At 38.5% G+C, this 72,089-nt stretch overlaps 2 protein-coding genes across 3 annotated transcripts in view; one reads left to right on the top strand and one right to left on the bottom strand.

Moving 5' to 3' along the window:
• Window positions 1-12,443: 12,443 nt before the first annotated feature.
• On the top strand, window positions 12,444-20,444 carry LOC148097870 (macrophage mannose receptor 1). Its single transcript, XM_087830271.1, has 5 exons — window positions 12,444-12,501; window positions 12,884-13,246; window positions 13,802-14,107; window positions 14,492-14,821; window positions 20,332-20,444. Exons 1-5 carry the CDS (start codon window positions 12,444-12,446, stop codon window positions 20,442-20,444), a joined length of 1,170 nt encoding a protein of 389 aa, XP_087686397.1.
• Window positions 20,445-57,879: 37,435 nt separating this feature from the next.
• Window positions 57,880-72,089, bottom strand: part of grm8a (glutamate receptor, metabotropic 8a) — a 304,220-nt gene continuing 290,010 nt past the window's right edge. The window contains exons 12-14 of one of the 2 annotated variants that reach the window (XM_087830876.1): window positions 60,071-60,211; window positions 59,774-59,883; window positions 57,880-58,232 (exon numbers count right to left, since the gene is read on the bottom strand). In XM_087830876.1, coding sequence (XP_087687002.1) covers window positions 58,220-58,232; window positions 59,774-59,883; window positions 60,071-60,211 — 264 coding nt within the window. In that variant the 3' untranslated portion in view covers window positions 57,880-58,219. The remainder of the gene's footprint in view (window positions 58,233-59,773; window positions 59,884-60,070; window positions 60,212-72,089) is intronic. The other variant, XM_006780652.2, reaches the window with a different exon arrangement.

The raw sequence follows: 72,089 nt of genomic DNA, 5'->3' as shown, positions 1-72,089 counted from the left end.
GATTAATGTTAGAAAAGTCACAGAAGATGGAAGACAGAGGATAGTCTGTGTATTCAAACCCACCTCTGGCGCTGGTGCCCTGCCCTCAATTTTAAATGCATATAGACACTGAGGGTTTTCGGGAGGAGCCGTGCTGCTCTCTGGCAAGAAGCACCATGCCCTCCTGTGTTTTAAATGCACTTTAGAACAACACGCAGCAACACTACATATGAGCGGGCGGAGGGAGGTTTGGGGTCTTCACTCACTCAAGCGTCAGGGCTGGGGGGGCTGGGAGGAGGTGCTGGCCGTCGGATTGGGGTCTGGGATGCGGGGCCTCCCTGCTACTGTAGATAAGGAGGTGGTCTGCTTTCCTCCACCCCAGAGAGAAGGGTTACATCTCCTGGGGCTGCAGTTTGCCCCTCTGGGGGCAGGGGTATCCGGACCTGGGATATAGAGTATGTTTGGGGAGTGAGAATGTGTGTACAGTGTCTATTTTTGTCTGTCTCCACGTCAGATGAGTGCTGAGTATTTGGTTGTGTATATGGGGGTGGGAATGCTCGTTTGTGTCTGCGTGCGCCTGTTCGTCTGTGTCTATATGTCAGCTTGGGTCTTAGACTCAACCTCTCTGGGAACATCTCAGGCTCTCCGAGGTATGGAGACCTATCTCCCCTCACCACACTCCCTGCCAGTGGCTGATGCCCTCAGACTGGCTGCCAGCAAAGCCCACGGGCACGTCACTGCGACCCCCACTGGCCTCTGCTCCGTGGCTGCTGGGTGACCTCTCGTTTAGGGCTCTCCTCAGCTCTTCCCAGGAGGGTGGCACGGTTGCCCCCCTGGTGGTCCTCCTCGGGTCCTTGTATTCTGGGGCCTCTGGATGTCTGGGGCCTGGATCTCCTCCATACCTGCTTCATGACGGGGCTATGACTTCCCAGACTCCCTAGGAGTCATTGTTATATGGAGAAACCTTTTGAATACAAGCGTGCCGATCCACACAGGTATGCACACAGGTGTTCACAGACACAAACTACACCTTTCTTGGCTGCTACCTCAAAGCACATTGTGCGCTGTTGATCTTGCGTACTGCACAATAACATGTAATATTTAGTATCTACTGTTATCTACTGTTAGCTAGTTTATTGTGTTTGAAATAAAGACTAATGAATACTAAAGCATATGATATTGCATGTTCTTGACTTTTGTGCTAGAACTGGGAAACAAATGTAATGTGTGTGTCTAGCTGCCTCTCACTAGCAGCAGGCAGCACTGATGTTTGAGCTCTATTGTGTGTTTTCTGTCTGGCCCACATTATGGTGGGAGTATAACATTGCTTTAACCCTTTCATGCATCAGTTATGAATCAATCAGGATTTTTTTATTCATCTTTAGGCATGAAAAGATGAATAAAAAAAATCCTGATTGAGGTTGTCATAACTGATGCATGACAAGGTTAAATACAAATAATTACAATGAAAAACGTCATACATCTATAGTAACATTAAATGACCAGTGGGTGGCAGGGTATGGAGTGACACATCAGTGTCCAATGTAGTGGTTTATGTGCAAGTATAATATCAACACTGACACAAATACAAGCAAACAGCCTTCGAGTAGCTGTCCACTGTAGTGACCACTGTGCGTGAAAGGGTTAAAAAGTGCACACTAATCCCAGTCCTGCCCAAGGGGCAATAGTGTAGGTTAATGGCAATCTCACAACCAGAATAACAGGATGATGTAACTATGGAGAAGATAGCCCAACCCTAGTTTGTGCTTCACCCCTGGAAAATAAAAACGAGAAACGACATAAATCAAATCAAAGACTCGAGCAAAACTGGCATCACTGCAGCTGAAAAGTTGATTAAGCTACTCAGACCAATAGCAAGTGTCATCACAATCACATGTGAAGAAGCGCAGTGCACAGTGTCTATCTTTGCATCACTTAAGGCTAAATTGTTGAAGGATTTCTTAAAACTGCACTAGTAATAGAGATGAAGCAGAGGCCAGAGAGCTTGCGCTGCATAAAGCATCTACCTTAGGCTGAAGAAGCTGCCATTTATAAATGGGGAGAAGGCAGATGAGGTTTTTCAGTGCCTCCTTAGAGAGCCAGGAGGGCTGTAGGACCAGAAATTAAGATCATATTTTCTTCTTTTCATTTGTAGCAGTGTTAGCACAGCATCCAAGCACAACTCATGAATACCAGATTTGTTACCTCATACTTTCAATTTAGTTGTGTGTCTGTTTATGTGTGCTTTCGTGCTCTGGTGATTAATCTTAGAGTTAATACAAAAGACGAAGAAGAGTCTGGACTACAAGGAGTGACAACCAGGCATCACAGGCAGTTCTGTGGGAGAAAACGTTTGTTGTCATCAAATCTACTCAATATAAAAGACTGCAGGTAGCCCCTGAAAAACGTTGTCTTTGTGGAGAAATATTAGACAAGAGAGTTGGGTTTAAGTACACGCTTATTAAAAAGGACTCGAATCTTGGACAAAGGAAGAACACTCTCAGAAGTTTGTCATAATCTCCATTTCCAACCAGTGGTTTGCAAAGCATAAAGCGAGTAAGGTTAATTTCTGTGAAACGATCCAGTCTCCTTTCTCTGCTGCCATGAATATAATGAAATTAGTCACAACTTCATGAGTGACTCATAATATATTTTACACTCTCAACAGTAATTATTTTGAAAACATTTTTTTTTCCTCTCAAATCAAAGTCTGTTTCCAGGAGTCAAACTATTGTGCAGATTTTGGTTAGCGTCAATGTTAGGTTCTTCCATTTCATTCTCTTTACAGCCTGTTCTGGAACCGCTACTATTACTAAATGTGTGTTCATATCAGATAGTTCAGAACTGTTAAACTGGTAAACTTGCACAAGTTTATTCTCCACATCAGTGCTCAATTTAAAAGTACTAGAAAAGGGAAAAAAATATTTTAGACCGACAGTAATCAAATCTGCTGCTCTAATACAGCAGTCCCCAACCTTGTTTGCACCACGGACAGGTTCATGTCCAACAATATTTTCACTGACCGGCTTTTAAAGTGTCGCAGATTAATACAACAAAATAAAACCAGTACCGATACAAAAAAAAAAAAAAGATTTATTCATAAGACACGGGAAAAGACCCTGGGAAACCGAGTTAACAATAAAAATGATATAATAAGTAACGATTAAAAAAAAAGATAAAAACCCTGAAAATCAGCATGTCAACATATCAACATATCAATATGCTTCGAACAATGTAGCAAGAATCACTTTTCTGATAAAACAAAGGTTAGGCAAAAACAAACATTTTTATTGTGCAAAAGTCTTCAGCCACCTCTCTGATCTTTATATTTTACTAGCAAAAAAAAAGACTTTTGATAACTCACATGAGATTGAAAGTCAATATTTGGTGTATGAGAACCATAATATTCTTCGCACTTCTTCCGTAATTTCTTTAATATTCCTCAGAACAAATTCTCCAGGCTTCTTGAAGGACATTCAAAGCTCTCCTTTGGATATTTACTGCCTTTTTGTTTCACTATATGTAAAGATCATCCCACACTGCTTCAATATTGGTGAGGCTGATTAATGACTGATAGCGTTCCTCTAAGTGTTTTCAGTAAATGAAATGAAAATAAAAAGTCATAAAATGATCTATAGGTGAACCATAAAAATGCTGATTGTGTAGTTTAAATGATGCCTTTTGTTATCACTGTACTTACCCACCACTACTCAAGATGGCAGAACAAAGACCACTTTTTTCTTCTACCCTATTCTTTTGTCTTACATTCAACATTTTTCACATATTTTGACCATTCTTTCTCTTCAGCTCTTCACCCTGACACTGCTTCCTTGTATATACATATATTTTTAACCTCAAAATAATCAGCTCTTCCTCCTCATTCTCAGCTCTCCCCTTGAATCGCTTCTCTATTTCCCATTTCTGTCTCTTGAATTCCTCCAGTTTTCTCATATTTGCATGTAAATATGCCGTCTGACTTCCTCGTCTCCCTTCTTTTCTTCCCTTCCTACCTCCCTCTATCTTACCTTTGGCGGAGGTTGCCTTTCGTCTTCCACGCTTGTCTCTGACACTTGTTGACTTCCCCTCGACATGTCTCCTCAGGGAAATTCCGCTGCCACCTTAAGTGCTTTTCCATTACTCTGAAAACTCAGGGGAACTTTTGTAAGATCAAGCCTTCAAGGGATGAGGGAGTAAAGGCATCCTCAAGGGGTGTATCTTTCTCAGAATTCATTGTGATCAATCAAGTTCTCAGGCAAATAAGAATAGACACATCCAGCAGTAGTTAATTATGTTATTTTACAGAAAATGTGACATATTTCATGGATTTTGACAATCTGAAGGTGAGAAATTGTAAAGACGAGTGGATGACATTTAACTGTATAATACTACTACTAATAATAATACTTAACTTTAGGAGACTTAAAGTCAAGTAGTGTAATGCAAATACATTGCAAAGCTTTCTCTTTTGTAGTTTGTTGGAAAATGAATGTGTTGGCTGCTTAAAAACCTAGTTATACCTCTAGATGGTGCATTCAAGGACACAGAAAAATTTAAGAACCGGGGGCGTCCAAAGGCAAAAAAATAAAAAAAATAAGCACGACCAACCCAACCTTTTTTTCCCCCAAAATTATATAATTTTTTTGAATTAAGCACATGTAAGGCAGCTCCCCCTCCTCCTCAAAGCTTTGTTCTCCTCCTCCTCTTCTCTTTCTGCCTGTTTAAAAGCACACTGTTTCCATAGAGACGCAGTTACTGCCTGACAACTTGTGGTCAAGGAAGTGTTAGAAGAAAAGACATAACAGGGCAGTCAAACATACAGAGGGTGTATTGCTATGCTTCAGAAACTATTAACAGAAGTTTGTAGTTAAAGACTCACTCACCTCCAGATAGGAGATTAAAAAAAAATCAGTAAAGTGTTCTTCTTTTTCTTCTGCTCGCTTTAGAGGTTGCTACAGTGGATTCATCCACCCTATGAACCCACCCTCTTTCCAGCATCCTCCTCTGTCACACCAACCCTCTTCATGTTCTCCTTCACCAAATCCTTCCTCTTCTCCACCTGCGTGGCAGCTTCATATTCAACATCCTTTGGCCTATATATCCACTACCATCTCAGCCTTATCTCCAAACTGCTCTGTTATATTTATTTCTTATGCTGCCCATCTTGGACAGTCCTATCCAAGCTTGTTTCCACCGCTGATAAAAGACAAAAAAAAAAACAACTTTTTGGCCATCCATGAATCAAAAATTCTCCAAACCATATACCGTATCATAGCAGGTCTCACTATTGTCTTGTAAACCTATCCTTCTCTCACAAATCAGCCCCGGCACACCTCTCCACCGCCTCCACCTTGCCTGCACTCTTTGTCTGCTGCTTTGGATGGTTGACCCCAGATATTTAAATGCAACACCTTTATTACCTCCGCTCCTTGAAGTTTCACCATTAGACCTTTCTCCCTGCCATTCCCGCACATGTATTCTGACAGGTTTGTACAGACTTTCATTCCTCTTCTCTCCAGAGAATAACTCCACCTCTCCAGCAATGTTCCCTCTAAGCTGCGCACGTGCGCAATTGCGCACAGAAAATCTGCATTACGCACAAAAAAATTCTAACCTGAATTGAAATTAAAATTAAAACTTTAATAATTCTGTTTTGCAGTGTTAGTCAGTGAGTGACTGGTTGCTCCCGTATGGGATTAGAACGATGCCACCTTATCCCATAGTCCAGCCAATAATGCGATTTACATTCGTATTTACGCAGCTAATCAACGTCTTGACAGGCTATGACAGCGTCCTTATGTGCCGACACCGGTGTTTTAGCTAGCAAAGCGGCGTGGCTGATGTGGAGTGAAGCCACGTTAATGACAACGTGTACAACCATTGGAGATGTGAGCAGGACAGATGGAACAATTGACGGAAAAAGTGTGGACTTTATACCAGTTTTTAAATTGTGTTGATCGGCCACGTAAAAGCAGAGTTACGATAAAAAAAAAAATATCTGCAATGTTTGGTTTCCTTGCTGAATACTATCGTTGTTTATATTTACTGCGGGAAGAAACGGTAAAAACTGCGTTTTATAAGAAAAAAGGCCTGAAAGCACTCTCCGCCTGTGAGCAAAAACAAACTCCACTCCCCTCTCCCTTTCCTATTTGTCCAAAAAAGTACCATGTCGACCAATCAAAAAATGATATGGCAACGTGGCATCTAGTTGTTAAGAAGTTTTAGGAGTGACGGCGGTGCTTTGAGATGTGAGAGATTTGAGAGCAAATCTTGTGTAGTTAGTGTGTAGTGTAGTTTTGTTGTGCGTGTCAGAACAATGAGGCGACTGCTGAATGTTACAGGTGTTACAGCAGTGATACATCTCCTGTTGTCAGGCCTGCAGGTATCAGGCTGTTGTTCTCCTTTATCTCATAGTGGACAGAAATTATTTTTTGGAGTGGCACAAATAATTTGTGTGGCATCAGATTTGATGCAGAACAGCTGATTGTTCTGTAAATAGTTTGAAATGTTTATTTAAAATTGCCTTGGCTGCATTTAAAAAAATAGCTGCAAAAACCATTGTTGTTTGCCAAACTGAGTAACTTTTTTGAAGAAGTAACTATATAATTAATTGCCCAACATTGGTCATTATATACTATATTTTGCAGACAGAGTTACAGACTCTCTCCCAGACCACAGACTAATACACATAATACAAGTCAGAGCTTTATAATAATAAAAAAAAAAAGTTGTGTTTTCGAAATTGGAGTTCAAGTTATTTTTACTTCCAATAGTGTTAACATACTACACAGGTCAATGACTAGAATTTTTTACATTTTCATTGTAAGTGGGCTAAAGCACTTAATTAAAAGTAGTCTAACATAAATGTAACTGCTGTAATTTGATTATTTTAATAAACCATGTAACTTGGATGGATTAGATGCCGGCGTGACCACAGTGCACACGTCTGATGTCGCTCACAGTGGTCCAAGGGATCGCTCAGGGAGTTTTTGTGTTTGCTCAGACACGTGAAAAATTAGAGGGAACATTGCTCTCCAGTCTCTCCTCCACCTGCCACTACTCTCACTACAAATCACAGAGACTCCTGTCAGCGCCCTGTCATATGCTCTCTCTACATCCACAAAGGCACAGTGCAACTCCTTCTGACCCTCTGTGTACTTCTGCTTCAAGCCTCTCAAAGCAGACATTGCTTCTGTAGTAAACTTTCTCACTATAAAAATATTTTCCTGATGCATTTTTCAGTTAAGTAAGTTTGTAACTGTGCGAAAAAGATGTGACAAGCGAAAGAGATGTGACACTCAAAGAATTCTGAATTAGAATCTATAGTAGAATTTTTCAGTTGCCAAAAAATGGTGGTATACACACACACACACACACAACTGGAATTAATGTTCGAATTCAGGATGTTGACTTTCTTTGGGCACAGTAATGTGCTCACAACAAAGGGTAAACAGTGAAACAGTCTTACTTTTGCAGGCGGAGGCAAAGCATAGAGGGGAGGTGGTGGATGTGGTGGAGAAGCTGCAAGCAGACCAGCGACTGAACAGGAGAAAGCTATAACGGTTAGGTGAATAATGTCTGGAGAATTGCTGTGAGAACAAGAGAGAGCACAATGAGTCCACAGTAGCACTATGATTTAAATCTATGAACTATGACGGCCTTCACTAACTAGGGTTAGCAGATGTTCTGGCGAGGAATGCAGCATGTGCAGCACATGTGCAGAAACAACAGGTAAGATGGTTTGTGAGGTAGGATGGATTCCCAGAGCACTGGTACATGGAAATGAGGAGGCTTCGCCCAGGGGTGGAAACGCCAACAACACAGAAAAAAAACAGAACTCACCCAGACCATGACAATCAGCCAATTATTGTATGGCATGCTCTACCTTACCTTCTGAGCCACAGTCTTAAATAAATACACAGTACTGTTGATACCAACGTCACAACAATCTGGTCATAAAGACAACTGTTTGACAAAGTTGAGCTTTGACCTGATGATAACTAAAAAGAAAGGTTCAGGCATTTTCAGGTGTACTGAAGGAAACCGTAGATTTAGTGCCAGATTCAGAGTCAGTCTTTAACAAAGTAGTGGACTAGCTAACACAACCAACTTAAGCCCAAAGAGACACATATGAAAAAGCAGTGTTTTCACGTCTTGATTGCTGTTGCTTCTGGTAACTTAATAAGTCAAGTTTTAACAGCCATCGATCTTTACAATAATGTGCTACACTACTAAATTAAGGACATCACACAGGAAGCCAAGTGCATGGCTTTCACATACATTTGAAAACACTTACACCGTCTCCTATTTTAGTGCCAGAACTCACTGGCCGGCAATCAGCAACTCTGTGCAATTCCTGCCTTATAGAGCAGTACACATAGGTACACACACAAATATACACACAGGGCTTAAAAGCAAAGTCTTGGGCAAATGTCTCACAGCACTTACGTGGGCAAAACGGCTTCACCTGCTATTGAATCAAGTTGACATCTCCCTTTACCAGCTTTCCCCACTATTGCATCAGTTCCCAGGGTCACTGGGGCCTCACGCCTACAGAGGGGGAGGTTCGACAGCAGGGCAAACTGCGTGAATGCGTATCAAAGTTTTACTTGCACGCACTTGAAGGGAGCATGAGTACTCCAAGCGCGTTCGACCTCACTCCAAGCACACAATCCGTGGGTGCATAGGCATCAATACTCGCCAAGAATCTGATTTAGACCTTGGCTAAAGTGCCAAGCATGCACCTTGCTGCACTGCTCACAGGTACGTGGAATCTGTTCGGTAATAATGAAGCATTTGACCTGGCTTCATGACCCTCAAAGCTTTGCACCTTTTGTGCTGCCTTTATAGTGTCTCTGAGAGTTCCTGTGGTGTTTTATGGAGATAGTTTTGCTTTTCTGTTTCAAGAATTGCCCTCTTGGAATCGATGAAACTATGGATTTCTTAACAGTGTTGTGTAACAACATTATAGTTAAAAAGGCATTTTTTAAATTGTAGCAGCTACTCACACTGGGCATGGTTGCCTTGGAACGTGCCTGAGTCCTCATTTACCGAGTTGGCCTGAGTATGCTTCAGTTTGTCTCGGCATTTCGACACCTCTCTCTTGTGCTCACTCTCTATCTTTCTCTCTTTTATGAACACACGCATTCTTGAAAAGTGCTCATGCACAACACAAAGGTGTTCATGATTTTATGATTTTTGTGGCTTAATTGGGGAACCAATTTACATACTTGTTAATTACTTAACAAAGGAGGTAGCTGTCACTGTGGAAGCACTGGATCCTCCTGAGTCCAGCTGAAACAACCAAACGGGTCAGTGCACAGTTAGCACCTGAGCACATGGAGTGCGCAGTAATGACACTATGGAGGTTAAATGTGCTCAAATCCTAATATTTTACAATGCTCTTAAATTACCAGTGACATCTTTCAATAGTTTCTTCTTTTAAAAGAAAACCTTCTTTTCAGTTCAGTTAATAAACTGAAAACAAGTATTTCTTACACAGCGCTGTAGAACCAGATTTATTCTCCTTCTCAGTGGGCCTCTCTACCAGCGTTGCATTGCTGAGCTTATCTAACAGGTGCTTTTTCATATTTAGAGTTCTGATAGAAACGCAGCAGCCAACATTTGCATTTCATTATGATGCTGTTCTTGTTCCTTTCACCCACAAGTCAGAAATATGCAAATATGTTCATGATGTCAGTGCCGACTTAAACATCTGCACTGATACAACCGCAGGATTTCACTTCCTTCTACTACTGCTCAGCTATTTGCCAAGCAGTGCTAGAGAGGCACAGATGTTTGTGATTATGACAGGCTGTCAAATTCCTGATTAACTGAATTACAACATTAATCCCATTTCTTCTAACACCATCATGTTAGTGTGGCATTGTGAGGCTGTCTGATGCACAGCATGAAAGCTGAAAAAAAATGTGAGCGAGGGCTTGAATCCTTGAGGAATGCTGTCCATTGAAGCATTGGAATTTACTGTATATTACAGAGCTGCTATTGCAGTGATGTGAGGCGACGTGTGCCCTTTTCATCATGAAACTTTGTTTTGTCAGCAATGCGGGGATTCAGCTATGGTGTGATGTGAGAATCTATCTGATCTCTTAAACTTGATTTCTGCCTGTTCCTGGGGTACTTTCAATGTGGACAAAGGTGTTTCAGTTCATTGTGCTTCCAGCTACAATCGCTTTTTGTGAGCTGCCATACTGCTAGCAGTAAATCGGACCGAGCGAGACATATTTGCAAGATTACAGATCTTATTTGAAATTCAGATGTGAGGCCACATGCTGATGCATGGGTGTAGCTCTGTTCCATTTCCTTATGTGGATGTTAAAGAGATTTGCAACATCAGGTGATCCACATACTTTATTTCACAGTTTAGTGGCTAAGATCAGCCAAGTAAAGCAATTTTTGTATGTTCTTCTTTGCCCAGATGAAAAATTATTTTATTGTTTAAATGGCACCATACTGGAAACTTCATATTCTGTTTCAATGCGTCTCCAAGTTACACGTTTTACATTGTAAATGCAAAATGTAATTCACATGGCACAAGCATCTATTGGTTGAGTTAGCTTTCTCTTCAAGTTAATACTGCTACAGTAACCCTAAACTGCTTTACATAACAGGCTATTGCCATTGTATGCTGTACATCTTAAGATTTGAATCACATATAAAACACTTGTTTAAAAGATCACAGAACATAATTCTGCAGAGTTTGTAACCTATAGACAAGTCTGCACATGGTGAAGTTTGGGGTTTGCGATATGATGTGAAATTATGTGTGAAAATAATTTGCAGAGCTCAGAAAAATTTCTATACTTGACGTTTTAAATCCCTCAACAAGTCCAGAGTTAAATATTCACCAAAACCTGCAACCCGATTTGCATTTCTTCTCCTGACACACAGGGCTATTCATAGACACCTACAGTAAGTTGCTGCCGACTCCGCTCCCGGTCTCATGATTTGAATAATAAACAAATGTAGCTCTCGTGTACTGTATAACTATATTGCCGAGTTCAGGAACAACAGGAAGCAAATGCAAAACATGCAAGGAAGTTTCGATGAGTACAAGGTGAGCTTTATTAACCAAGCTAATAAAAAAGTGAGGAAATTGATGTTAGCAAAAACTTGAAAGATAATTTAGGAAAAAATGCTTCAAAAGCTGAAGAAGGCAGAAATGCTGAAGGCATGAAACAAGAAACATGAGCGAAAAACACAGGTGGCGGACACTGCAGTGGAAAATAGATGAACTGGTAACTAACTGTGAAACAAGATGCAATGCATGACCCACAACAGAAAATATGCTGCACAATACACAGGAAGTAACAAAAACAAATGCCTTCAAGAAAGGGAGAGAAAAGCCCAGTGACTGGGAAAACAACGGTTCCTTGTGACAGATTACATTTCATTCAAGTAATTTGATATTTGGAGTTATAAACTCCAAATGTGATGTTTAAAAACATAATTAATCTGTTGGGAAATTTATAGAAGAGAAAGAAAGGAAGAAAAAAAAGGCCATAACATGTTTACCAACTGTTGGTATGTTTGCTCATAGAATAATGCTTATTCAGATGAGACAGTGCAGTGGCTCAATGCTTAGCACTGTTGAATTATAACTATGAGGTCCCAGGTTCAAACTCAAGCAGGAGTTAGGAAAATCTAGGTTAATGCTGCTTTCCTGGACCTATAGGACACTCTTAATAAAGAGATTCTTAATGTGAGGAGTTTGACTTTGTGGCTGAATCAAAGCTAAGATGGAAAAATGTGAGTTACGCATTTAGATAGAATGAAGCAGCTCAGATGTGGTTAAAGATAGCTAGTAATGATCAAAGGCCCATATTATGATGGGTTTGTATAGATTATTGTATAAATCCAATTCAGAGTAAGGTGTAGCTGTAGCACAGATAATGATTTAATATTGTAATTAGTTACAATATTGAAGGGGTTTATCAATAACTAACAAGTATTGAATGACTATAACAATCCAGGAATAGTCTGTCTTCTACTGTTAAAATATATCAGTTTTGTGTTTCTTGTTTTCAGGACTTGTTAAGATTGATATAAGGAAAGATAATATTTCTATAACAATTGTGACTGCCATTCAGCCCCACAGGACAGGCTTTGGTTAACTATTAATCTCTAGGCGTCACTGTTTTTCCTATGTACACATTCAGCTACCTTCCATCACTCTTAAATATGAACCCAGTGAGTTCCTAACACAAAACACTGACTGCAGTGGGCCTCTGACCGAAGCAGGTAAGAGACTTTATGCAGTTTGGATTAATTTATTGAACAAACAAAGTCTGAACAAAGTCTGGCTACGGATAAGTTATTGTAAATAATCAGGGAATCAAACTTTTATTAATTCTTGAGCCACAGAGAATAATTGCCCTTTGACTTGGACTCCACTTTGTTTTTTTAATGATCTTTGTGCTTTTTTTCTAAGCCAGTCATTTTACAATATGAGCCAATCCCTAACCGTGCTGATGATGACCTCTGTGTTGTTGGTGCTGTCATTAGGTAGGTTTCCCCATCGTGGTCTTGATTTGGCTTGCATGTTGTGTGTGTGTGTGTGTGTGTGTGTTTTGTGGACATAAAAGATGAATTTTCAATCTTCAAATATTTCTATTAAAAGAAAGCCACTTTTAATGTTTTTCCCTGAATGTGATGTGTCATTGCTCTTATTTTACATGTAACAGTTTGTAAATTAATGAAATATTCCTTAGAGATTTAATAGGCAAAGGTTATTATTATTATTTTATAGCTGGGAAATATATTTGTCATATTTTGAACCTAAATTACTTAATTTAACAGTCATGCTGTTCATAATGTTTGTTATTTCTATCATTATATTTGTTGGGCAAATGAAAAATATGATCCTGTTCTGTTTTCATTTTTATAGGACTTTTTGACTTTACAGTTGGAAGTCATCTGCGAAGGGTTTCGTTTTCCAGTGAAGGTGAAGAAGACAGAATGAACTGGATGGATTCACTGAAAGCATGTGAAAGCAACGACAGTTCATTGGTAACTGTGTATGATCAAGAGGACTTAGGTGCTCTTTTAAAGAATGTGTCTGGAAACACGTTTTGGTCAGGGCTGCGTAAGAATCAAAGCCGTATCACCACTTGGTCAGATGGAAACTCATTTGCATTCAATAACTCACAAGTAACTAGTATTGGTGATGACCAAATCTGTGAAGCTATGACAAACAGAACATGGAAAGCTTTCAAGTGTTCGGACAGGAAGCCTTTCATGTGCTACAAAGGTAAATCAAGCAAGTGATATTTGCTTGCATTTTGGTGATTTCCCTTTTTTCCTACTTCTAAAAAAAAACACTTTGTTAGATGCCTCTTAAATGTTTGCAACACAGCACAGCTGCATTCATATTCAAGGCCTTCTTCTTCTTCTTTTTGTCAGATACATTGTTTTTGTGTACATTTTCCACTCATGCCTTTGTAAGCAATTAATTGTGAACAGTGATGAGGTCCCAAAATGTTAATCTGCATACTCAGTACAACAATCATATCAAAACCATGTAAGGTGTTTCCCTGAATGATGACAGGCACAATGTTTTTTGTACAAACCAAAATATATGAATTAGCATGTGACTACTCTGACAGCACACCTTATCAGAGACATATTCCATTTAGGTTTTGTCTGATTTGAGTCACTTGAGTATGCAGTTTAAACATAGCCTGGGTTTGCTTTAAGCCAGAACCACCTTAAAACTTGTGATGAAATTGCAGTTATTATTTTAATTAATTAAATGAATGACAAAAAATAAAACAAAATAAATGTTGTGCTTCTTTTTTGTTTGCAGATCATAATTATATATTGATTGAAGAGGAAAAGGACTGGTGCCAGGCACTGCAGTACTGTAGAAGACATTACACTGATTTAGTGAGCATCAGTAATGAGACCCAAAACAATGACGTGTCTGAAAAAGGAAAAAACAAAACCTTTTGGATTGGGCTTCAACACGATCACTGGACATGGGCAGATGGAAGTTGCTCTACATACAGAAACTGGGCGGAGACTAAAAATAATGACGAGTGTGCTAGCTTTGATTTGAATAATCTGAATAAAGTGGGGTGTGTCAATGAAGATGGAATATTTTGCACTAAAGGTAAGTAACTATTTATTTCAACAAACTAATTTGACAGTAACTATGACAGGAGCTATTAGCGATAATCTTGCTGTGAAATATGAATATTTTAAGTTAAAGTAACTATAGGAGGAGTCTTTAAAACAAAACCTAGCCAGTCACCAATTCAGTCTGAACTGATTAGCTCTAGTGTTGCCTAATTACACAATTCTATTCGGTTTTTTATACCATTGTATTAACACATTTATATAAATAATTGACTTGGATAGATTCAGTTTGTCCTACTAAGTATTATTTGCAACATAAGAGTAGTAGTTATTTTGGCATAGAAGGTTTGCATGCAGAATATTCATGATGTGACTGAACTTATATTATCTTACTTATATTTTTTTGCGTGGTTTTAAGGCAACATGAGAATTAAAGTTATCAAAACAGAATCTACTTGGGAAGGAGCCCTTGACTACTGTGAGCACAACCACAACGGCCTGCTGTGGATTGAGGATGAGGAAGATCAGAAGGCTGTTGAACAATGGCTAAATCACACTGAGGTTGAAGGTCCATTCTGGATTGGTCTCAGGCAGAGTACTCTCTTTGGGTTCTGGATTTGGAAAGACAGAACAGTGGGCTACAGCAAGTGGAAGAATGGCAAAATACCAGCGATGCCCATGTCCAACCACTGTGGTGTCATTGAAAAGACAAGCGCCCTTGGGCAGTGGAGTGATGAAGATTGTTGGCGTGAGCATCATTTTCTCTGTGAGGAGGAGATTGTATTTATGAACAAAAAATAGTTCATAGACATCAATTCTTACTGATAGACTGGATTACCATGTAGAAACAATGTGGGGGTGATCAGGGAGTTTAAATTTAACACATCCTAAGAGCTCATTTGTGCTTAGTTCCTCAATAGATGTTTTTACTTGTTCAGGTTGTTAGTAAGTAATCTAAGATTATGATACTTTATGATGTAGTATAAGATATATAAAACATTAATGACTATGTTTGTAGCAATAAATCTCAATTATTAGAAAAAACAATAGTTTTACAGAAGAGAAAAGATGAAATGTTAGAAATGATTATTAAGGCTTGCTGTGTTTTGGTTTTTGTTGTTTGTTTGTTTTTTGGGGTGTTTTTTAGGGACGGGGGGTGATTAGTGTTTACATTTGCAAAATAATATGCCACATTAAACCATGTTTCGTAAGTGAATAGTTTTGATGGCAACGTTTTTAAGTTATGAAAGTCATATACTGAGTGGCATTTCATATAGACAGGGCATTTTTTTTTATAACGTTTGTTGTGTGCATTGAGATTCTTGGAGAATTTCATTCTTTCATGTGAGCCCTGTCCAAAGTAAAACAAGAAAATGCTTCTGTAAATTTAACTCCACATGATTTGTTATTTTAACATAAATGGCAGAAATATTTTTACTCCAATAATTGAACTCACTGAAGAATAAAATTGTAACTTATGCTAACTGATGCACCGATTAATATGTCCCACAGATAATAAAAACTGAGTGTTTTATTTTTTTGTTTGTTTTTATTTAGAGTCCTAACTGGGAAATTCATTGTGTTTTTTTCTTAACATATTTACTTAATCATGTTTTAGTCTTTGTTTTTAATAACTTAACATTAGTAATTTGTCAATTTCATATTATTGAAGTAAAAGTTTCTTAATCATGATTACTGGATGTTAATGCAAATAAAATTAATTTAGCACTTCATAGCAAAGTCGTAATGTTGTGCTCAAACCAACCGACTCAAAATAAATAAAAGAAAACAAAAAGCACACAAACACACACATAATGTAGAGTCAAAAAGAAGAGAAAATAAACATAATTGAAATTGAACTAAAATTCCTTCAACACTTAATGTCATTAGTATTAGTATTAATCATTGCAATGTTAAAGTTCTAATGCTCTGTCTATATGGACAGTAGCACGCCTAATGGGCTGAACTAGAAGAGGTCTGAGAGATGCTAAGACTTTAGCTGGGAGTGATCAGAGGGACAGTTGAGGTCGAGCGTGCAGGGGATAAAGTTAGAGAAGCAAGGCTGAGATGTTGTGGACATGTGCAGAAGAGGGATAGTGAAGACACTGGAAAAATGATACTGAATATGGAGGTGGAAGACAGAATGAAAAGAGGAAAACAACAGACAAGATTTATGGATGTAGTGAAGGAGAATACAAAGAGAGTTGGTGTAACAGAGGAGGATGTTAGGGATAGGGTAAGATGGAGGCAGATGGGCCACTGTGGCGGACACTAAAGAAAGCATCCAACAAAAGAGGACGGACACTAGAATAGGTCTGGAAAATGTACTTCATCGTTTACAATGTAAAGCATAAGTAACCCACCCCTAACATAAACACTATGCTAACAAATAAAATGCCATAAATACAAAGAAAGACTGAGACAACATTTTTCCATGTGCTCAAAGCTTGAGTAAAAAGTCTCAGTTCTGGTGTTTTCTAAAGCATTTTTCATGCAGTTTGTCCAAAGGCAAAAAGACACGACAAATGAGAAAGTAAGTAAAACAAAGTGAAAAAATGAAAGGGAGAGCCATAGGAAGGGAGGGAGAAAAAGAGGAGCAGATGGAGGGAGGGGAGGAGAGACGAGCAGTGGGGCCTGACTATTAACGTCATGGTGTGAGCCTGGGGCTCCTCGTGACACAAGAGATGAGTGGACATATTTAGCATAAATGCCAGACAACTCCGTAGCAACTAGCCAACCCATTACGTCCTATAATCGCAGGTCTGAACTCCCACTATTAAGTGCTCACATACAAAAATGAAGCCCTAATTACCTGCACTGGTTGGCAGCGATATTGTTGACAGGTTGGTGGGCTTCAGTATGTAATTGTTGGACTGTTGGCTAGCTTTCATCTTGACCATCTTCAGACTTAACATGCAATAACAGTTACTGAGTTGAAAGCAATACATCAGTTAGGGGATCATTTGATTTTAATCTCAATCACACAATAGGCATCCTATAATTAAACAAACATAATCTGGTGATATTTTAAATGTGTGCTCCACCAATAAAATTCAAAGCAAAAGCAAATCAACCCCATGCCTGTATGAGCCAATTACACGAGCTCCATGCAGCTTGTAGGTTGAAGTTTAAAGTACTGGACAAGTAACACTGCATTAAATGACAGATACGCACCTGTCCGGGAAAGTTGCAGGTAAAATGAACACATTCAAAGACTTGTCTGCAAAGATACATTTATGAAGAGTAATGGAAAAGGATGAAAATGTGACAGCAGCGTTTAAATGTTTTTACCAGCAAAATCAACAAATAATTGTGGCAAATAATTAGGATCTTAATGATTTAAAAAATTCCTTATAAACATCCTGCCCTATTATTTGTCATCAGTCCAGTGGTGCAGTGTTTCAATTTTATTGCCATCTTCGCTTTACAGGAAATATTTCAAAATTGTCATTGTTTAGTTTTTTGAAAATTCTATTTAACATGTAATCGACTTACTTTCATCAATTAACTGACCAAACAGTAAATAAAGTACTTCTTTAATATTTTTTATATAACAGAATATATCAGTAATAACCCAGTAATAACACTGTATAGCAATAGATGAACAGTATAACAAGACTCAACCTTAATAATAAGTTATTTTATTTTAAATTAAGGATTTTTTTTAATGTTCATGTAACTGTATTTACATGCAATTCAGTGTTTTCTTTTTAATAAATAATGTAAATTTTTTTGAGACATTTTCCACTGCCATATGTTTTTTTTAATTAATTAGTACTATTGACTGTGCTTGATAAATTTATTAGACAACTATTCAATATAACATTTATGCCAAAGCCGCCCTAAAGTAACAGCATTTTTCTGTATCTGTAATGGTTAATCAACCAATATGCACAAACTCTTTAATCAAAGTGATATTTTATATGCCAAAATATAATTATCATTGTTATTTAATTGCATTCCTCACCAAAACCACTAATTAATTTAATATAATTAATTTTTGACATCTCTCTCTGTCGCAAACCCTTTAGACTTAGACTCACAAACCAAATCCTATCCGGTCTTTAAGTCTTACATCATTAGCCGTGTCTGGGTCCAAACTCCGCTGCAGGTCCATAAGTCAAACGATCACTGCAGGATCACTGAGAGTTGAAAAACTGAATTCTTTCATCTGTAATAAAATGATCAGTGTGCCTCCTCTACCAGGTCCATCCAGGACATCAAGGCATCCATGGAAACGGAATTTATGACATTTAACGGAGTTAGAAGTTAGCAGGAAGTTAGCTCGCTAGTTTCTATCTAAATATAATATACCATGTTCTGACTGAGGGATTTCTGAAACAAATTAAAATGTACTGCTCTGCTTATACTTCAGACAGAAATGAAGACAGACAACTAAACAGCAGTGACGTTTGTAAGGTTACTGAAGTTGGGCTAGCTGGTATATAATGATGTGCTATGTGATTGCTAGTGACACAGCTATGTTAGCATAATATAAACACTGAAACTGGAGGATGAATGCTAACTTTTCTCCACTCAATAAAAGTTAACTTGAGGATTCCCGATGGTTAGGGACAAATGCAATCACATGGCAGGATGCTGTAAACAGACCGAACTTCAGTCAGGAGAACAACTGAGATAATCCATCCACAATACGAGGTTAGTCATTAATATACTGCTGCATGGGCTGGGCTGTAGTTACATCATATGGTTTTAAATATTGAGCTTTAAAATGAATAGCAGTAATAAAAACCGAGAGAGGCCGACAGTGATTACTGACTGTTTTTAGGGGCTTTTTGAGATTAAATAGAACAAGAGAAAAATCTTTAAAACATGTTAAAAACACAAAAGCCTTATTAAACGCAGAGTAGTTTGGGCTTGGAAGCAGGATTCATCACTTCATCACTTGAAGACCGGATAGCTGTACACACCTTAATTCTCTTAAAATTATTTTCCGTACATTTCTTGTACATTTTCCATTCCAAACTAAACAAACGACTTAAAAAACATTATTTTCTGTGGAGGTGGCTTCAACAATGCATGCTTACGCCAACTGGGTTTAAATGTGTGCATACCCTGAAAGTGCACACCGAACAGGCACGCATCGAGTATAATGATTTGAATGGATTCAAGATGTTTATTATAATTACTAGTTGGCCACCACTGGCTGCTGAAGTCCCTGCCCCCTGCTTCAGCAGTGAAGCTCTTTCATAATTAGTATTCCAGTCCAGACCCTAGCAACCTTTCATGAGGTTTCTGTCGCTAATGGTTGATTTCACAATATCTGCATGAGTAATGGCATTTCAGACATGTTCAGTGTAGAGATGACTAATTTACATTGGAAATTGGCCATCAGAGCTGCCTAAGGGTCATAGTAGTTGAGCTGATGCAGAGGTAGGCATATGTGTGTGTGCCTGTATTAATATCTCTGTGTGTGTGGAGCTGGCCTTCATAGTCTGTTTCTTCACTAAACCTCTGGCCAGTGAGAAGTTCAAACTAGTCCCAGCTGACCAGTATTCACCTTCACTGTCATATCCATTCATGTGCATTTATGTGTGATTTTCTTGACATTAAAATGTGAAAATGCAGAGCAAAAGCAAAAGGTGCAGAAGGTTGTATAGTAATGTCACATCTCAGATGGCCCTTCAAAGTACCATTTAATAATATAAACACTTTGGGACAAAACAGTTCCAGTGACTGCTTGAGGGGTCGCTAAACTAAGATGAGCTTCCCGAAGAACTACACACCCCAAAGGGCCTTTCTTCCTGTTTTTTCTAAAAGCTGAAATAATAAAATGATCTAACAGCCATTTTTAGTGCTGTTGATAACATGGCTAACATTATATGAAAGCTTACCCTTTATTTTATTATTGTTATCCAATTCAACCAGTGACCGTATTTTAGCCACTCAAGGTTCCTGTTTTGCTGGAAGAGTACCAGTCTTTATGGTGGAGGAAAAAGAGACCCTTGATACAGCACTCTCAAAAACTGTATTTAGTTGACCAAAAAAGGAAGCACTGTCATGGTCTGAGTGAGCAGCTGCAAATTTTCCTGAGCATCCTTGGATCTGCCCATTGGTAGGGCCACCACAGCTTCACGCATCTGGAGCTAATTGGGACAATCAGGCCAAAGGGCATTTAGGCTTGGCGCTGTCATCTCTTCCACGGCAGTTTGTCAGCTACTTGATGTTGGTAACCGTCTCGCACATTCATGTTTCTGCTCGCAAATAGGTTGACTTAGGTTGTTTCTTGTGCTCCAGGACTTTCTCCAGTGCTGACTGCCGCTCACTTCTTGGATCTCGGTTTGTACCCGCTCATTGGGAAATATCTCCAGACCTCACCTGTCTGCCCTCCTGCCCACTCACCACTTTAGATCCAACAGACCCCAGGTCAGCCGTTTCACCTTCTCAAACCCCGAGGAATTACATCACCTCCCCCTCAACACCTCACCTCCACCTCCTGCAAGTAAGCTGGAAAGACTGTTATACTCACCCTCTCTAGTAGTCCATTTTAACCCAGCTCTTACTCTGCTCTCCTCTCTCCCCAGTGTGACCATTACTTACCTGCCCAGATCCAGTTGTCCTTATGGTCCTGTCACTCTGACAGTTTCACGGCCACGTTTCCATGCCACAGTTAGCCACGTCCCTGTGTATTTATCTTTTTCACATGTATTGTACGTTCACCAAGAAATTGTTTTGAAACGGTACCTTGCCTCCACTTTGGGTTTATGCGCTTCGGTTCTGTTCAAGTTGCTGGCCTCACCCCAGCGTGACATGCATTTCCTCCTGGAGTTACCAGAACAATGAAAACTTTCACCAAAAGTGGATTATATTTTCATTATTATATAGGAACATCAGGTATGCCTTGCTAATTCTCAGTTGGCCCGTCTTTTGTCTTAAGAACTGCCTTTGTATTTTTGCATTCTTTAGGTCTGTAGTGACATGAGAGCATCACACATCCATGGTGCAAATTTCCCACATCCCAAATGTGCACTATTGGCTTGAGATCTGGTGACTGGGGAGTTTGTTTGTGTAGGCCCTCTGCAGTAATAAAGAGATGGCCTTGTGAATGGATGATTAGATATTTGCATAAATAAACCGTTGAACGGATGTACCTAATGAAATAATTGGTGTGTTTATATTACTTTAGCATGTGGTTGTGCTGTCAGACCATTACACTTGACTGAAGGTATGCAAATATAGAAAACACAAGCCAATCAAGAGAATGTCTTCGCTAATTTGAGAACATAAGCATGGCATCAGAAAAATAAAGAAGAAGCACAGATACTCTATAAATAGAAAAGGCTACAAAAAAAAAAAAAAGGGGGGGGGGGGGGTGCTCTAAGAGGCGAAGGACATGGCTAAGACACACTTGTTGCTACCATGGTGACCCCTGAAGTTAGTAAAGTTGAATTTTGGTCAGTGGTATTGAGAAATAAACAAACTTTTTTTTATGTTTTACTGTTTGAAAGACTTCACATTTGATCAAACCAGATCTGCCACTTGTGGAGCAAACACATTTAAAGTTTCATTAGTTTTGCTTTGACATAAGCAAATATTTGTGTTTAATCACACGTCCAATTGCATGAGCATTTAAGCTTGGGAAATAGGTTGCTGTGAGCAAATTACATTGTAGCTCAGTTTTAAAACTGTTAAGCTTTATTACTGTTTAGCTTCATTCATTATTTACTTAGTGCTTTACTTGGACTAGTAAATCAATGAAGTATATATGTCTGACCCTTATATGTTATTATATTGTTAACTAGTAGACAAATAAAGCACAGTTTATTTTAGACAGATAGATAAATATTGTACAAAAAATATGAACAAAATACTAACAAAGTTATTCGTCAAATTAGTCTTTGTTTATTTGAGCATATGCCTCCTTTTGAGAAATGGTGTTTTAATAATGGCTTCCTACTCTCTGTATTTTCTTCTTCTTTGTTTCCTTTTATGGCAGATGGAGCAGCTTGAGCAGGGCATTATCAGAGCAGCAGGAAGAGCTTCATTCCCCAGTCTGACAACACAGGTTGCTTTCAGGCAGTTGTTGGTCTTCTAGATTTGACAGTATTAAGAGGCCAGTACTTGGCAATTGGCATGAAGCATAAAAAATATGCTTTATTTTTTAGGCTCATGCAGCATAAGTAGAACTAGAACAAGGTCTATGTAGACAACCAGATTGATTTAAACAGAAGGGTAACTGTTCTGTCACATGCATGTGAGACAGATGACTAAATGAGTCTTTCTGAAGGCATGCCATCGGTAACAGCAAAGGTAAGACTTATTGAAATAGACAAAGATTATGCATGACTATACGTATAAGTTGTCCCATTTGGATTTATTTCTTCAGTGAAGACACTGTGACACTTTGAACTCAATTCAGTCTTGTAAAACTGCCAAAGTGGTGGGGTTCTGTTGACATATGTGAATGTTAAGTTCCCTCTTTTTGTTCTTATAGCAAGAAACTACTGTAAAGTGCTCAGCTCAGGTCAAAGTAGGTTAAAGTAGTTGCAGAAGACACCGTACGCTATGACACAACACACAATATACATGAAAGCACTGTTAGTATGAATCTTTTTTGAGAAAATAAATTGTTCATCATTTTTTAGTAAGTAAAAAAAAAAGTAAAAAACAAATAAATATTTAAATACAAACATGAGTTTCCAAATGTACTGTTCTTTTACCACAAACGTAAGGATAAAGCTCCTTAGAATTATGACCCACAATCGGCTGACTGTCGACTGCGAACCAGAATCAAGTCAGTTCCCAGCAAACAGAAGTTCTCCCTCCTTTTGTTACAGGGAAATCGTATTTCCACTATGAACACACTCCCTTCAGTCAGTTGCAGAATGTCAACAAGAGGTGATAAATTTTGACGTGTGTGGTTTCTTTCATGATAAAATATTTTCAACCACTGAAATACATTCATCACACAGAGTTGATCAAGTTTAGTAAACTTTAAAAAAATCTATTTTAACTATTTCTTTAGTGTAGCAGTGTAGCAATCAGAATTGTTTCTTGAAGGCCAAAACAGCCAAACGGAGTTACTTTCACAAGTGGACCATTATGCTGTTCGCTATAATGGTCCACTTGATAGTCAAGTTTTATTAGAATTTAATTATTATTCATTTTATTTTGAGTTAATACAACCAAACGGACAAGACCAGTGGTAAGAAAAAGAAAAAGAAGAAAGAAAGTGGTGGAGAAAGTTAACAGAAGGACAGGGAGAGAAAATAGAGGAGAAGAAGAGGGATACAGAGAGAAAGGGAGAGAGAGAAAAACACTGAGAATCTGCATCAACACCTGCTGAGAGAGGATGAAAAGTTCAGGGTTTTCAACAGAATCAACTTATAATGTCTCTAAAAGGGTTGGTAACGTGGAAATATATAAAAAGTTTCCTTATTCAGTTTTAAGAATATTAATAATACACTTTTTTTGTTGTACTGCTCTTGTACTGATTGTCTTAGCCTTATTAAATATCAGCTGATCAAACACACTACCAAGCTCTGTCTATATTGAAAAGATCAAGGTTTAAAAAAAAGTGACAAGTCCGTAGAAAATTCAACAAGTGTAAAGCTGTGAAGCTTTAAACAAAGCTGTAAACAATTTTTTTTTACAACAGCTGAGCAGCAGAACAAAAAATAATATCTAAAGACCACATTTGGCTTCAGTAAACAGAATTAGTCAGTAGAAATGAATACAAGAAAGTAAATACAGATATAGCAGGTGCACAAACATATCTTGTTAAGGCTTCCAGACTTTGACTGGATGATGCTGAACATGAAAGTGTCCACAGTCCCAAAACATCTAGTCTATTACAGCGCTCCTGATTTCTGCCAAACACTAACAAAGCATGGATACTTAAGATGCTCTGGTGAAATGGCAATTAAAAAGGTTTGCAATGTTGCCCAGTCTGTTAACACAATTGAGTAACATAGACAGAATTGCAGAGGATAGTTTTTCAGTAAAGTGAGCTGGACATTTTGCGTGGTTGTGCCAGACAATAATCTTGAATGTCTTGAGTGTCTTAGACTGAATAAAAATCTCGAAAGCAGCTATTTCACATTTGAAAACACTGGTCGTTGAAAGGCAACAAAAGATTTAGGAGTTTTGGCACAGTAGATTAGGAATGGGATTTCCGGCTCTTTTTAGAGAACCGGCTCTTTCGGCTCGGCTCACTAAAAAGAGCCGGCTCTTTCGGCTCCCAACCTGCTCTTCGGGTTATTTTGTTGCTTTAATTAATTTATTATTAACAACAATATAAAATTATGCACAAAATGAATTACTAATGTAAAAAAAAAAAATGTGGTTTTGGCCCCTAGAGACAAAGCACGTACAAACTCCAGAGCACGTACAAACCACGACACAATTAAATATAAATATGAAAAAATATGAAAACAAAAAGAAGATGCATATTCTCTGTCATATGGACCTGCATGAATAAACTTTCTGAATCCTTTATCATCCGCAACTGAAAATATTTGCGGATGATCACTATACCTTTCTAATGTGACGTTGTTGTCCCTGGCTCTCTTTCTCTCTCTTTCCCTCCGGTTCTGTTCCTGTGCAACTGCGAGCGTAACTACCGCCCCTCCCCCCTCTTCCCAGTGCAAAGCACAAGGCTCGCGTGCTGAGTGAAGCGGAAAAAAAGTACGAGAGAGAGGGTGAGAGAAAGAAAAAAAACCCCACGGCTCCCAAGCCGGCTCGCGTCGTTCACTTCAAAGAGTCGGCTCTAAGAGCCGTTTTGTTCGCGACCGACACATCACTACAGTAGATATATAAAGTATTTCAACACCACGCTCGAGATTCATGTACTGATTTTTGCCTATAGTTTTTAAACCTTTATCTATGTATTATATGTTAACATTGTACAGTGTATATTTTTATTAAGTGAATTACGTCTTGATTACTCTTCAAGTCACCATCGCCTTTCAGAGAGCTGATGTTTATTGTTTTTTTTCCTTCAAAGCTCAACTGAAATCTTGAGCGCTTCAGTGAGTTAAAGGTTTGCCTCATGCTGTAGGGGCCCACATGCATTACATGGGAGAAAGAGAATGCCAGCAGCTGTCAAGTCATCATCCGGCTACACTACAAGCAGGGTTTCGTGTGTTATTTTCCATTTGCTAGACTCTAAACAGAAAAAAAAAACCTTTTATGACATAATCAAGCAGCAACCTTTGTGACTGAAAAATGAACTTGTGACTGGCTCCAAAGGTGAAACAATCCTCATAAGTATCCCCATGGTTGACTTAAAGGTGTCCAGGCTGAGAAACATCCAAATCAAAGGAGTCTTACATTTATTTCAGAACTTTGCAGACCTAACATGTTTTTTAGAAAGAACATGCTTTCTCCTGGATGAAATGAGCCTTCTCTGTTCGGTTTTCTTTTAGTTATACTGTCATGGTGCGTTGTATGTGATGAGCCCTAACTTCAGTTAAACATATCCAAGACAAAAGGTATGATGACTGACTTCAGAACATGTACTCATATACAAAAGGTCAGATCCATTAAGGGTCAGATGGTGGAATGTGTTCAATGTTATAAATATCTTGGAACAGTTATTGATTTAAAGCAAACTGTGAGGCTGGTGCGCAAAAGGGCGACTACCAAGTTTGTGAAGGCTTTCTCGTTTCTCGTGGATTACATGCTGCTAAGAAATTATTATTATTATTACTTTTGTTTTTAGTATTTTGTACAATGCATACTGTATATGGTGTCTGTTGTGTTGGAGTGTGCATGTAAGACTGAATGATTCATGATTGCAGATCAAATCTAGCTAGGGGTAGCTAAAGTAATGTGAACCTAAAGTTGAATGAAGTTTAACATTTAACATGCTAACTGATCCCTGTGGAGGTCTGAAATATATATTTTTCTCTAAATTGCATTGCACTTTCTAACCTTGGAGTGAATTGGCTGGGATATGCAGTCCTGAAAAGATGCACATACTACAATTAGAAAATACTGGGGGGAAAAAATTAATAAAACACTTAATCAACATATCTTTTTTGTGCTCCAATGGATTAAAGTCTGCTCAGAATACCTGAGCTAGCTACAGTTGCAGTTAAGACCATATTACCTTTTAAATTCAAATACTTTTATAAATCTTTCAGGCGCTATTGAAATGGTACTCCAGAATAGAATAGATGCTGCGTAATGCAACTCACGAAAGCTTGGCACACGGCTCACGTAAACAGTGAAGTTATGATAGATCATTTAGCCTAGCATAACCTAGAGCCCATTTATTAGTTCTATAAAATCTTCTGTTGATACATTAACCTAAGTTGTATTTCTGTTTGTTATGCTTCTCTAGCTCTCCTGCTTTTCAGCATTTTATATTTACCTACACCCTCCGCTCCTTTGTGCACTCCTACCTCTGCTGCATCCTCATACCAGCATGATTTAACAATGCGGGCAAGCATGCATGCTGCACAAGTATAGATCTCAATAGGTTCCTCTCCCCTCTCTGTTGCATTCTGATTTCTGCTTCAATGTGGGAGGATCATGCCAACTAGCCTCATGTGAATTATTAATTCAGTCTGTCACATGTCATGATGCGCTAACAACATTCTGCATCGGCACTCATTTAGACAACACACATTATATCCAACACCATACACACACACAGGCATGCCATGCTGTAATTGTTGAGCCACTGGTACAGAGATCATGACGAATGATTGCAGATAATCTAGAGGGGGAAAAAGTAAGGTTGGCATCAAAGAGCTCCCCTCAAAGGGATTTTTGGCCTGACTCTTCTTTTGACTGCTCCTTTATACAGTGGTAGGACACTGAGGCAGTTGCTTCTAAAAAAAACAATAACACTAAATGACGGTTTCTTTTTTCTTTTTTGGCAGGAAGCATATTCCCCAGGTCAACCCATTTTTTCCCTTTATCAGACGTCTTTTTCGTCCATCGTTTCTCTCTGCATTTCTTTACTTTCATGGCTTTTTCTGTGCATATCTCTGAATTTACTATCTCCTCCCTTATTACCGGTCTTTTTCTTCCTTTGTCCCTGCTACTGTATACCTCCTCTCTAAAGTTCCCCTCCTCTCCTCTTTCTTTCATATCTCTTTGCTACTTTCTCTTTTATCTATGAAATCTTTTTGAATATGGTTTCACGTTCATTTTCTAGTACTTTCTTCCTTTTTCGTCCTCCTCTTTTCTGCTATGTCGTCTTCTTAAACTTACTTATTATCTTGCTCTCTAGTTTGTCTTCTCTGTTAAACTGGCTTATTTATTTTTTCCCCCTTGGCACTAAAGGCAAAAAAAGTAAATATAAAATAAGTCATTAAAGCAAATGTACAAAAAATATTGTCGGTATCAGATACTAATAATAAATTGGTATTTTAAAATAAAACTATTGGCAAGAATTTCTCAAGCAGTGCATTCTTAAGCTAGTGCTGGTCCAATCAAGAATAGAGCCCAGTGACTTTATGAGGGGGCCGATATTATCAGCCTATATTAGATATTTGCCGATCTATTGGTATCAGTATTTACAATGCTCAATAAATGAAAAAGTAAAAAGTGAAGGAAGAAAAGAGGAGAGACATCCTTCATCCATGTTATGAGTTTTGACATTGGATTTGTGGAATTAAAGAAATTATTTTACGGCTACAATATATCCTGCATCATTAACAATATAATCTACAGCATTGACACTGCATTAAGATGTTCATTTAAACCTGCTGGCCTCACATTAACCTTTTTATTACAGGTGCAGCCATAATCATTGTATACACACATTGCATTAAGGTTAAAACTGCATACATGCTTACAAAACACATATAATACATACAATCTAGAAACAGGCCTGAGCAAAGGCCTGAATGTATTAAGCTTCTTGTTGCAACCTGTTGCATTTGAGTTTGCTTAGTAACAGGTGACAGAAGATGGGCCAAAAGGAGGACAAGTCCACGGGGACCTCCAGGGCCTGAAATCATCGCCATATTTGGAAAGAAGATGCTTGAAAGAGGAACTTCTGTGTCTGACTTGAGCTCTTTAAATTGCTCATTGTCTGTACAAGATGCAAATGATGTTCTTAAAATACAAATTATGTTCTTAGAACGCAAGAAGGGGCGTTTAACCCTGACGTTATAAAAGCAACTCTTTGTGTATTTTTGGGAGAAGTCTGCTAGATGTGATGCTGTGTGCTTCTTCCCACTCCTGTGTTTTTAATAAACTCTCTATCTGATTTCACTCTACTGGGCCTCCATTGGTTTGTCTTGTGCCACATTTTCGAGTTCGGGACAGTTTTTGGGGGCTTGTCCGGTCTTGGGGGCACAATAGAGGTGTTTTTCGGAGGTTGCCGAGGCCAGGGAGTGGTCGGACGGGCAGACATTTCCGGTGATTCTTTGACTACACAGGGCGCCCGTCTAAAAAGGTAAGGCACAAACCTCTTAAACTGAAATTTTGCTGTATTGGAGTATTATTCTAAAATTGTGGTAATTGAATTACTGGTTGATTTCTGTTTGGAGTTTTATCAGTAATAATGAGAAAACTTTGAAGTAATGAGAAACTTTGAAGTAAGGATAATGAAACTTTGAGAAAGGCAGTACTGAGTTAAAAGTAACAGGACATTTCATGGGAAAAGAGATCAATGTGTGATCAAGAAGTATAAATAGTAGAGTTTATTGGTCAGTTTATGGTTTAATAAGTGTCAAGTCACAAGTTGGAAAACTCCCACTTACTGAAGACGTTCGGTAAGGACCCGGCGTGGTCAGGTGGCGCTGCTGAGAGTTGTGGCCTCAGTTAAAAATAGCTAATGATCAAGAGGATAATTTTGGGATACACTTATTTGTCAGTAAAAAGAGTAATTTCGGACGTGGAAGTCCGACAGAAGAATACCTGGTGTTGTCAAGGTGTTCAAGTGGCTCAGAATCTCAGACAACCGAGTCACTTATTTTGAGTTACTTGGGTAATTGATTTTGAAGGAAAATCAATAAATATACTGTTAAGAAGACTTTCAGTATTGTGACATAAGTGAAGAATCAACTGTGCAGTTCTGGGAATATAACTGTGTTGACATTATCGGACCCGGCGTGGTCTGAAGGAGACAAAGAAATAGATCAGTGACGGTATTAATATATTTCTTTGAAGATTGGTGGATCTACTGAGGTCCAGAAGAATAATCAATGCTGACTGAGTTGGTTTGAATGTTGATTAATGATCCTCAACCATCACAGAGCAGTCTACAACTTCACTGTTGCCAGTGCACATGGAATCCCACATACACAATAAACAGCTGGGCAGAGTAGAGCTGGGTAAATAAGTTATTAAATACCTATACATAGCAAATGTTATGGCATTCTGGGCATCTTTTATGTGTCTGAAAGAAAAAAATATCAGCTGACATATCAAATTTTTAAATAACTTAATATCAGTCTTTTAATCCTGTATCATTTGGTTTGCATTTCATCCAAAGATCCATCATAACTGTGATTATGTCAGCTATAAAATATAAAACAGATTACAGACAGTTTAAAGCTGAATTTAAAAACGAAGCTGATACAACTGGTTCCTGATCTGTTAAGACTCCTTCCTCTTCCATCCTCCAATCCTGTTCTCTTTACCCCTTTTCCCCCAGCTTCATTTTAGCTGTAACATTCCCTTGATGGCTCAGCCTAGCTCATACTCTCCACCTCCTGAGTATCAGCTAATCATAGCCTCAGGTAGATTGCTGTCATGGACCTCACACTACAAAAAGGACAAAGTCAACTATGTTTGATCCCAGAGGGAAACACTTTGTCTACATGCCATGGTTGCTTTCAAACACACACACACACACACACACACACACACACACACACACACACACACACACACACACCTCGGGACCAGAAGGGAACAGGGAGTTCTAGTATAAAGGTCATTTGTGCAAAAGAAATAAAATCTAGGAAAGAAATTTAAAACAGAACTGAAGAACTGAAAACATACTAAAGTTCAACCTGAATTCTTTAGTCAGTAAGCACTCACTGATTTTCATGCATTTGCAGAAAGTTAAGAAGTCTGAAAACTCACAAATGCTGTATGCACACAGATACACACGTTTTGTTTCAACAGACATAAACTGTGAGACTTTTCAATCTATATCTACAGCCTATTTTAATTTAGCATGATGATTTTATATCACTTATAACCTAGTAGGTAGACTGTTTTAATTGTTTCTTAGTAAACAAGAGGCTTGTGGAGGCAATTCAGAACAGCTTTTTTTTTTTACATAATGTTTACCTTTAAGTGATGGTGCCTTTAAATCCCAATGACATCACCTGTTGGTTTGAGGACACTTGTTTTCAAACCAAGAGTAGGGCATTTTTATTGTTGGTATTATTTTTTTAAGCTGACATTTGTGCCCAAAGACACATTTGTCTTTTTTATACCACCACCCATCTGTCAGCTTATCCAGGGGTTAAATTGAGATTTGGCATGTGGAGGAACCATAAGATCAGGTAACGGTGCACCAGTGAGGAATTACTTAGAAATAAGTCACATACCGCATTTTTCGGACTGTAAGGCGCAATTAAAATCCTTTAATTTTCTCAAAAATTGACATTGTAGTATTATTTTGTTTTATTTTATTTAATAACGGTACAGTACTCTGTTTTTGGTAACCATTGTCCTTGATATAAATATGTAAAAATTGTGTATGTTTCTGTTCTGTGTCTTGTGTACTGTTTGTTTGTATATTTGTCTTTCTTGCTGCTGTTACACCCAAATTTCCCCTTGTGGGACAATCAAAGGATTATTCTATTCTATTCTATTCCATTCTCATTGCGCCTTATGTATGAATTCTGGTTGTGCTTACTGACCTCAAACTGATTTTATGTGTTCCACGACGCTCAAAAATCTGTCAAAAAATCTTCTAGTACAACTTTGGTAAGCTACAAAGCCGCACCGCTTGATGGATTGTCGGAGCATTACAGCTGCCATAGTCAGGAGCCTCGCGGAGTAATCTTGGTCCAAACTCTGTCCGCTTCAGGTGCCAAAGTCTAACGAACACTGCAACATCACTGAGAGTTAAAAACTGTCTAAATTCTTTCATCTTTAATAAAATGATCAGTGTTGCTGCTTACCAGGTGTAACAATTAAGTTTAACATCCAGGCAGCCATAAAAACTGAATGTATTAAATTTAACAGAGTTAGAAGTTAGCAGGAAGTTAGCTCGCTAGTTTCCACCTAAACATGATATAGCATGTTCTGACTGAGAGATTTCAAAGGTACAGCTCTGCTATCACTTCCAACATAAATGAAGACAGAAAACTAAACAGCAGTGACGTTTGTAGGGTTACTGAAGTTGGGCTAGCTGGTCTATAATGATGAGCTACGTGATCGCTAGCGACACAGCTATGTTAGCATAACATAAACACAGTGAAGCTGGAGGATGAACGCTAACTTTTTCCACTCTATAAAAGTTAACATGAGGGTTCCCAATGGTTATGGACAAATGCAATCGCATGGCAAGATGCTGTAAACGGACCGAACTTCAGTAAGGAGAACACTGAGATAATCCATCCACAATATGAGGTTAGTCATTAATATACTGAACATGGGAATAGAGCAGCTGTGAGAGAATTCAACATTAACGAATTAATGGTACGAAAGTGGAGAAAGCAAGAAGAATGAGTTGAGTAAAGTTTGACTTATTGGACTGTTTTGTTTTGCTTAATGCGTCTTATAACCCAGTGTGCCTTATGTATGAAAACAGACCCGTTCATCGACAGTGCGTCTTATGGTCCGAAAATACGACACTTTGTTTTGTGAGGCTGTGATCAGCTGACCTGTGCTTCTCTGTGGGGTTTAGCCTATGGAATTCAACAAGCAGATGTTTTAAGAGCTGTTTGGCCCTTAGATATTCTGAAGGTGTTCAAATGCCTTTGACCACTAAGCTTATCAGAAACAAAAATATATGGTGTCTGTGTGGGTGACCAGTATTAACAGATTCAAACTCCATTCTTGTTCATGTAGACACTCTTTGTTTTGCTCCTTCCTCCATGCCCTACTATTTAGTAGGCTTGGGTGGATCAATCCAAATATCGATAGCAAAGCTGGTGTTGGTATCAGATTGATACTAGTGTAATAGGTTCTGTACTTTATTTCTCTCCTCAAAGAACATGAAAAAGAGATCTTTGTGAGTAGCAAAAGAAATGATGAGAGGAGGAAGTAAATCCCTCAGACAGAACCTGGTCCTAAACACAGAAAAAGAGGTCACTGTCACAGTCCTTTCAGAGAGTCAGCAACCAACCAGATAGCTGACACAGTGGTGAAAGTAATGTGTAATAACTCAGGTCGGTTCTTCAGCATTACTTAATGTTAATTTGTTATTGGTCATCATAGTTGTTAGTGGTCATCACATTTGATTCGTGTCATAAATTAAAGACACACCACTCTCCCCTACATAAGCTGCCTTTGTAAGTTTAAAGCATCTGTATTGGTATTAGTATCAGCAGTACCGGTCCTGTATTTACTTCGTATTGTATCAATACCAAAAAATTGTGCCATCACAAAAAACTAGTGACCAGTGATCCTAATACATGGACTCAGACAGCTGCAGATATCAAAAGCAAGTTGTCATTCCTGTTGGAGTATAGTTGAAATCCACTTATGCTCACCATGCAATGACAAAATATTTGTCATCGGTGGATTCAAGCACACCTCAGCGGACTCGCAGACACGTCCTAGTCTAAATGTTAAACCCACAGGACCATGAGTAACTACAAGCAGCAGTGAATGACTGCATTTTGTTTCCCCTTCTGAGTAGAGGCAATGCTGTGAGGATTAGTTCAGGTTTTAGTCCTGCCTCACCACCTGCTGTGTGGTAAGCATAATGATTTCACTCATCATAATCACTGTAGCATTTACTCTGATTTTGTAATGCAGTGCTGGCATGGAGCAGAGTATTGTGTATGAGCGGTGTCTCCAGGGGGGTTATGAATAGAAATGTAAAGCTCCTGGTCTAACATGGTGTTATCAAATTGCTCTTCCTGCCCTTTTGCAAATCTACACACTCACACACGCAGACTTTCTAATCACATTGCAGCAACAGCAGCAGCAGGGGTTGGAAGTGTACAAGTCCTGATAGATGTTGCCCTCTAACTCAGCATCTAAGTTGGTCAGAAGGAGGAGAGCAGTATTATCACTCTTTGGCTCCATCCAATATTGATTAGAGAGGGAGATTGTGAAGAGATTGTGTGTGTGTGTGTGTGTGTGTGTGTGTAAGAATGAACATGAGGAGCAAAACATAAGAGATTTTGAAACAAAGGAATGAATACGATGTGAGAACAATTAGACAGTGGACAGAGGAGAAAAGAGTAAGAAATGAGTACTTTATGTATTTTTCATATTATTAAAGTTTATTAATTTTATTATTACTCACCTTGACGACAAAATCCAGGCAACTTTCTTCTACTATCTATAGACTAACTATATAGTATATAGTTAGGTCCATATTAGGACACTGACACAAGTTTTTAGTTTTTTTTTTACCTGTTTAATGACACATATTCCATTTATAGTTATATAATGGACATGGGCATAATGTGCAGACTCAGCTTTTGTTTGAGGGTATCCACACTTCAAATAGATGAAGGGTTTAGGAGTTTCAGCTCCTGAGCAAGTGTTGGCATTTCCTTATGTCATTATCAATTAAGCAGATAGAAAGGCCTGAAGTTGAGGTTTGGTGCTTGTATTTGGAAGATGTTGCTGTGAACAGACAACATGTGGTTAAAGGAGCTCCCCATTCAGGTGAAACAAGCCATCCTTAAGCTGCAAAAACAGAAAAAGACCATATGAGAAATTGCTACAATATCAGGAGTAGCAAAATCTACAGTTTGGTACATCCTGAGAAAGAAAGCAAGCACTGGTGAACTCAACAATGCAAAAAAGGCCTGGAGGTCCACAGAAGAAAACAGTGGTGGATAATCAAAGAATCATTTCCATGGTTAAGAGAAACCCCTCCACAAAAGCCAATCAAGTAAACAACACTCTCCAGGAGGTAGGTGTATCGATATCCAAGTCTGTCATAAAGAGAAGACTGAAACTAAACAAAGAGGGTTCACTGAAAGTTGTTAGCTGCTCAGAAGCCTCAAGAATAGAAAGGCTAGATTGGACTTTGCTAAAAACATCTACAAAAGCCAGCACAGTTCTAGAAAAAACATTCTTTGGACGGATAAAACCAAGATCAATCTCTACCAGAATGATGGCAAGAAAAAAGTATGGAGAAAGTGTGGAACAGCTCATGACCCAAAGCATACCACATCATCTGGAAAACTTGGCAGAAGCAGCGTGATGGTTTGGCTGTGCATGACTGCCAGTGGCACTGGGACACTTGTGTTTATTGATGATGTGACAGAGGACAGAAGCAGCCAAATGAATTCTGTGGTGTTCAGAGACATGCTGGGTGGCATTTTATAATACAGATGGACAAAGACGCAAAACATACAGCCAACACAACCCAGGAATTTACTGAAGCAAAGTAGTGGAGTATTCTTGGATGGCCAAAATCAGTCACCTGATCTTAACCCAACTGAGCATTTCACTTGTTAAAGACTCAACCTCAGACAGAAAAGCCCACAAACAAACAGCAACTGAAAGCTGCTGCAGTAAAGGCCTGGCAGACCATTAAAAAGGAGGAAACTCCAAATCTGGTCATGTCCATGAATTCAAGACTTCAGGCTGTCATTGCCAGCAAAGAAGAAATGAACATTTTATTTTCAGTTGTTTAATTTGTCCAATTATTTAGAGCCCCTGAAATTGAGTAATTGTGTTAAAAAACATTCTTCCTTACAAATGAAAGCTGAAAGTCTGCACTTCAGAAACCCTGTAGATTAAGATTGCTGTAGCATGGCTTGCAGACACACTCCTTCTAACACTAAATAAGTGCAATAATGAGAGCATACCAATTCATCCTTCTGTGCAGAAAGTGAATAGCAGGCAGCGACTTCAAGCAACTACGGGTGAAAGTAGGCAACTGAAGTCTGGAACATCTGTGAGCGACCAGCTGTTAGCTTCAGAGCGATGCAGCACTGGTGAATGGCGTTCAGTGTGGACACAGCTTAAAGCAAAAGGGCCTTCAGAGAAAGATATCAACAAACACCAAAAGTGATTATATCCAGCACCAACCTAAAGAAATGAAGGATAGATCTCAATTATGAATTGCAGCACTTATTAACATTTTTGCCAGACGTTAAGTAAGAAGATTGATGCAATATTCATAAGCAGGATTTTCAACGTGCCTATTAAAAGTGTGACACCCCACAACATTCTCCCGTGTTGTGTTTGTCCGTCTGCACAAAAAGCGTTTAGTGTTATAGTTGGATGGATAGCAGTACATGAATCAGTTGCAGTTCACAATCACGCACAGTAGCAGTGAACAGGTCTAACATATATCCTGGCACAAACCCTGTACGTGTGTACATGAAATGTAAAGGCAGAGCCATGAGACCTTTAGCTTACTTAAGTCACTGAGATAAACGGTTGGATGTGTCCAGAGTAGTGCTGTCAGCATTAATCTCGTTAAAATGACGTTAACGCCATAACCACATTAATTCGGCAAATCTCGGTTAGCGAGTTAACGCGGATCGCCCCATTGGTGGGGCTGCCCAGCGCTAATAAGCTAACTGCACTGACGCGTTGACGCCGTGCAGCCCTTGCATGGGCGATCCACGTTAACTCGCTAACTGAGATTTACCTCGTTAATGGGGTTATGGCGTTAACGTCATTTTAACAAGATTAACGCTGACAGCACTAGTCCTGAGGTAAAAGAAAAAATCTGTAAAACCAACACTTCCAAAATCCATTATAAAGTCAAAGTCCAGTGTTCAAGAAAAGTTAACTTCCTTGAACTTCAGATGTTGTCCACCAGCTACACAAAACGCATTTTTTTAAATTTAGTTTATTCATGGATTAAATAAAACACACGTTAACTAAAAATAACATATTACTTGGTGACATTTAAAGGTACTGGATATTATTTTTTATCCCACTGAAATGCTGACAAACAAGGCCAGAGGTGCTGTATATTTTGGATGTCCAACCACAAGATACATCTTGAGAACATCTTTAGATAATTTCTTTAAAGTTTTTGCACAAAACCTTCAAGTCAACAAATTGCCTTTTAGTGGTCACTGTGGCCTTGGGTCTGTCCCTATCTTGATCTTTCAGGAATTTTTTGAGGGAATTTTTACAAATCTGACACAAACATTCACTTGGATTGAAAAGTAAAGAAATTATAATTTTGTGGTCAAAGGCAAAAGGTCACCGTAACCTCACAAAAGATTGCTGAGGCCATAACCTCTCTGAATATAGGATTTAAGATTATGATATGAGAATTTTTTTAACCCCCCCAAAATTAAAATGATTATTAATTAATTTATTATTATTAAAATAAAATAATGAAGTAATGATGATGATGTCCTCATCAGGTTAAAGGTCAAGCCCAGATACATATGAATGTAAACACTAATGGCAGAGGATTGCAACTGCAACCTTTTGACAGAATAAATTTTCACTCTTTTACAGTGTTTATGATAAGGTAAGCCAAATGAGATTTTAAAAAATGCATGTATGTATTTTTTTTAAAGTATACCGACTTCCTCCATATACTCCCAGCAATTAGGAAATTAACTGTATTTGCCAACAAATAAACTATTGAAGTAAGTTAAATATGTTATTGATAAGATGCACTGAGGAAGAAAGGTTGCAGTGAAGGAACTACCAGTTAATTGCTTGAACAAAAAGAAAAGTGGTACCTGACATTGTAGATTATGAAAAGCACTCCACTGAGGCTGGTAGAGGCAGCCAAGTCTCTCAGCACTTCTCATAGTTTGTTTATGATAATCAAGCTAATATGTCAAAAATAATTGGGCAATGATTTATTCATATTACCTTTTACTTTGACCCATCAGCATACCATGTGACTTCATTCTAAGCATCATGACTTCATGGCTGAATGCAGATAATAAAATAAAATAAAAAAATAAATAAAAAAAACTTTTTATGATTCTCATTTGAGTAATCAGGCATACAGAACCATGGCTGTAGAGGAGGCACTTAAGTAGCACAATAAGACAAAGAGGAGGATTTTTGGAGCTATGCACTTGCACAAATGCTCAACAGAACTTATTATGGATGATGCAGACTTTGCTTTTGTCCTTTTTTTTATGAGGTGCATTAAACCATTTTTTTTCATTGTAATAAATGGTGTGCTCTGACACAATCAGTTTTTGCATAAAAAGGCATGCTGAAAAGCTATAAAAGCATCTATAAGCAAAATACCAAACAAAATCTTGATCTATGAGCTGCTTAAACAAAGTCTATGATGACTGAGAAAGTAATAGGAGCTGACATATCCACCTCTCTCGCTTAAGTTCAGTGACGCCTGCAAAATAACATCAGAATGCTTTGTAATGCCCTGAGGTGCCATGTGTGACTGTGAAGATTTGCTCCAAAGAAATTATTCGTGTCAAAGCAAATCTACAATATATTTTCCCCCTTTTTAGCAGCTGTTTTCACTTGTTTGTGTCATACTACAACATGCAAAATTAGTTTTTACCAGATGTTCCTTTAATTGTCACAGACCAAAAACATCACTTGTCAATAATAAGTTCTGTACCTAAATAAGTGTTATTTTCTATTTATTAAAACAATACTATATCGAGTTTGATGTTTTTTCCACAACGTGATAGCAATAGAACACCACAAAACATCAGTTAAGTGAAAGTCCAATGATCTAATGTCAATAAAGGAAAAAACAGCAATTGGCCATGATGAATAATTGAAAAGAACAAAGTTAAATAGAAATTTACATATGCAAAAACAAAAGTGTAAACATGTACACAGGAGTTTACTTGTTCACTCAATATGAACCTACATAAATATTGTCTACATGTTGTATAGAAAACGATAAATTGGATTTAAATAACTAATAGCAAATGAGAATATTAACAGCAAATATTGTTTTTTTTCCTTTTGTTTGAACAGCAGGACTGTTTGTTTGCAGCATTCATAAATAATGCTGTAAAGAAATTAACTTTTTTCTGTTTTAATACAAAGATCTATTTGTTTGACAGCATGAAAGAATTTGCTCTTTCTTTGTGTGTCTTACCAAATTAGGCCATATTCATAATGCCTTTTCTCTTTTCTCTTTCCTGTTTCAGCTGTTGACAATAAAGTATTCAAAATAATACTTTTACACTTTTTGGTTTAAGAAGATAATATAACATGAGTTTCATGTGCATATACTATACATTCACCCCCTACTTTGTTAGTTACACAGCTGAACACATTTTTTCTTATAACTGCCTTCATTTCTAATGATAGACCACTCATGGTAATAGATTCAACATCGTCAGTGTTGGGAAGGTTACTTTTAAAATGTATTCCACTACAGATTACAGAATACATGCCCCAAAAATGTATTTTGTAATGTATTCCGTTACGTTACTCAATGAGAGTAACGTATTCTGAATAGTTTGGATTACTTAATATATTATCAAGCTTTGTACAACTACATGAATGTACTATTGCTGTGTGATTTATTACTATTACTGAAGGTTATTCGCCATACTAATACCAACTAATACCAACTAGATTTTCTTAATATAATAAATATGTAAATCTTTAGATATAAGTCTTAATATAAAATGAGTAACAGTAGGGTGGACTTTAGGTAAGGCTGCAATAGAAAACTATTCCATGACGTGTATATAAAACAGGTCCGCGGCTCCGAACCGTAAAGCCGTAAAAGGGCCTCTGGCTAATACATCGGGTTCCGTGTCGGGCTCGTAGCCAAAAACTAGCAACACTAGTAACAGTACATTTGCATAATGACTGAAACCAGCCAACTGAAGGAACAATGGGCTGGGAGGTCAGTTCCATAATTCTCATGACCATTGATCAACAACCACTGACCAAAACCCACTGATCAAAGGGGTGCTTTTTTGAACTGCAGGTCCTTGAAGGGTAATACAGTTTGAAGCTGGAGGATCTCTATGTAAATATCCTATAGAAGCTAGGTCCCCTAACTTTCAGTAGCTGTCATTTCCACAATACTGATGAAGGAAAACGCTGGGCTGGCATGTAAAAGGGCATTTATTCCCTTCAAGGACCTGAAGCTCCATAAAGGACCCCTCCAGTAGCCAAACCCACCTGTTCTCTGATTGGATAGTTAAATTTGTGATTGACATGACATTGGCCAATCAGATGAAAGGAAGAAAAACAGGGTCAAAATTTGTACTTGTAACTTGAAACTTACAAGTACAAAACTGATTGAGTTTGAGCCCATACTATTATTGCTTTCTCAAATTGTTTGGATGTCTGCTTCAGAAATAGATGATATCTTCACACTCAGTATTCACATGTAGACAAAACAAACACAGGAAACCGAACCTTTCTGTTTTCCACTGTGTCTAGACTTAAAAACTTAACTTAACAGCTAAGTCACTGACACAACCTACAGGCATTAAAAGATTTGTCCAATCATTAGCAGTGCATTCCAATGCCATTTGGTACTTTCTGAATAGGTCCCCTGAAAAAGATGGAAAGAGTGCCATTTCAACCATTACATAAAATGCCTTGACATGGCGGGGGTGAAGGGAAGGAGCTTGAATGTTTAAAATTGTGTCCTCACAATGGAACATTCTTCAGGGGCATCCATTTTTTCAGAATCAAACACCATTACGATAATAGGTTGGGGCTTTTAAAGATACAACCCATCTGATGGCTAAAATGCTTTTTGTATTTTCTTTCTCTTTTTGACCCAATCTCTGACCCCGTGGGTGTGTAGGAAGATAAAAGTGGTTTAAGATGCGGATAAGGATCCACTGTTTGTGCTTACAATGCCTGAATTCCCCAAAATGGATATATGTATGATCTATGTGTAGACACATGTTCACACAGAGCTGTAAGCTTCCAGGTTTAACCAAAGTTCATTGCCAACCTTTGGACTCGAAGCACAGCTGCATGGCATCATGAGGGAAGTTTGTGCATTTTTACAAAAAGAGGAACTTGACAAAGGAAAATCCACCGCTGTTCTTTTCAACTTAGCCTTTGAGCAACCAAGGTGCATTACAGAAAGGAGGGAAACCACACAGTCCAATTGATTACTGTGAAATACAAAGAGACACCGCACTTTTATCAGTGGCTACTCCCCTTCTCTCTTTGGAGTTTGAAAAGCTTGGCATTCCCTTAAACCTCTGTGAAGCTGTGACACAGATTTAAGATCAATAGCTACAGATATCACCAGAAGGTCACTATTTATTATTTCTGCAGTTTCCCAAATAAGCACGCGCACAAAAACTCCCATATAAATTACATTGGCTACTACACCAAGTGGTCTCACTTCAGCTTTAATAGGTAGCTTTCCTTTAGATTCTGATATGATCTTTATGACCTTAGTGAATTGTAAGTGTTGGCTGTCATTGTGTTAACTTTACTACTAATTTACATAGAAAGCCAAACATTAAACCTTTCCTTTGTTGCAGTAGTACACAGAATGATTCTCTTCTCTTTTATAAATACTGCGCCATCTCCAGTAGGGGAAATAATGATCACTTCAACACCAGCTGCCTGAATTATTTTTGTTGACCCTGGACCATCCCAGCAGTAAGCAGCATCTTTTAGCTATTTTAAGTTCACTGATTTTATGCGCCTTGGTGAAGTCTCCATTTACATTTACTTATATCACTAAGGTAACAGAGTACGATGGTGATGTACAAATAATGTGTGAATATAATACTAGGGGATGCCATTTACAAAGCAAGATTCCTCAAACCGTAAAGTTTAAAAACCGCAACAACTGCTCTTTGTAAGAGCATTAAAACTTTCAGGCGTCAGTGCAATCAAATAGTTTGATTTTCCTGTCTGTAGAAGAATTTGGTTTTATGCCAGCACCATGCTCACATTGTGTTTGAATAGCCTGTAATTATTTTGAATTGGTTGTATTGAAGGTCTATTAACAACAAAAGGGCCATTTGCCTCTCTGATAATGGTCTCTAAATGATGCCCATCGCGCTTTTATTCTCATGTCCTAAGTGGCAGTTACAATAGTAGATAATCTTCAAAGAGTACAGCATGCTCTGTCCTTTTTCCAGGAATTGAGCCGCACACTGGGGGAATTGTTTTAAACTCAGTAGGATTCCACCCTGCTTTCAACCTGCATGGGGATTTTTTTATTTTAATTTTTCTGGGCCATATGAATTGGTTTTGGCATTAAAGAAGTGCCTTTTTTAACAATACCACAGCCATAATGAGAAACATGTCTCTGCCAAACTAGAAAGTGGCTTAATATTGTCATATGGTTTTTTGCCTTTTAGAAATGTGTCTTTTCTCAAAATGTATTTTGTGTTGAGTGTAAGATGATTAAATAATATGCTTTGAATAAATTAAGCCAAATGCATTTTGCCTTTATAAAATGCAGTAACTGAAAAACCTCTAGAGCATAAGTCTTGAGCCTCCTCCATTTATTTATATTTCGCTTCCAAAGAGCTAGACTTTCGTGTCATTTTTTTAAGTGATAGTTTTCAGTCCAGTCCTTTTACCGGACCACTTAACATAGACACACATGAAATCGACAAGTGGAGGGCAACAGAAGAAATGACAGGCCTAAAAAACTATCTGCAACAGCAGATGTCCTTAGGGACTAAGAAAAACTCCAGTCAAAAAACTGACACAGGATCTGAGAGATGCATGTGATTCTTCAGTTGATCCATCTGCTGTAAGCCTTATTAGAAATGGTTTCTCTAAATTGGAAATTTTCGGTTCGAATCATCATCATTTCCATGCAAGAAGCCAGTGTAGAGGTACAACAGAGCAATCCGTAAAACATGGTGGTGATTCTATAACTGTCAGCCAGAACAGTCCCGTCAGATTTTGATCCACGATGCAATACCATCTGGAAACAGACAGAAGAGGCTGAGGTATGTTTGACCGACAATGGCTTAATTTTTCAGCATAACAATGATCCCAAACACATTGCCAATGCAGTAAAAGCATGCCTGGACAGAAAAAAACACAATGGAATGGAACCAGCCATGGACTGCCTCCCACAGAGGCCGGACATCAATATATGGGATGACCTTGACAGAATGGAACAAAAGGCAGCCAACATCCAAAGAAGACCTTTGAATGTTCTTCAAGAAGCCTGAGAAATGTTCTGAACACTATTTAAAGAAATGAGAAGAAAGCTTGCCTAAGAGAGTTCAATCTGTGTTGAAGAATAAAGTGGCTATAGAAAATATTGACTTTCAAGTTCATTATTATTGCTTTATATAACATATTTCATTTAGATTTGCACATGTTTAAATAAATCACTTCACCTATTTCCCATTTTCCTAGGAAAATATAAAGAAATAAGGGATGGCTCAAACATTTTCCGCAGTACTGTATGCCATGATTTTGTCATTTGTGTTGACTCTGAAAAAAATATTTCTTACCCTCCCTTTCCCTCCTGTCACTCAATTCCGTCTTTCTCCTTTTCCACTTTATTTAATCTCTTTCCTCACATAAAATAGACTTCCTATCACAAAGACAAGTTGGTTTAATATTCTACCTCATTCCACCACATTCAGCGGATGCATTTAAGTCAGTCACTCACTTTCTCATCCAGTTTTAGTTGTTTGCCAACTTCACTTCTTTTTCATTTGTGTGTTCATTTTCAACGAGATGAGTTGGGAAACAGTTTTATCCATCATCCCTGTGAATCTTTTCTCCTTCTCAGCATGCTCTCATTCTATGTGCACAGAAATGAAGCCTAAAGTTATGAACTCAGTGGTCGATGAACTTTTATAGGCAAATGCTGACATTTTGAAGTACGGTTTTGTGTTAATGTTTAGTGCCATTTGATTTGAACTATTTGTATGCCCCAAAGAAACCCAGGTTTCCTGAAGAATTTCATGGTTGGTTGAGAGGAAAAGACTTTGAAGCAGCGTGTGGACCATGGATTAATGGTCTCCTAAGAAAATGAGTACTATTTCATTTTTTTATTGATCCAAGAGCTCTTGAAGGCCAGACTCAAATTTCAGGTGGTTTAGCTGTATTTATCTCACCCATTCTGACAATCATTATTAATATTTGGGACAAAATATCTAGTAATGTGAGAATTTGTTTTTTTAACAGGAGACAAAAAGAGGAGAACCCTCACCAGGTTAACAAAAGAAGTTAAATATTTAATAACATGTCTCCCCATGTGTCCAAGACAACTGTGATCTTTGTGGAAAACTAACACTAATCTGTAGCCTTGCTGAGTATCTATGAGGTTGTACATAAGCACAGCTTTGAGCTAAATTCAACCAATTCTTAATGTCAGCATGCCAACATACAATTCCAATTACTTTGATGTATGCTCAATCATTCAGGAAATCCAAAAGAGCTGTTCCTGTTCATCTGGACGTAGCATTTTCAGTGGGAGAAATGTTTTGTCAATCTTCCAAGTGACTTTTTCAGTCTCAGCTGATTGCAGGTTTCCCCAACCTTATAAAAAAAAACCATTTGCATAATGACTGACACGAGCACCACTGACTAACAATGGGCCATGAAGCCAGTTTCAGGATCGCTATTATGCAAATTGTCTTGACCATTAATCAATGACCACTGATCAGTGACCATGAGTACCATTCACAGAGAGTTGTGGAATGGCTGTAATTACAGCAGTGTAAGATGGAGACAGACGTGTACATCCTCATAATTGAAAGAGCAGCCATTGGCCTGCAGGTGTAAATAGACTGCGGAGTCCTGACGAGTTAGTGCTTCTATGTTGTGCCATCTACGTAGTCAGAGGTTGTTTGGTATCCCTGATCTATAAATCACAGCATTCTTCCCCACAGAGCGATCGTGGCTCAAGAGTTGGGAGTTCGCCTTGTAATCGGAAGGTTGCCGGTTCGAGCCCCGGCTCGGACAGTCTCGGTCGTTGTGTCCTTGGGCAAGACACTTCACCTACCGCCTACTGGTGTTGGCCAGAAGGCCCGATGGCGCGATATGGCAGCCTCGCTTCTGTCAGTCTGCCCCAGGGCAGCTGTGGCTACAACTGTAGCTTGCCTCCACCAGTGTGTGAATGTGAGAGTGAATGGGTGGATGACTGGACGTGTAAAAAGCGCTTTGGGGTCCCTAGGCGGGACTAGTAAAAGCGCTATACAAATACAGGCCATTTATCAGCGTACATTATATTACTCTTTATGTCACTGTGGACCCGATCCTTGGTGTGCACCAGTTTTTGGTGCGACACTGAAAACGCTACAACCACATGAACGGAATAAACTTTTGGGGTTTTACTTAGAAAGCAAATAATCTCTTGATTCTGATTTACACTGGACTTTTTCAAGTTTCAGTGGATCTTAGCAAGGAGTTGGCAAGTGTCATTGTCTTTCATGCAAACTAGAGGTGACTGCAGCGATCTGCTATCAACCAGAGCTATTACAAGGTCTTTGGTTCAGCACCCTCTTTGTGACTGTTTTTACCTAGCAACAGCCATCAACCACACGCCAACCTTTTGGCAAATGACCCAGCAACCAGAGATTGCCAGGGGTAGGTCAACTGGTCTCTATGGTTATGTTTTTGCAGGTATTAGTTAGAATTATGTAAATAATAGTACTGAATAAAAACTCTAGACCATAAAATATATTACAATTTATCTGACTGGTTTTATGCAAATATCTCATAAAAGCAATAAGGCAAAACATCTCGCAACCTGCAGGAGACACAAGGTTTAGTCATAGGACCATCAACCATCTTGTGGTTGTTGAGGGAGTTAAGGCTAAACTAAAGTCAATCAAAAACAAAAAACATATACGCAGTCACTAATATAGTCAACCCCCTGTGTGGCTTTGCTGATCTACTCTTCTCTGATAGGGTTCAGTTCTCCAAAACTATAAGGAGAAAGATCAGGTCAGCACCACTAACAACAGCAAAGTCACCCATTGTTCACAGACAAAGGACTGTGACAAATCCCTGACAAAACCTTGTGTGTATTGCTCCCCAAAGTACAATAGAAGACAAGATTGTGTGTCAGCTTCATTTCCACTGTCAAAGCTCTCACTGGCAAAGTGCAGTCTGAAAAGCAATTACGTTCATCGGGGAGACGTAGGCATGATTCAAAATTAATTCCTATTGTCAAGCAAATGGGGGGGAAAGGAGCTTTCTTCTTGTCTGCTTGACTCATTGAGATATGGAGTCAGCAGACATATTCAAATCAGTCATGTTTTTAGGAAATCTTCATAATCTCGGTTTTTGTATGCGCTTTCTTTTTTTTCTTCGAGTATCACTTTTATGCTTTCAAAGATTTTATACTTAAATAAGTTACACTAAACTTGATCAAGAGATGGTCAAGTCATTATATGAGCGGAAACTGATATGAGGTGTTTTGAAGTGTTACATGTATCTAACACATCTGCTATGTTCACTATTAATGGCATCTACTAAGAGAGATGAGTCATCCCTGTCCTAGTAGCAGACCCCAAAGGTGTTTAACACACTTCAGTTCAGTAGGATTTGTATGTCTGTCATGTCAGGCATACACTTAGTATTAACATATGATATATTTCCAGATAAGTTATTTGAAAAAAGGGATAATGACAGGGATATTAGCCCATGGTTAAAATTTTCAGTTCGGACAGACGGTACTTTTTTATGTTAAAAACCAGTTTGTACTGGCACAGTGTGTTGATAAATCTGGCCTTTTATGTGTCAAAATAATTAATAAAGATAAATTGATGCATTTGGATGTGTTCCCAATTTAAACTGGAGAAAACCAACAATATAACTGACCAAAATAGTGTGTATTAGACATCCTCACCATGTTGGTGCATAGCTCCAATAAAGGTTTTGGTGTATATTTCAAATATGACTTTTGAATTAAATCACAATGTTTTCAAAACCACAATCACTATATGAGGATTAATTGAAATGCGGTCACTGTTCTGTCAGACTAATCCAGTCACCATTGGACAATGTCGTCATCCAGCCATTTAACCCAGACGTGAATATTACATGTGTAACATGTACGAATCCATATCCCACTATGATCCATTCAGCCAGACCACAGTTGAAGGTTTTCAGGCAGAAACTGTGATCAGATCTCACCCAGGTGTAAATACAATGCTTGCAGGGTGACAGTCCACGCTGCGAAGAAAAAAACATCAGCTAAGTCTGAGCAATTGAAAGGTCACCTAACTCTGCCCCTTCCTGCTAACTCAAACAAGCTTAAGAAAAGCTCCTGGTTGCAGCAGTAATGCTAGAATCGCGAAGGAAAAAAGAGCTCTTCTTCCTTCAGTGTAGGAAAGAAGGATGTTTCTTCACCTAATTCAAAAACAAGTGCAGCTGTGAATGCAATGGATGGATCACAAGACCAGATTACAGGTTAACATCAGGTGCATATGGATATCTAATATCACTATCCAACTTTATTGATTATGTGTCTTCACATTTTTTTTGCAGTTGTAAATATTACGCAGTTTTTAACAAAAAAATATACTGACAAACAAAACAAAACAGTATTTAAAGCAAAAAAAATATTTTGTGCAATTCTAACAGGACTGAAAGTCAATATTTGGTATAACCATATTTATTCTTTAGCCTGTACTCTCTTAGGGAACTTTCTTTTGATTTCTTTAAGTAGTCTTTAAGAATAGTTCTCCAAGCTTCTTGAAGGACATTAAAAGCTTTTCTTTGGATGTTAGCAGCTTTTTAGTCGGTTATCTGTCAAAATGATCCCACACTATTTCAATACTGTAGAGGTCTAGTCTCTGACGAGCCCAGTCCATGATTGATAGTGTTCCATTGTGTGTTTTTCTAACCAGTTATGCTTTTACTGTACCAGCAGTGTGTTAGGGATCATTGTCGTGCTGAAAGCTGTTGTCAGCCAGATGCTTTCCAGGTGGAATTCCATGATGTTTTTCCTGTGTTCATAATTCCATCAATTTTGACAAGATCCCAACACCACTGGCTGAAATGCAGCCCCAAACCCAGGCAGAGCCACCTCTGTGATTTTACTGATGGCTGTAGTCACTCACTGTTGCGCCTCTCTCATGACAGAGACAGCATTGATGACATGTTGAACCAACATTTTCAAATTTTGATGTATTGCTCTGTAAGACCTCTTGCCACTGATTTTCAATCCAGTTCTTGTTTAATTTCACACATCTCAACTCTGGCATACCTCTCTCATGGTTTCCCTTCCTTTAGAACAATTTCTTACAGCAGTTCTTCCACTGAAACATTTTCTGAGCTTCAGTAAATAGAAGTTGGATCAACTGAAGGATCAGATGGGCATTTGAGGGTAGTAAACATCAAATATTTGGAAGCAGTGCATACAGTGCAGAGCTATGCAAACCTCTTTGAGTCGGTTGTTGCACAATTGGTGTAAAATTACTAGTAGATTGAATTAAGGAAATGGGGAGAAATTTATGTATTTATCCAATAGACCACTCAGGCTCATTGGAAGCAAAATATAAAGAAATGAGAGAGGACTCAAGAGTTTAGAAAAGTACTATATTCTTACAGGAAATTTGTAAAGTCTAAATCTTAAACCAAATAAAGCCCATTTAAGGCTACAATGCACATATTGTGTGTTTCATACACATAAATCAGACTGCCACTAAGTGCTGGATGCGCCCATAACACACCTCCTCCTTTACCATTCCATCTTCACAGCTTAGTTTTCCAGCTAATATTTATACAGACACATGCTTGAGCAGATGTAGTGAGCTCTAATCACTTGCTAAGCATGCTACCGTGTAGCAAGCCATTAAACCACGAGGAGGTCTTTCCTTATTTCCCTTCCTCTACCATCACGTCTTTTTTTTATCCTCTGTTAGGGAGCGTTAAGCCACATGTTGCCTGCTATAAAAAGAGGGATGTCACAGTAACAGATGTATGTTTTTAGTGTATCTTTGTATTTTGAAATCCCTTTAATGTTTTATCCAGTCTTTCTTTACCTTTCATCCGCTTTCCAGTAATTTTTTTTTTCCACAACAACCCCCTCACCTCGTTCTGAAAATATATTTCCCTTTTATTCTGCTTCTCTTCAAAAGATTTAGGGTATCTATTTTCTCTTAAAGCATAAGCCAGATGCTAACACTAGGCAGTCAGCACAGTAGCTATCAACAGCTGTGAATCAACTTAGCAGCTGCTTCTTAAGGTGTTAGCCACAGACTTGTCACCCTTGCACCTCATAATCTTGTCAGTGTATGACCTTAGAGTTGTGTTGCTAATCTGCCTCTCAGCGACAGATGTCCTGTTATGATACCACAAGAGAAGGACAGTGAATTATGATGCTATCTCTTGCTCCTCTATTAGTCAAATTAGGCATTTAGAGGTCTTTCACCTTTATTTAGAAGGCACCACATCACTACGCTAATTGAGTTGAGAAGCAGACATGTTACATCTTCCAAGATCAGGGGGAAATGCTTTGCTAATTTCAAGAGCATATCGATATAATAAAACAAAGACTGCAAGCTACTAATGCTGCACATGATATTTCAAACACACTCTACCTAAGCTGCTAAATTTGCTATCTACGACTTTGAAATGTCCGTGTAACTTTGCTACCTGCTATTTTGACCACTCCACCACACCAGCATCTACCTGTAGACTTTAGTGGATTCCTTATTAATCACTTCCTGATTTCTACATGCATACTATTTTTTTGAGAATGATGACATCAGAGTACAAATGCTAATCTTCTGCTGCAGTGATAAATCATTTCAAATATGGGTTTCTTGAGTCAAACACACAGTGTTACAAGGATTGAGCTGATCTATATTGGACTATGTCTTTAAATACCTTGTCTAAGTAAGTGTTACTAAAAAGAAACAGCTGGGATAACATTGTGCAACTAATTAAGTTAACTTTGGGTATAGAAAAAGTCAAGTGAAGTCAAAGTTTTTTCCTATAGCACATTTAATAATAAACAACCTCAGATGACCAAAGTGCAGGTTACACAAAATATAAACTATACATAAGACTAAATATACCTCTGAGATCTCTAAAATGCCCCAAAAGAGATTCACCAATTTGCAAATATTCTAGATCAATTTTAGAATAATATACCTATAATGTATAATAATGTACTTCAAGGTGAAATTGCAAAGAATTGGAATATCTCACCATGTACAGTTTATAATATTATCAATAGATTCCAAGATCTGGTGAAATCTCTGTTCTCACTGAACAAGGAAGAAAATCAGTACTGGAAGCCTGCGATGTCTTTAAATTATTACTAAAAACATGAACAAATATCCACACTTTAGAAGAAAATTACAACAGCAATGTACAAACAAAGCAGGTGAGCATGAATTTTCACATGCACATGATCCTTTTGGGGTTTACAAATGCACATATGTTAGCTACACAAACACACACACACCTCACAATGACCTCACCTTATCTTATCCTGTCTAAAGTATGAAAAACAAGTTGTGTACTCTGCAGATAATGTCCTCTGTGTATGAGCATGTGGCACTGTTCAGGTATTTTGTGTTCTTTTTCATATTTAATGGAGCATATTTGCACTATGCATCACTGTGAGCCTTATGTTCAACATTTGGTTTCTCTGAGAGTTCCCAATTTATCTATTTTAATTCTGCATCACTAATCAGACGTAGAAAACTGGAAAAGCGCCCACACCGACACCAGCCAGCTGTATCTTCAACAGGCATGCAAACATCTGTAAAAACCAGGATCTGTATCACTGGTGAGTCTATTTAAGGTAATAGCTTCCCCTGGCACAAGCCATCTGACAGAGCTAATTACGATAAAGTCTCGGCTGGGAGGTTTCACGCGCTGCCTGAGAAACCTTAAACACAGAAACTGGCTGTTTTTCACAGTTTTTCTTTCTTTGTTTTCCCTCTCAAATCACTGTTCCATTGCTTAAGCACTCGTAACTCCCAAATGGAGACCTTGCTCATTAAGAGGATGGAAGCATTTCAGATTTCTCCTCTTCCTCCTCCTCCTCCTCCTCAGCACAACAGTATGAGGAGCATTTGATTGACAGGTGGGACATTTCTGTTGGTGGCATCTCTCCCAGGTGTCCCGTTTCCTCACCGGGGTTTGTTTTTATGGGTACACACATGCATGGAGGACTGACAGAAACAATTCTGCACACATACTCACAAATCGGGATAAATAGAAGTGAACACAATGCTGCAGACACTGGCAGAGAGAGACTGGCAGATTTCTGTCCCAAAAGACAATAAGTGAAAATTAGTAACACAGGATCTGATATTGCTAAGGATAAACAGAGTTTCCATTATTTACTCGGTTTAATCTAGTAGTTTGCACTCGCCGCTTTAGAATATGGAAGGTTTTAAATTAAGTTTGTTATTCCCTCAGTAACTCAGATCAGTGTGTGTACATACACACCAATACCCAAATCCTCACATATTCACACAGTTTTATACTCGATTTAAAACTGAACTTGAAATAAGCAAATAAAGAGTATGATTTGGCATTCGCTGGAAACCAGTAAATCCCATTAGTAAAGGAGATAGAGAAGAAAACCAAGCAAAAACAACAGTAAACACAAGATTTAAACAAATAGATAAATTCAATTTTAAAATAATATCAAACAGTTCTTCATTTAAACTCTTTAAAATATGGATGATGGTTTTATGGAAGATCTGCAAGAACCAAAAAAAATCCCCAAAATCTATCACAGGCTAGATTGCTTTTTTTAAACCCACAGAGCCTTGCCATAGTCTAGAATAATAGGCTGGAAATAGTAAAGGCTTAGTCTCACAAACTGGTTTTATTGGAAGCACACTGTCATGAAACATGTACCTAATTTTCATAGAGAGAGAAACCGAGCGAGGTCAGGCAGATAAAGCGGGTTAAGATTACTTCACACGCGAAATACTTTCATTTGTCGCTCGCAGGCCCCCGCCTACAAACCACAGCTTGTCCGATCGTAATTTAGAGACTACAGCCGGGAACAGCAGGCAGGCATGTCAAGCTCTGAATTTCTTTGCATGTTGTGCTGGGGCTCTAGTGAAGGGATGCTAATTTGCATTTAAAGTGGTTTGAGAGAGGTGTCCTTTTTCAATGTTGACAAAACAAAAAAACACAAGCAAAAGCATAAGCAAGAGATAGACCGCCTGTTTCTTCTCTCCAAAATCTGAGGTAACTCATCCAGCTAACCAGCTTACTAGAGGGTGTACAGTGTACACTAGAAGTGACAGTCACATAGGTCAAAATGAAGGCACGTGTATTTATAGCTTCTAAAATGACAAAGATATATGTAAATTTACATGAATCAATAAAAAGTAAATACTTTATAGCTATAATTAAAATACAGGCATCTGTTATCACTGACAATATTTAGAAAACTAAAGAATATTAAAACGACATTGAGTACATCTGATTTTCAGTTAGCCTTACAAGGTTATCAAATGACCTGAACACATTCAAACTTGTCAGCTTCAGATGTATGGGCTGTTTTATTCACGGCATGAAAAGTGTGACCATGAGACTTCACAAAGATGTGAAAGGATACAGAAAGAATAGCAGCAAGCTAAAATTATGCAGTAATCAGGAGCGGTAATCAGGAGGTGTAAGAGCCACTCGAGCACTAATCAGAGCTGTGGACAGTGTGCTATTTTCACAATTTAGCTCGGAGACGCAGAAAAGTCCTTCATACTTGGCATAGGGTTTATCTATGTAAATCTGAGCTTCTGTGACTGCTTAGATAGCGCAGTGGAGCGGCACAATCTCAGCCCCTATGTGAAGAAACATAACCTTTCTTGCTCTTTGTCACAAAAAAAAAAAAAAAAACCCTGTAAAACTGATGAATATGGGGAGGGCATTTAGATAACACTAAATAAATTTGTTTGTGTCAGATCTTGCGCGATCAAGGCAGTCCAGAGTTGCATTAGAAGATGACTGTGAAGAGAAAATCTGCCAAATTTAAATAAGGGTTTTTTCATTTGGGTTTTTTTTGTAGAACTGGAACTTTTTCATTTTATTGCACCTCAGATCCTGGTGTGATCCTGCCTGACTGAAGTGAAAGGGAGATGAGGGAAAGGTGGTGGAAAAAGCAAGAGGGATTTTAAAGCTGTAAATGGATGTGTCAGAAGCTGTCGAAGAGAAGAAGGTCAGAATAACCAAAATTTAAAAAGATGTTCTAAAGGAAGTAGTATGTTGGGAGAATATGCTATGAACAGTTCGAAACACAAAATGTGAGACTTTCTAGTTTGCGAATATACATTGTTGTTGTTTAAGCTGTATAGCAGGAGAACTGCTTTGCTGCCTGAAGGAGGTGTGCTGGTCTGCAGGTTTGCAGCAGTAACCTAGCACACGCTAGTTGCATTACTTGCATTATCATTTTTTTTTCATATAGTAAGAAGCTGTGCTTGTGCACATGCATGTCACAGTGTGCATCCATTAATTTTGGGATCAAAGCTTATGAACGAGCACTGATGGGAGTGATGTTTGATTTGCATGGCTGCAGTTTAAATCTAAAATGAATTTCTACACTGTTAAATGGAAAGAGATTTGATTAGAGCAATTTTCTTCAGCCACCCTGCTTCCTGTTCCAATGCCACATTGGTAGCAGTCTGAATGAATTAGCAGAGGACAATGTGGATCATTGCCTGGAAAGCTTTTCTGCACTGCCGACAGCAAAATGTTTTTGTGAAAATGGAAGCAAATAACATAAAAATGATTACAAACAACAATATAGTGAGGGGAACATAGTGATTTCCATTAATAAGGCAACTTAATAATGAAATTGGGGGTCTTTTATATTATAAAATTATCTATAATTTTAGCAATTATAGTTTATAAAGTCCTATAACCAGTATTAATGTATGTGCAGCCACAAAGGTCAATAGGTGCTCTTTTACCTAACAAGGTCCCACAGGAATGATACCTAATCAGGTCACCTTTGAAAAGTCTATAACTTAAAGGTAAAGTCAATGCAAGAAAAGGGCACACATCATTCCCTGTGTGTTCTACAGTACAGTGTATTCAATGTGGGTTGACTTAAAGTCTGTCAGTGTGCTTAATTAATTGTAATAAAATACAAAGATAACAAAAAAAAAAATTTCATGTATAAAAATGTGATACTTTCTACTGGCAAAAGGATTCCATCATCCATCCAAATCATTGAATTCACGTATTCCAATCACCTCCATGGCCACAGGCGTATAGAATCAAGCACCTCAGCATGCAGACTGAAGTTTAGTGGAGGGAGGATTACAGTATCCCCTTAGTTACAATGAAATGAACTCGTAATGCTTCATCATACAAAGAGACTTTGGACAACTTCATGCTTTGTGGAAACAGTTTGGGGAGGACCACTTCCTGTTACAACAAAACTACACACCAGTCTGCAAAGCAATATCCATAAAGACGAATTTGGGGTAGAAGAACATGACTGGCCTCCACAGAGTCTTGACCTTACCCTGATAGAACACCTTTGGGATGAATTAGAGTGGAAACTGGAAGTTGGGTCTTTTTTATACAACATCAGTGTTTGTCCTCACAAATGCACTTCTGGAAGAATGGTCAGAAATTTCCATAAACACACTCCTAAACCTTTTGCAAAGCGATCCCAGAACAGTTCAAGCTGTTATAGTTGCAAAGGCTGGGCTGACATCATATTAAACTCTATGGAATAAGAATGGGATGTCACTGAAGTTCATATGCGTGTGAAGGCAGAAGAGTGAATACGTTTGGCAATATAGTGTACTTATTGTCCAAAACACCATGACAATAATTGACCAGGCTCAGCACACGGCACGCACTCTGCTTTGTTTGTGCTGGTTTGTACTTGTCTCAAGCTGTGCTTCACAGCTAAGTGTGAGCTCTGGGGATGTGCACTCACAGTGGCATGATCATGATTTGAAACAACCAGAATTTTCACTCATTTCTATTTGAAAATTATGTGCAAACTCTGGTGGGTGTTTTAAAGTAACTCAATGAGTGAAGAACCCGATTCAGTCGCTTATTAAAATGAAATTTAGAGTTTTTATTCGGAACACCTCTGAAAATTTCTCACCCACCATCCTTGCCATTTTTAGTCCAAGTTGTCACATGAAGTAATACTCTTTGAACAAAATTATTTATTTCATTCTGATTCATGGTTGAATGATTATTAGTCTTGCACACCTGTGCTTGGACGCTTTCGTCAGTCTGATTCACTGCTAATTAATCACACCAAATCCATCCTGTACACAAACCAGCTGCATCACTCACCGACAAAGCGACAATGAGGTCAAAACATCCACCATCTGGTTTCTCTCAGGAAATATTAGAGCACTCTCACACAGGCTTACGTGGGTGATGACAAACAAGTGTCAAAGAATGCAGCCCTATATCCCCTCGACAGTTATGCATTTTTTTGAGAGTTGCCAACATTTGCTTCCGATGGGGATTTCCCACAATTCCCGAAATGACTGACAATAATTGAGCGAAATTTGCAGGATTTATTTAGTTTAAAAAAAAATCTTCAATGTAAACTGAGCTATTAATGCTAGTTTATTAAAATATTCAAAAGCCAAAGGATCCATGTGAAATTTAATATTTATTTATATTGAAAATAAATGCCCAAACCAAACGATTAAAAAAGAATCACTTTCATAATTGTATTTGTGGACACCATAAACATGCTTAAAAAGATGTAGATGCCTTCTACATGGAGCTAACAAAATCAAGTCTGGTGCAAGACATGGATATATTTTTATTCCATTCAGCCTAAGACATCAAGGACATTGTCTCAGAAATCCTGTTTTAAGTTCACATTTTCAAAGTAAGAGTTATGTGTGAGATAAATGTATTGTTTGGCATCTTTAAGTAGCACAAGAGTTGTTAGCTCATGGTATTTAACATTCAGTGTTTCTATTAACAATAAGTCAGCTCTGTTTTTTTCCAGGAAGAAGATGACCCAGAACTCCCTTGTGTTTCAGATTCAGATTTGCAGCAGGGAGCGCTCTTAGCCACACTCCTGCTAACATACATATGCATACTGTATGCATATTGATATGCAGCAGTGGGACTGGTGATTCAAAATATTTCAAAATATAGCTCGATAAATAGATCTACTCTGTACTTTCTTAGGTCAAGGTAAATGCAATAGTAATTAAAAAAAACAAACACCCTTTGTGGAATGATGCATGACTGCATGCTGATGTCTGAAGTCTATTAACATCCAGCTTTGGTAATTTGAATGAACTGGCCCTTTAAACAGCCTAGAGGGATACATTACTGTGTATTTGAAAGGAAACTTACCCTCTGTGAAGCTTGAAATCCCAGACTCTAATATTAATAACCAAAATGATTTATTAGTTATTGAGCTAGCTGTTATTATGTTTTCTTATAAGACAGTCGTTGTGGGAGAAATGACTTCAGTGTAAAAGTGTGGCTCTTTTGGCAGCTTAACTGATATGGTGAGATGATCCTGTCTATGTCATTACTAAATGACTGTGGCTCTGTATTATGTCCCAGTAAAGCCCCATAGCTACCATGGCTGGGAACCAGATCCATTCTCTCTTTCAGGGCTGCTATAACTGACACTTCATTGTTAGCACTGGCTAACCTATAGTTACTATTTATGAAAATAACGAAATAAAGAAATTTGGACTCACTTCTAGCTTTCTAAATAAAATAACATTTTTTTTTATATATTTAAAAGTAGTTTGCAAGTCTCAAACAGTATAAAGCATTGATGTAACCCCAGGAAAAGAGCCTTAAATCTTCATACAGGCTGAGGGCCACCAGATGGCGATAGCTGTGACTGGAAAAAGACTTCTGGTCCTGTGACTAAAAAAAAAAACTTGGCTTTGACTTGAGCTTTGTAAACACTTTCCTATTAACTTTATTGGGTCAATCAACTTGAAATGGTCAAGTCAATGAGCACGATTTCAGAGGCCCACCCTTGTCACATTTGTTTTTGACAACAGCAAAATGCTAAATTCGAGGTTCCAAAACCGGACTTCAGAACCCAGTGGAGGACATCATCACAGCTAAAGCCTTCTTTTATATCATCTATTGTTTATTAAACTTCTACAATGCAGTGGAAAAAAAATTGATTGAATAGATCAATGTATCAGCTGCCATGAAAAACAAAATTAAAACTGGATTCTTTCCAAAAAGACAGAATATTTATTTTATCAATAAAACTGAAATTTGCCAATTATCCTTTTTTTTGGTCATTTACTATTTTAAAGGTATGTTTTGATACCTGTTATCAAAATACCATGTACGTTATTATCTGCAATGATAAGAAATACATTCATGTTAGAGCAATGACCACAGGATGTGCAACAATAGTTTGTTTGGCAGTTTGGACTGCCCTAAGTGTAACCTAACTTTTTAAAATGAAAGAATTTTCAGTATTTTTACTATTTTTAAATTAATTCCTGCATATTTTAATCTCACCCTTAATTATGACTTTAACCATTTACTGAAACTTTACGGCTGTAAGAAACTATAAGAAAAAACGAATAATGTACTGGCAGAAAATGGCCAGTAGAGTTTAAAAAAAAAGTAATAAATACTTAAAGAGTGCCATGAGATTTTGTTTATGGTCTGTATAACACCAGAACAGATTTAGTTTATGTGATTATTTTGAATCACACTAGGAATCCTTGAAAGGCAAGCTCCCAATGCATTCTGTGCTATACTCCTGGCAGTGAAGTAGACATGAATCACTGTCTTGGGGTGTAAACTAAAACTGCCAACCTTGACTGAAAAGTTTAGCATTTGGCTTATAAACAAGCTCCAGTGGGTGTAGGGTCATGTTACACATTTCAAGTCTTACCCACTCTTTTCCATTAAATAAACAGGTAGGAGTTTAGTATTTTGTTTAAGGCCGTGTGGGATTTTGCAGTTAGAAAACAATGAAAAAGCAGCTGCAGAAACAATACTTGTGATTTTACATTGTGGGAAAAAAGGCCTTCACTACCAGGTTTACATTTACTGATTTTTCTACACATACACTTCGTCATCAAGGGAGATTTCCACAGCTTTCAGAAGAAACAGCAGAAACTACAAAAAGTATGAGATCACTATTTCAGGAATACAGGAATACTTTTCTCATAACATCTGCGTGTAGCGCACACCATCCTCCTGTAAAAGGTGTGATTTGTCCTTTCACTTTGCCTTCAGCAGTATCGATTTCTCCCCCCCAACAAGAATGGATCTACTGTAGTGATGCAGTTGACTGTTTTTTTTAGTTCTCATGTATTTCTGAAGGCTGGACATCAGGTTGTTGTCTCTAATATTACAAACTCAATAACTTTCACTCTCCTTTATCTTCTGGCCCATTTTCCAATAGCAGAGAGAAAAAAAAACCCACCCTTTTTCTTTCAAACTCAAGTCATTTCCTCATTTTTCAAAAGCATGACAACAAAATCTACACATTTGCAAAACATTCCTTTATTATAAATAAATCTCCTTTTTGTATAAAAACTGGCATGCTTCAACCATGGCATTTTACAGGTTCACAACCCAAGGCTACAACCCGGATAGCCAAGACAGGAGGAAACACACTCATCTCATTATGCAAGGGCGATCCATCAGACAACGGTGAGACAAGAATGAAAAAATCGTCACGACCACAAAAATACCTACAAGTAGAGAATAACAACAAACATGTTTGAGTCTCATAGATTTTCTCTTACATTTCTCTTTTTAAATATCTTTTAAAATGTAATTTGTTAAATCTCTTTTTCAGCCCCACCTTTTGCCCTTTAGATATAATTTCTACACATTTTTTGAGGGTTTTTTTTATGACTTTTTTCTCTTTTAAATTTTTTTATTTTTGTTTTTATATGTTTTAATAGTTACTCTTTCCACCACAGTCTCCTATGGTACCACTTTTTTTTCATGTTGTTTCTTTTTTTTTTCTTTTTTAAAACAGGTAAGTTCATGGTAGGACCAATGAGCTGTGAACAGCAGGAAAGCAGGCACACTGACTGGCTGTTTATGTGGTCCCACCTCTGTGATTTGATGGGGAACAATACAAAATGTCTCATGCTTGAATTCCATTGGGCGCTCTGTCCGTTTCCCACTTTTTCAGCCAATCAGCTGAGTCACAGCTCTTCCTTCCCCTTGCCCCTGCCCCCCACAACACGTCCCCCTCCTATTCAATCCCCCCCCTCTTCTCCATCGTCATCTTCTTCCTCTATGGTCCCTTCACATGGCGTGATTACTGTAGCTGACATATGTCATCTTAGTTGATGAAGCTGCGTAAAGAGTTAAATAAAATAAAATGAAAGAGCGTGCGTCATGGGGACAGAATTGTAAAAAAAAAAAAAAACATGAAGGGAAAATTGGCAAAGAAATTTAACAAGCAACGGAATAAAAGTAAAGTGACAAATATGAGGAATGGAAAAGGGCAGGGGAAAAAAACAAAGAAGAAAGACTAGTTTAGAAAACAGTGTCACATCAACAGTCCGCTGTAGTTGCTGGGGCTTTTTGTTAAACCGTGATGTCTTGTGTCCCCTCAAGCATGCTGCGCTAAATGTCAATATTTTTGCTGCAGAGCAAGCCTCTAACAGCACCACCGTTACACACTGATGAAATAGTTTTGGGTTCTTTTCCTCTCACTTGTTTTCACACTGCCTTAGACTGCCTGGATGATAGTTAAAGTAATAGTAAATAATAATAAAGCTAAAAATTGAAATAACAATAATAATAATAACTAGAACACTAACAAAAATGGTAAAAAAACAAACATCTAGACACCTTTGATAATGCCATCTTTCTGTTCAATCTGCTTCCTGGAACATCAAACTTTTTTCTAAACTTTTTGCAAACAGAAGCATTTAAATAGATGACTAAGCAGTTCAACCATTTGCTAAATGAATGAACTGTGACCTGCTTTCCTCACTGATGCTAATAAAGTGCTGACAGAGGGGCAGGGCAAGGTTTAGCTTCACAGTTCTGGAACCTATTATACACGTGCACACAGAACTCACAAACTACACACAAACAACTGTTAATAATTCCTTAGTATGCTCACGGGATTTCCAGCAAACGCGCACACACACGTGCAAACCAAGAGTAACTGATACGTGCGCACTGCAGGAACCTGAAACAAAACCACCTCGATATAAACACTAAGCTTCTCGTGCACACGCACATAAATCCTCCCTCATTTCATTTTATCTGCAAATTGTTAACACCGGGACACAAAACAGTCTCTAAGTGAATTTAACAGTGCTTCGACTACAACATGGTGAGTACAGCAGGCATGCAAGAAACACATTTTCAGTAAAAGAAAACAGTATCTAAGGTTAACGTACACGTAGAGGAATAGTTTATTTGTTTGATTTTTATAGTGTTACTCCATCACAGCGTGCAATTAACAAAATATAAATGGATCATCCACAAGCTGGGTGGTTGGTAAATTATTTGCTTGCTTCCAAATGAGCTCACATAAATGGCTGCCAGGCTGCTTCATAAACACATTATGCTATACTTGATGTTTTTCAATTACGGCTAACTCTGATTCAAACCAGAAAATTAGCCTGAAAATGATGTGTTTTTGAAAACACGTCACTAAATATTACTTTGTCGTTTTCTATTAATGTCTTCTCTGCTATTTGCTCATATTCTAGATTTCTTGACCAATCTACATGTATTTGACTTGGTGATGCATTTTTTTCCAATACAAGTGTGTTGCTTACTAAAAAACTGACGTACAACTAAAAATTATTTTTTTATTTTAGCTTGTCTCTTTTAAGTTTATATGTGTAATTATAAAAATTTGGTGTTCTCTTACTCACTGTTGGTCTCCATGCTCTCACACAGTTCAGTCTTAACTTCTCCATTTGGCCGGTCTCCTCCCTTCTGAGTCAGTTTTCCCGACATGGTGGCTGCTGTCACGATCGCCTGCATAGTCGTTTATTCATAATGAGAATTTTATTAATTATAAATGAGGAAAATGGTCTTAGTATACCTACCTTCTTCTTTCCCCCTTTGTAATTTCATAAAAATATTTTCTGTTTAACGTCAGCCAAAATCAAAATATATGGATGTCGAAAGCATTATGAAAACATAAGAGTAAAAGCCATGTCACCTTGAAGCTCCGTTTTCGTTTGGGTACGTTCTGCTCGGGGTGGAAGAGGATGATGTAAACCTTGGGCATGTAGAGCATCCCCAGAGAAACAGAGGCAGACAGGCTCAGAGAGATGGTCAGGGTAGTAGTTTGTATATACATCTGCAATGAGAACGAGAGAAAGAGTCGTTTATTACATTTCGAGTTGTCAGAAATAGTCTGTTTAATCATCCAGTGTCAGAATACATTTAATCAAAGGAAGACAAGTAAGTCAGTTGGGAAGTGGCGGGGGTAACGAAGTAGAGGGTGGCCTAAAAAGGGTGATATGAGCAGAAAATTTGTCAAGTGACAGCTACGACGACACACAGGCTAGTATATAAAACAATAACATGAATGATGGCACCAATGAAGTTGCTTAATTGCCCGTGTGCTGCAGAGCTCGTCTCCTTGTCTAGAAGTCGAAAGTGATTCTCTATGTTTTTGTCAGAAAACACAAGAGAAGTGGGTTTATGGCATCAGTTAAGAAGATGGTGAGGACAATTACACAAAATTGACTTTCAGACAAGTTTTCCCGAGAGTTTTGATAAGATTTTGTCTGATAACTGTGAACTTGCTTTACTCTGTTCCCATCCTGGGTTTTGCAAGTGGATAACATCCACCTGAAACAGATATTGTTTGGGTCAACACTGACCTACCCACATTCTCATTTTATAAGAGTTTTTGAAGATTAGAGCAATGTCAAAATGATTGGTGAATCTTTAACTCTTCCACAGCGCTGGATTCTTTTTTTCCAGTCAAGGAACTGTTCTTCACCGTGCAATACCAATTACAGTATATATATCAAAAAATCTGCAGATAGCAGGATGAAATTTGGCCTGTATGGCATTCTATAGGAGTAGAACAGAAAACTTTAGATTCCAGAGACTGAGTTGTTGGCAAACTAGAGTTCCCCTCTAAAAATAAAATCTGTGCATTTCTATATTTATTCAGTTATGAGTGTGCTGAATTACCATATAGACAGACAGGCATCCAGAAACTGTCCTAGGTGGCAGGTACTACTGGACTGAAGGACAGATATGATGACATGTGCTTTAGGCAGAGAGCCAAAATTGCTAAGTTCACCTACCAAATTTCACTGTTCTATTAGAAAACAGCGAGTCTGCTAAGTAAGCTAAGGTGCAATTATGATGAAACAGGAGGGGAGTTCAGGCAGAGACATTAACACACTGAAACATTCTGCAGTGGACTAAGCACCAGTTCTTAGTGGATCCTTAGGGAGTTTCATAGTGTAGTTTGGAGGAGGACAGCTGTAATGACAGGCTTCACCCACAGCCCTGACACAGCTGACAACATCTCACGACAAAGGCTTTATCAGGCACGCAGTGTAGTGGAAGGACTGGTGAAGGTAGAGTGCAGTAAAAATGCAACAAGGAAAAGTAGGAGACTCGTGGAGACAGAAGGGACATAGGGAGGCAAAAAATGACAAAAAACTGATGTTTAAGAATGTGGCAAGAAAGAAGATGAGAAGCGTGTGCATCACAGACACGATGATCAAATGAGAAGGACAGAGTGACCAGCGAGACCACAGCAGTCACCGCTGTCAAGAAGAGGACTGAATCAGGCAGTAACTACAGCCTGACAAGAAGCAGAAAAACAACAAACAAAGTGAAGCTGCACAGTGTGGTAAACACCATGCTACTACTGCAGTTTTATTCAAAGAAAAAAAAAGTGTTTGATCCAAAGCAGCTCATTTCATTTCACTGTGAGAACAGATACACCTTTCATGCCATACATTTGCAACACACAATCATAATATGAATAATAAACAGAAAGCCTGACTTACACTCAATAATAAGAAGTCATTCTTTTAATATCACACTGCTGGAAAGAAAGCAACCAAGCCAACATAGAAGTACTTAAAAAAACATATTGAATGCATCCATGAAATATGTCCTGAAAATGTATAACAAGAAGCAGGTATAGAGTTTAATTCAGTTTCACTGTTGGCAATAAAAGCCTCTAGAACATGCAACTGTCAATTGGTCAAAAACAACTGGAACTGGAAATGTACACTGCAAAAAATTAAGGCTGTTCCCTTAGTCAGAAAGGCCCCAGCTGTCTTAGCGTACCCTTACTAGATCATTTTGTGCTTACAAAAAGTAAGGACAGTAAAGTCTGGAGTAACACTGTCTTTAATAAGGAGCATCTCATGTCCTATTTCAGTTGATATGAGCTCTGGGTTGTGACAGAAAGAATGAGATCACAGATACAAGCAATGGAAGTGAGCTTCCACTACTCATTCAAAAGAAGCCAGTTAAGGTGGTTCAGAGATCAGACAAGGACGCCTCCTGGATACCTCCTAGGTGACAGGTTTTAGGCATGTCCTACAGGGAGGCGGCCCTGGGGCAGACCCGGGACACACTGGAGAGATTATGCCTCTCGGTGTGCTTGGGAACTTCTCTGTGTCTTCCTGGACAAGCTGGAGGAGATTGCTGGGGAGAGGGAGGTCTGGGTATCTCTGATTACATTGCTACCCCAGACCAAGATAAGTGGAATAAAATGGACTGATGTAGTTTCTTGTCTAAACACAAAACCTGACCAGATCTCTTGACTCTGATATAAAAATAAATCATTGCTTGAAGGGGTTTAAGTATTAAACAGCAGCACAAATCTAATTAAATGCTTAAGGTGATAAGTCTCAGCGCTGGCTTCTTAGATTAACAGCTGACTTTAAAATGGTCGATGACCTGGTGAAAGAAGCTCACAGAGACGCATTAGTATTATATTTATTGATTTTTTCGTAGGCCCCTGATTAACACTAAACCCCTATGAGTTTGCCCTCAAACATGTATTTGAAGACATCAAGATATTGCAACATTTTAAAAGTATCCTTATCTGCAGCTCCATGCTTTTATCCCTGCACCCTGGTTGAGTAGCTTTGCATGATTCACAATTCAAAATAATCCTTTTTTATAGTCCTGGGCCTTGGTGCAACTCCTCAGTTCCTCCTCTGTCTAAAATGAGCCATTGTGTCTCAGAGCCTAGAATAGAAAACCTGACTAGACAGTGAACCTGAGCATTTAAAGAGGGATTACAAGGATAACTTGTGCATACTTTGATCTCATTTGAAACTTAATATGAGCATCCACTAATAGAACAGTATTATACTGCATGTAAAAGGAAGTAAGAAATATCATAATGGAGCCCCTTTAATCGTAATGGCCCAAACTTAAATTAGACTACAAAAATATACAACAGAGGAACAGACATGCCTGCCCGAGGGTTTGAATTAATTGCAATGACAGTAGCTAAAGCATAAGGGGACTGCATGGTCAATAAACTGGAAGCAAGCGGATGCGTGCAAAAGCACAAACATGACCTACACGTGTAAACTAAGAAATAAACTCACATGAACAGAACGTAATATTAACATCACATGGGAGTTATTATTCTTCTGGGTGACCTTCCTAAAAAAAATAGACCCCACCTGCAGCTTCATTATAGCCTCTGATTGCAGTTATTACCCCACAGCTGCACGCAAACACTCGCACACAGCAGAGCGTGCGCAATCAGGACCAAACTTCACAGTCGTGTGAGACACATCGTCGCTCAAACAAAAGAAACCTGATCATGAAAAAAGTTTGCAAGAGGGGAATTTGTAGATTCATTTACACGTTGCCGTATTGTTTCTTTTTCAAATCTCCTGCCAACAAATTGTCTTTAATTGAATTGCACTGATACAGGGAACAGTAATTCGCTATATCTGAGAAGAACAGATGGAGATGGAAAAAACATATTTTGACTAGGAGAGAGAGAGAGGGATAACTCGAGAAAAAGAAATAGCTGAAAGAGCGAATGACGAAAAAGGAAAAGCCAGAGTATCTGCGAGAGGAAAAAGATTTATTCCCTTAAGCGGTGAACTTGCTCTTACCGAAACAGCAGCAAGTCTGCTGATAGCCACTTCCATTACATCTAGCCTTTGGTCCAAAGTTGTGACCTCCTGCTGTTATTTACACAAAGACTGAAACACATACACAAACACAAACTGAGGGCTGAGATCGCCATCCTCCACCTTGTTGTTCACACTCGATGCAGGCTGAAATGCGTGCCTCCTATTAACTCAAAAGACCCACTCAAAAAAAGAAAGCAATGACCTATGGCTGGCTGTATTCAGCGTGCTCCTTTAAGGTTTAAAACATTTATGGATGTGCAATGAGATTCAGGATGTGGAACAGACAGACAGAGCAGATGTGTTTAACGCCTTGGCAGACAAACTGGAGTAAGGAAGGTCACGAAAGAAAGAGAAACAATTGAAAGTTTGGATTCATGGTGCCCTTTTCATGTTTTTTTCCAGTTTATTTTTCACTGTCTAGAAGCAATATAAACCCATGCAGACTTTGAAGTGCTGGGTTGATTTCACAGGAGCCTTTTTTATGGAAACCTCATGACTCATATTTACATCATTATTTCCTCTAAAGGAAACTGCTCATCTAAGAATGATCGTCTTCCGCAGAGCTTGTTACTTTTCAATTAGTGCTTCAAGGATAGTTCCACTGTTATTCAACCTAAACCTTATTGTGCAGACTACAATGATATATAACCACCTATAGATTTATTACATTTCTGAGGAACACTTTTCATTTCAACTATATATGAAAATGGTTCCCAATAGGCCATAAATAGCTAAACTGTATTAGAAACATGAATCTAGATGGAGACAGTTCGATTGTCTCATAGTTATCGGGCGCAGAAGTCCAACTCCTCATCATCACTGTGCAACCTTGAATGTACACTCAGTTGCTGATACTGAATATCTGTGTAACAATGTAATTCCTGGCCAACTGTGACAGTCTGGCAGCTTAAAAGTTCAATGACACGTCAGTTGGTGCAAAGACGGCGACTTTCTTTTTGCAAACCCATATGATAGCTGAAGCATGACAGTTCATCTAAAAGGCTATTCTGAGTTAACTCGGCTGCACTGTGAATGACACTGAAATGGAATGTACTTATCAAGAATACATTCTAAGCAAATTAAGCAAATTAGACCCATCTCCTTCAGGCTCATTGCTTTACACAAAAGGCCATGTACATATTAAGTTTATCATGTTATATGAATTGAAAATGGCATTGTAATTGGTGTATTTCAAAGTCCATATAGGGTGTCAAACATATGGCTTGGGGGCCAGAATTGGCCCAGGAAAGACTCCAATCTGCCCCGTCTGCAAAGGTAAGTACATCCCTGATATAGAGTAATGCTGTTGGCAGTAATTTTGGGTGAAGCAGTAAAATGCAGGTAAAGTTTTTGGTGATTTCTGGTGAAAGCTGTTCCACCCACAGGCTACACCTTCTTATTCTTTCATGCCATGCTTTCATTTACTGTCCATTCTACATGATCAACGCTTCTCTCTCGTCCCACCGCAGAATAACTGTAAGTGCACATGCTTATTACGAGTAAACATGTTTGCCACAGCGCAACTGATAGTAGAACAGACAACAGTGCACCTGCCATATGCGTTGTCCCAGTTCAACTGTTAAAAAGCAGATGATTGGCTGTTTAGGGAGAGAGGCAACACAGCGGCACTCTTTGGCATTGCAGGAGTCATCCATAAATTTCGATTCGGGATCCTTTAGGTGCCATTCCTCTTGCATTATGTCATCTCTGGGTTTTTATCTGCACCTTTTGTTTACATCCCTTCACCAATACCGCTCAGCTTTCAGAGGATTTCTATTCGCAGCTAGAAAAAAGAAGCCAATCAAAGAGAGGTAGTGATGTCGTTTAATCACTGCTGTCATGTAGTTTAATCAATCGATGCGAGTGGTGACTGAAAGAACGAGGTTGCAGATTTAAGTGGTGGAAATGAGCTTCCTCCGAGGGGGTGTCTAGGCTCGCCCTTAGAGACAAGATGAGCAGCTTAGTCTTTCAGGAGCAGCTCAGAGAAGAGACTGTGCTCCCTCTGCTCCCTTGCATCAAAAGGAGACAGTTGAGGTGGTTCAGGAATGTGTCAACGATGCCTCCTGGAGGTGTTTCAAGACTTGTGTCTCTCAGATGGTTTAGGAAAGCCTCAGCATCCCCCTGAAAGAGCTCTAGATGGTAGTTGGGGAAAATAAGGTCTAGGCAGTTCTGTTTATTACCGCTTCCGCCCTCTGACCCCTACACATACAAGCAACAGAAAAGACGGATTTGACATATGTAGGGGTTTTTAAGAAACACAAAAATCCCAGCTTATGAGGCTTGGTGAACCATGACATGAAAGCGTCTGAGTCATTACATGGCATCTGTGATTATCGCAACTCCTTTCATACTCCAAAACAAGAAAAGGGTAGTGAAATCAAAGAGTCCTGGCAAGCGACTTATCTAAAGAGAGAGAGGGAGAGGGAACGAAAGAGAAGGAATTTGTATGAATATGAAAGACATTGTGGGAAAGTGAACGAGAGAATAAAGAAAATGCGAAAAACAAACAACAAAGCAAAGTTTTGGGTGAAATTGGTGGAATTGGAGGAGTAACGAAGAGCGATGAAGGAAAAACACAGCAACAAAGAAGCAAGAACCAGTGAGTGAACTGAGGAACAAAGTCTTGTATCTCTCATTGCCATGGGCATGTGGTTTGTGATGCAATAGGATTTTCTTTTGGGACGTTTACATTGAGGTTGCAGTGTCACAAACTTTGCTTCGTATTACTATTTTAATTTTACAGTGATTCTGTTTTTTCTTAGTTTTTTGGGGTTTTTTTTACACTGATCACTTGCCTGTTTTGGCTTGTTGGTATTGTTTTGTACAATGTGTATTAACAGAAAGAAACCTCCTCCAGAATCAGGATCAGATTGGTAGCCAACTGCCATTACTGATTTGGGGTGAGGGGATAGAGAAGAGAAGGGCATATGAACATACTGGAAGTGAAGATGGGAGTGGTGGAGAAATGCTCAGTGCATTATGGGAAGCCCTGCAGCATCCTGAACCTATAGCAACATAACTAAGGGATCATTTATGGTCACCTGGTCCAGCCCTAACTTGAAACTTTATCAAAAAAGTAGCTGATGGCGCTGCCTCGCATTCTACTTTTTATTCTACTTTTACAAACTACAGGAATCACAAGTGAGACTTCAGTCTGAGAGCAAAGTGGTCTGTTGGTGTAATATGGTTCTATTAGATCTTGAAGATATGATGGGGCTGATTATTCAAGCCTGTTTATGCATTTAAAACATAATCAAATGTGTTTTAAATGCATGCACTGTTGTTTAAAACCATAAAACTGAGAAGAAATCTGTGCAAACTTTAAGATGAATATAACAATTTTAACAGGAAAAAAACTTGTCTGGAGCTTTAGGAAAACATATTTTTATTGAACTATCACCTGCCATCATTTGGACGCCGCTGTACTAAATTACTGGGCATTTACTTAAAGCTGAACTCATGTTCAACTTTGTGCTGTCACAGACTCACTAAGATCTCTAGCCAGAAATTAGTCCATTCTCTCCATGGAGTGATGTCTCCCAGCTCTCATTTGAAATAAATGACCACTGACTACTTTGTTTCTTGTATCGAGTCAGGGAATGGTCAGAGAGAAAGATAGCCAAGAGAGGAGAGAAAAGAAGGGTAGTGAAAGCATTGTTCGAGACATTTTCCATTTCCAAAGACATTTTCTGTTTTTTTCCTCCATCGTTCCATCAGCCTCTTTGCCATTCCCTCACTCCTGCCCATACAATCTCTAATGATTGGCCGGCACTCTTCACTGCACTCCAAACTCCCTTGTATCTCTCTGTGGAATATTTTCCTCTGTCCTCACTACTTCTTTTTCTATCCTTCATTATATCTGTCTCTGTTGCTCTCTTCTGCTTCGTCTTTCTGCCTTTTCAACCTTCTTATGTTTTACAGAACGTCGCCCTGTCATCTCCTTTTCTCCACATATCATCTCTGCATGACTTAAAAAGCTACCGCCTGTGCATGTTGATAGGGAGTTAAAACGTCCTTGACGGGTACCTGTCCTATATAAATATTTTGGCGAGCAGAATGACTTTTTCAAATTGCTTAAAGGTCCTGAACTAACTTCACAATCCCATTTAGAGTCATAACTTCCTCGGTATGTGTGTCTGGGTTCCGCTGTGTGCTTAATTGACCCCGCCTGTTTCTCTCAACTCACGCCATGGGACCACTCATCATTTTAATCACCTAAGCCACGGGAGGGTGAAGAGGTTTAATTCTTATTTATATATTTAAAGTAATCTGAGGAGTCAGTATAGAATGATTTTTCCCATTGGGCAAATGTTAAAAATATAAAACACAGTATATATAAAAATGAAGGTTTTTTTTTTAAAAATATTGATGTTTTTCTTTTATTTTTAAATATTCTGAATATTCAGAATTTTAACTATGTTCTCCCATATTTATGGACTATAGTTTGGCTCACTAATATTAGATTACATTTCTTTTATGTATTGCAACAAAATGGGAAGCTGCAAAAAATGACTATGATGTCATCAGCCAGGTGGGCAAAGCCTTAACTATACTACAATGAATACAACCAATCTGGGTTTCTTCTTCTCTAAAGTCAGCTACAAAAAGATGTCTTTTCCTTCAACAGATCTGCCTTCTGCCCTGCACACATGCAAAACACGGAGGGCAACAAAACGCCTTTTTTTCCAGTGCTTCAACGTACTACAACAACATGGCCTGTGAAGGTTTTTTAAGATTTCTTAATAGGACAGCGTTACCATTGAGGAAGTACTTCGACAAGCAGGGATGGACCCCCTTCCTATCCCAGTTTCTATTCACAGCATACATCCTTCACGAAGACTCAGAACAATGTCGGTAAGCATCAACAATCATCATCATCAAGCATCAACGATCATCATGCATCATCAACTTGCTGAAGTTAAAGTTCAGCAAGTTGTGTTGGTTGTGTCTGCTGAAGTTTAAACCGAGCATTAGAATGAGGGAAAAGGTGACGTAACGTTGAATGTGGCATGGATCCAAAACCATCCCTAGGGTTTACAGTGTATGGTCTGAAAAAGAGAAAATATCCAGTAAGTGTTAGTTCTCTGACCAAAAATGCCTTGCTGATGTTTGAGGTCAAGAAGAAGGGACAACAACTCAAATAACCACTTATTTCAGCCATTGTATGCTAAAGAGTTTATCTGAGCACAAAAAACCCCACTGACCCTTCAAGCAGATGCGATACAGCAGCCCAAGACCACAACAATTTGCACAGGCTGACCAAAATTGAACAACAGAAGTCTGGAAAAATGTTGCCTGATACGAAGGTTCAGAATTAGGAGTAAGCCACATGACAGCATGACTCCATCCTGCATTATATATAAAGTTCAAACTGGTGGTCGTAGGGTAAAGGTGCAGAAGATATTTTTTTGGCATACTTTGAGCTCCTCAGTACCAACTGGAAACTTTCAAATGCCACAGCCTACATGGGTATTTTTCCTGACCTTCTCCATCACTTTATGACCGCCTTGTACCCAACTTCCAGTGGCTAAAACATCTCACAAAGCTCAAATCATCTTAAACTGGCTTCTTGAACATGACAGCGAGTTCACTGTACCTCAATCATCACCAATCCAACCGGGCACCTCTGGGATGCTCTCAGGACAACCAAGATAGAAGACAGAAGAGCGCACTGTGAGTGATTATGGTACGACTCAAACCCAAATTTACTCAAAAATGAGTTCAAGCTAAGAGTTTTTTTTTTTTTAATGTGTCTTTTAAGTTACTTTTGCTGCTTTTTACTCAAGATGCTTTTTATTCTGAGCTTGTTAAATCCTCAAGTTACCAAGCTTTTCACACCAACATGGTGCTATGATGAAAAACTCTTAAAAAAATATATAGCAGCGACACAGGACATTTCACAATCATATTTTAACTTTGTGTCAGAGCAGCATAATTGTGCCCGAGCTCAGTCGGTCCCTGTTGTCCACCGAGTGCCTCATTACATTCTACAAACAGCACTTAGAAACTTTCTTTCTCCATCTAATCCATACTGGTCTGGAGTCTGTGTGTGTCATAGAGGACATAGAATATTTTGAGAAATAATGTTACAGCTATATTTGGAGTTGTGTAGCTCTTCTTGACTTGCAAATCTTGCAAGGTTTAGCCAGTAGCCCCGAGTCAAACAATTTCCAAGCTATATGTAAAATAATGTATTGTAATGCATACTGTGAGGCTGGCCTTGTTGTCGATAATGTGCTTTCCTTTTTCTCTCTCGCTTTCTCATAACTGACATAACTGTGTCCCACTGTGCACAGCTCCAACCAATTAAAATGCCCAGCATGGACTGATGTGGAGTATCATCAGGCAGCAGACTGCTGTCCAGGCTGTGGAAAAAAAATTACGTGTTACACCTTGAGCAGGAGGATTAGGAGTAACTGTGTCTGTGCTCCACTGCCATGAATGTTAAATATTCTTGTTTCAGTGGCTGATGTTTTGCACTCTTAACAGAAATTAGGCTGGAATTTATATGGAGTACACTGCAGCTGTGAACTACACATGCACAGCCCCAACCCTCTTTTGTAATTTTAGAGGAATTAATAAAAGAAGAAGGTAATAAAGTCGCTTTCATTTGGGAAGTTTATTTAAGGGAAAACATAAAAGGCTTTCATATTGTTTCTTTGGTCCCTTTAATTAAAGTTTTTATTGACAGAGTAACAGCTCTGAAGAGCAACTGGAGCTAATGAAATGTTGTTTGATAGTTATCCTGGTCCAGAACCAGACCAGCTCTTTAGTGATAAAAATGAGCAGTAAGCAAATAAAAGTCTCTCCTGATTAGAGACACATGAAGAATCTTTAGAGTTCATGAGTGTTTTTGTCGTTTGTGTGCATCACAACAGCAAACACAAACCTGTTGTTCTCCTGTAGTGTATGCTTAAGTGTTGGTATGACTTAAAATGCACAGATATTGCAATCACAAGCTTATTTATTTGACCAAATATAGAAGCAGAGGTGCTAGCCGGTATTTTCTGAATCACAAACTAGTAAAAGCCTGTCTTTTTTTTGTTCCATTGGCTTAAAATATGCAAAAAAAGTTAATGAAGGAAAATTCCGCTCATCATTAAATTACAGAATTGGAATAAAAACTCAAACTCTATGCCACTACCCAACAACTCTTTTGTTGACTGAGGATTTTCATTCCAGTGACAGACCTGAATGGTTCCTGCCACGATTTGGGCTGAGCGAGCTCCAAAATTCCCAAGCCAAGTATCTCCCATCTACTGCCAGCAACCGGGTGCCAGTTTACTGCATCTGCAGAGCAACAGCTTGAAAGGCAACAAACTGAATTTCTGTTGGGATCAGCAGGAGCTGCACCATAGCACTAATTAAATCGGTGCTACATTTATCTGTTTCTAGATGGGTTTTTTCCATTTTGCCCAAATTATCATCCTTGTGCTTAATTAAAGCAGCACGACTCATTTGAAATATTATTCAATAAACATACCTTATATGCACTGTCTTGGTCATAAACTGTAAAATTTTAAAAAATTAGCGTATTTTGAAAAGTTAACAGTCATCCAAACAAAAATAAAAAGTGACTTTTAACACAATAGAGTGCCAGGTCTGAAGACTTTATTTAGTTCTTACTTTTTACTTTGTCATTGTTTGTTTCTCCACAGTGAGGCATGTGTGATGATGAAGAAATGACAGTTACAGTGGAGGTGGAAGATAGAAAAGTGAATAAACAACAGCATTAGTCAGAGATGTAATGGTGACGGATGTTGCTGTGGACCTTAAAAGAGAATTTTGATGAAAAGTTTGGATTTATAATGTTCTTTGCCTGCCTCTACTGCTCCCCTGGGGAGAGCCTGCGTGCATCTCACTGAGTGTGCGTGAATTCCAGCGTGCACGTGTGAGTGTTCTTAAACGACCGTGTTTGTGAACGCAAAGGACGCATGTGCAAGTGTGTAAGTGTCTGTGTGCGTGCGCGCACGCGTGTGTGACTGCGAGCGTCACTGTGTGAGGCGGCCCCCCTTGGGCATCTCCCCCCATCCTTCAACATCTCACTGTTTGATGTCGGGATCTGACACTTGCTGTCTGTCTCTCCCC

Source organism: Neolamprologus brichardi, chromosome 17 (genome assembly GCF_056152115.1).
Source record: "Neolamprologus brichardi isolate AB-2024 chromosome 17, ASM5615211v1, whole genome shotgun sequence".
NCBI lineage: Eukaryota > Metazoa > Chordata > Actinopteri > Cichliformes > Cichlidae > Neolamprologus > Neolamprologus brichardi.
Note: the sequence above shows the minus strand (reverse complement) of the source record. Positions and strands in the feature narration are given on the sequence as shown.

Coding starts and splice junctions, on each gene's coding strand:
- LOC148097870 (XM_087830271.1), top strand. CDS start 12,444: ATGAGCCAATCCCTAACCGTGCTGATGATGACCTCTGTGTTGTTGGTG. Junction 14,108..14,491: donor TGGAATATTTTGCACTAAAG/GTAAGTAACTAT, acceptor CGTGGTTTTAAG/GCAACATGAGAATTAAAGTT. Junction 14,822..20,331: donor GAGTGATGAAGATTGTTGGC/GTGAGCATCATT, acceptor CTTGTGCTCCAG/GACTTTCTCCAGTGCTGACT.